The 69,483-nt window shown below is 45.2% G+C and overlaps 4 protein-coding genes and 1 long non-coding RNA gene across 5 annotated transcripts; 3 read left to right on the top strand and 2 right to left on the bottom strand.

Annotated features, from left to right (window-relative positions):
- The first annotated feature begins 7,470 nt into the window (after positions 1–7,470).
- PPP1R35 (protein phosphatase 1 regulatory subunit 35) lies at positions 7,471–8,717 on the top strand. The gene is made up of 4 exons (XM_014853991.3): positions 7,471–7,814; positions 7,896–8,148; positions 8,229–8,365; positions 8,467–8,717. The coding sequence occupies exons 1-4, from the start codon at positions 7,578–7,580 to the stop codon at positions 8,638–8,640; spliced, it is 801 nt and encodes a 266-aa protein (XP_014709477.1). The 5' UTR covers positions 7,471–7,577; the 3' UTR covers positions 8,641–8,717.
- Positions 8,718–9,565: 848 nt separating this feature from the next.
- Positions 9,566–14,989, bottom strand: MEPCE (methylphosphate capping enzyme). The gene is made up of 4 exons (XM_014853989.3): positions 12,099–14,989; positions 10,591–10,809; positions 10,287–10,413; positions 9,566–10,166 (listed from the first exon to the last, which is right to left on the bottom strand). Exons 1-4 carry the CDS (start codon positions 13,761–13,763, stop codon positions 10,114–10,116), a joined length of 2,064 nt encoding a protein of 687 aa, XP_014709475.1. The 5' UTR covers positions 13,764–14,989; the 3' UTR covers positions 9,566–10,113.
- Positions 14,990–15,474: 485 nt separating this feature from the next.
- LOC139040156 (uncharacterized) lies at positions 15,475–19,015 on the top strand. The gene is made up of 3 exons (XR_011494134.1): positions 15,475–15,715; positions 17,748–17,844; positions 18,969–19,015. It is a non-coding gene; the product is annotated as an uncharacterized lncRNA (long non-coding RNA).
- Positions 19,016–28,344: 9,329 nt separating this feature from the next.
- On the top strand, positions 28,345–41,778 carry ZCWPW1 (zinc finger CW-type and PWWP domain containing 1). The gene is made up of 9 exons (XM_044746625.2): positions 28,345–28,462; positions 29,000–29,075; positions 29,492–29,596; positions 30,625–30,708; positions 31,325–31,391; positions 31,788–31,879; positions 39,694–39,754; positions 40,213–40,347; positions 40,910–41,778. The coding sequence occupies exons 2-9, from the start codon at positions 29,010–29,012 to the stop codon at positions 41,227–41,229; spliced, it is 930 nt and encodes a 309-aa protein (XP_044602560.2). The 5' UTR covers positions 28,345–28,462; positions 29,000–29,009; the 3' UTR covers positions 41,230–41,778.
- Positions 41,779–41,931: 153 nt separating this feature from the next.
- On the bottom strand, positions 41,932–60,760 carry PILRA (paired immunoglobin like type 2 receptor alpha). Its single transcript, XM_044746626.2, has 7 exons — positions 60,477–60,760; positions 59,764–60,153; positions 48,122–48,319; positions 43,947–43,977; positions 42,710–42,789; positions 42,457–42,488; positions 41,932–42,286 (listed from the first exon to the last, which is right to left on the bottom strand). The coding sequence occupies exons 1-7, from the start codon at positions 60,604–60,606 to the stop codon at positions 42,164–42,166; spliced, it is 984 nt and encodes a 327-aa protein (XP_044602561.1). The 5' UTR covers positions 60,607–60,760; the 3' UTR covers positions 41,932–42,163.
- Positions 60,761–69,483: the final 8,723 nt, after the last annotated feature.

The raw sequence follows: 69,483 nt of genomic DNA, 5'->3' as shown, positions 1-69,483 counted from the left end.
AACCCAAATGTCTTTTAAGTTAAGATGATATAAAATTAATCTTTGGTAAACGAAAGCTTATTTAAATTTGTTGGTTTGATTAAAATGGACATGTCCTCCAGAGTTAGCAGTGGATATGATGCAGACATGCAGCCTTTAATCTACATTTATTGGTCAAATAAGCTGATGTTATCTCTATTACAAAACTGGTTAGCAAAAATACTAATTTAAAATGATGGCTAATTTTGTCTAACATCTCACGAAGTTTTATAGGCAATCTAAATAATTATTGGGAACGAGTAAACTAACTAGATGTGAAAAAGACAAAAGTGTTGGGTGAACTTTTTAAAATAATTATGTCTTATGACACGTATATTTAAAATAACTTTCAAAATCTTTCTGGTAACTTGAAACTTTGAAGTGTTTCTAGGTAAAATTGGATGATAAAAAACTCACTGAATATCTGGGTCATTTTTCATATAAGATAAAATACTGAAACATTATCATTAGACATGTCTAGATTTATCTACTTTTGGCTTCTTATTACAAAGAAACTAAAAGGTGTTTGGGTCTATTAGTAAACATGTCTTGTATTTTATTAAGATTGTACATGAAGTAGCACGTTTCTAGAAATTATAAAACGTATTTATAAATTTGCCAAGCCACAGCATGCTAATGTAAAGGACAGTTCATAACTGCTTAGTTTTTAGTTTTTACTAGGGTCTGTAAGGGTTAAAAATTCTAATTAATATATGCAATTTAAAGCTACTAAAAATTAATAAGGCAAACAGCTCTGTATACAAGGAAATTAAAATGTATGTTTTCAGTAAAGAAGGTATAAAGAATGGAAGCATTTTTGTTTGTTAGTTTAAGAAAGATAAATTTGTCCTTAAGTACTAGAAGGGAAGAAAGAAAGCATGGGACAAATTCTGAATGTAAAAAGAAAGTTATAGAAGGTTTGTGAAAGAGAAATTCTGAAGGGAGTTTTATGCCTAGTCAAGTTGGCTAGGATTAAAGTAAATTCAATTAAGTAAATGAATTTTAACGTAAAACAAAAAATATGAGCTGGTGCAAAAATTAAAATTTGATTTTCTCTCTCAAAAGGATAATTTTCTTGAACTTTTGGTCTGCTCTTGATAAAGAGGTTATAAAAGGTTTTTTTCTTTATTTTTGAGAAAGTCTACCCAAAAGACAGAAAATCTATGTTTTGTTAAAATAATTTCCTATGTTCAGAAAGAATAAGCTCTCTCTATTAAGATCTTTTGACTGTTTTAACTGTTTACCCTTGACTGTTTCTTTTGTCACTTTGAATAGATAACTGAGTGTTGTTTCCTATCTGAACAAATGTTTTAAAACCTTTTGATATTTTTGACAAGTCCTCCCCCCCCCCCCCCCCCCACCGCTGCAAATACTCAAATTCTGAATAAAGGCTTTCTTTTGGCCTGGAAGAAGCAAGAGAATTTCTCTGAGGATTTTCAGAGGGCCCCTGAGACTTGTCAAAGAGATTTTCTCTCTCTTCCTATAAGGAGGAAGACACTAAGCTAATTAGGCTTATTTGGTATGTTAAATTACATGGGAAGCATTGCCAAATAAGTGATGATAAACTTTCTTAGGTGGTATTATGTGGAAAATGCTATTCATATAAATGTTTTAAAAATTATATAACATTCCTAAAATTCTGATGAGTCCTGGTTGTCAGCCATAATTCTGGTTATTATTTTAAAGTATTGTATGTCACAAATTAACCAAATTTCTTTGTCAGTTGCCATTTTGGAATCTTATTGTTTACAGACAGTTAATGTTTTACTCTGATGCTTTTGCAAAATATGGTTTGTCTTCAGAGAAATTCATGGAAAGGACTCTGACACTCTAGAATACAGGTTTCTGATAAACTTTCAGATTGTAAAAGTGAACAGGGTAAGAAATTACAGAACTCTAACAGAGAAACTGATGACCTCATAAAACTGCCAACAGAACATTAAGATCAGGAATTGATTACACAGGACTGAATGAACTAATGAGGATGATTATGATTTATATGACTTTTCATTTGAGATATTGCTGATTTTTTTGATGTTCTGTTTTGTTTCCAGATTTAAGGAAGTCTTTTTCTCTCATGCTAACTATAACTTATGTCAATTTGATAAATTATACCTTTGTAAGCAGATCTGAAACATTTCTTTCTTTCTCTACCTGATCCCTCCAGGATTTGAAAACTCTTAATGAGTGAGTATAGTTTTCATGGCAATATAGTTATTTGCATAAGTAAGTTGAATAAGAATCTCTTCTCCTTATAACAGGACACAATTGGAAATATTGCTTATCTTACCAAAGCTTTGACTGGAATGTCATATTTGAGAGAAGCATACAGGCTCAGATACGACAAGACAACTTTTGAGGAATAAAGGTTGACTTGCTGGGATAAAGCCACTTGGAAACATTAGCCTGGTACCTTGTTTACAAGGATTCCAGCAACCCAGGTAAGTAAGGAAGGTCATTTATTTGGCAGGTGCCCGGAACCTCAAAATACTTTGGGGAATCTCAAGAGAAGAGAGGAATCCACCCAAATCTGTAGGTATTGCAGGCAAAATCTGATGACAAGTCTTTGGCTTGGCTTTCCTGCCCTCGAGAGGCCTTTAAAGTTCAATCTGAGATTCCTCAGAAAGAGTTTCAGCAAAGCAGATTTGAAAGAACCCATATAATCAATTGTTATTCTTGCTGTACTTATGTAAATAATTGGGCTGAGTTTATTAAAACTAAACTTATTTTGCAAACTGATTAGTCCTAATTTGGCTATCTTTGGTAAAAATGAGGGTGATTTTAGAGAGAAAAATTATGTTTCAATAAAAACTATAGTACACATACATGGTATTAAATTCTAATGCTGATAATTGTCTTTGAGGTTTTTATTTTATGTCTGTTAACTGGACTGGATCCTGAATTCTTCTAGTCTCTTGAAATATCTGGCTACAAATCTCCAAATTAACGTTTTAAATTTTTCCCCATCATTTTCATTTGGAATCATTGAGAACTGAACCTGCCCTTTTTCCCGAAACCTTGCAAACTGAAGCTGGACAACTTGATATAAACTTAAGAGAGACTCATGTCTGTTGCTGTGTAAGACACTCAGTAAGATACCTGAACACCTGATGACATCATCGGAGACATTTCAAACTGCAAAAGATGCTTCCACTCTGACACCTAGAAATCTTTTGACTGGCTGCCACCTTGACTCAGAAAGGTTTATAATTTGCTCCACCATTAACCTTGTTTTTCTTTTTGTCTCTCTAGAAATACTCCTTATCAAATACCTGGTTACTTGCTAACACAATATAGGCTGAACTTTGGGAGCCTACCTGCATCACCATCTTACTAAGAGACTGGTTCAATGAGATGGAACAACCTATGCCCCTCATCAAAAGGATAATCCCTCAAGACTGAAGATGAACAACAAAAGAGGGGATTGATACCAGTCAACAGAATGTTGACATAAGGGAAGCCATATTGTAAAACAGAAACCATACCGTAACTTTGAATGACCTCTGATTAACTAACCCAGACATGCTCTGTATATTTTATGAACCCTCTCAGCTGCTATAAGATGATAACTTTGCTCTTTTGAGTTCCTTAGGAATGTGATGACCCCCAGGCAGAGAGTCTGTGCTGATGGCCATCATCAATGACAACTGAAAGATCAGGATATAGGCTGTTGCTCTGGTCTCTGATGCACATCCAGTAAAACAAAAGACTATCAGGAACTGAGACCAGATGTCTGCCCCACCTGGAGATCAGATGGAGGCCCCACTGGGATTAGGTCTATTTTTCAGGGATTGTTAAAATTTGGGTTGTCTAAACTTCTTACCCTTCTGGTAAGCTGAGAAAAAGAGAATATTTCCAGATGAGTGCTAAACTGTTTCATTCCTTTAACCCAGATCTATGCCCCAATTCAGCAGGAAGTAGCTAGATTAGTCATTGCCCCAAATTCCTCAAAATAAGGAATGACCAAAGAATAGGGGGGATTGAAACCGGCAAACAGCCCTTGATGATTGGGCATCTAGGTACTAAAGTTTTTCCTTTTTGCTATTACTGATTATAGCTTTTAGTTGTTTAACCCACCCATTGTTAACTGTGTTGCTTAGGTAGCATGCTATCTGACTCCCACTAGGCTCCTACAGCTAACGTCTCCCTGGAGCCTGGGTCCCCATGGGAATGGGTGTGTGAGCTGTTTTTCAGGAATTAGAACTCCTTGCCCACTTCAGGCCAGTTGAGACCACCAGCTCATCAACTGGGCCCGTGCAGATGTCCAATAGGTGACCTTTTGACATCAAGAGGCTAAAAACTCCACCCTCACATCATGCTAATGCTGCCATTTTGTGAACATGGGTCCTATGAAGAGGCATGGAGTCTGACTACACTTGCGCAGATCATCAGTTACCTCACCTCTCCTCACCTCCAATCACCTCTCTCCACATTTCAGACCACCTTGCCCCCCATCCACAAATATCCCTGAGTCCCTATTTTCGGGGAAGCGAATTTGAGGCTCATGCTCTCACTTCCTCATGTGGCTGCCTTGTGAGTAAACCCTCTCTCTGCTACAATCTTGTTATCTCGGTGTTTGGCTCTCTGGTTGGTGGGCAAAAACGAACCTGATTCGGTAACACTGCTATAGACTGAATATTTGTGTCCCCTGCAAATTCTTATGTTGAAACCTAATCCCCAATGTGTTGGTATTTGGAAGTGGGGCCTTTGGGAGATGATTAGGTGCCCTTATAAAAGAAACCCCACAGAGCTCCCTTGTTGCCCCTTCCACCATGTGAGGACACAGTGAGATGGCCATCCATGAACCAGGAAGCGGTTCCTCACTAGACACCAAATCTGCCAGTACCTTGATCTTGGACTTCCCAGCTGCTAGCACTGTGAGAAACAAATTTTTGTTTACAGCCATCAGTCTGTGGTATTCTGTGAGAGCAGCCCGAATGAACTAACACAGTAAGATTTTGCAAAACTATACTATACTATCACAACCCGGATACTGACATTCATATAATCCACCAATCTTATTCAGATTTCCTAGTTTTGTACTCTTTTTGTGTGTATTAGGCTCTGTACAATTTTAACACCTGGGTAGGTTCCTGTATTCACCACCACAGTGTAGGAAATGTACAGTTCCAGCACCAAAGGATCACTGGTGCAGCCGTTTTATGACCACACCCACCTCCCTCCTGCCACCTCTTTCACTTCGGCCCTAACACTTGGCAACCACTGGATCTGTCTTCTGTTTCTAAACTTTTGTCATTTCTAAAATGTTATATAAAAGGAACCATACATCATGTAATTTTTTGGGATTGGTTTTTTGCTCAATATAATAACCTGGCAATTCATTCACCTTGTTGTTTGGATCAATAATTTGTTTCTTTGGATTGCTGAGTAGTAGTCTATGGTATGGATGTACCATAGTTGAACTCTTTACCTGTTGAAGGACATTTAGGTTGTTTCCAGTTTTTGGCTATTATGAGTAAAGCTGCTATGAACATTAGTGTACAGGTTTTTAAATGTACAGGGATATTGAATTAGCTACCACATTCTGGGGGCAGAGGGGCTTACTGAGTCCATCATTATTTCTAAGGGCTTTTCAGTGGAAAGAATTAGGATTTACTTTTTCCCCCCTTTTTTGTTTTTCTTTTTTGGTGAGGAAGATTGGCCCTGAGCTAACATCCATTGCCAATCTTCCTCTTTTTGCCTGAGGAAGATTGGCCCTGAGCTAACATTTGTGCCAATCTTTCTCTATTTTCTATGTGGGATGCTGCCACAGCATGGCTTGATGAGCAGTGTCTAGGTCCATGCCCAGGATCTGAATGCACAAACCCCAGGCTGCCCAAGCGGAGCAAGAGAACTTAACCACTATGCCACCAGGCTGGCCCCAGGATATACTTTTTAATTTAAGCTAAAATACAGCATGAGTTCATACAGATACTTTCTAATTAAATTCAAGACTATAGGAAGTTTGCATAACATCACTGATTTTATATCTACATATCTCCTCTCCTATGACAAAATTCCAGTTCTGATAACATCAACATAATTGTTTTATCTTACACATTTACACCTATTTCCAACAATACGACTACTGAATACAATTTAAGATTTTATGGCAGTTTTTAAAAAAATGGCAGTTAATTTTGTCCTTAGGGTAGATCTGTGTTTTCAAGTCATTCAGAAGAGCTCCATTCTGTGTAGTTAGGTCACCAAGATATACATTTAGGTTTATTTGTTTCATTTTACTTTCAACTTTTATAGATTGATTTTTAAAATTAATCTTTATCATTTAATCACATAAAACATGTAGGTTTCCAAAGTCAGATACATAAAACAGAGTATATGCAAAGTTTAGCCTCTTTTCCCTTCATTCTATTCTCTCCTTCCTCATATGAACTATTAAAAATTTTTGTTATACTTCCACTTTTTAAAAATATAAGTATTTATTTATTTACATTTGTACCTCCCTACTCCCTTTCACAATTGAATAGTAGAGGTAATGGGCATACTTTCTTTTTCCTGACGTTAGCAGGAAAGCCTCTAGCATTTCACCATTGACATCCTCTAAAACTTTTTGCAAAATGCGGGCAACGCTATCCATTCTAAATAATCTTCCACAGCATTTCTTGGCAAGAAAAACGATGTGAAAACTCTCAAACTGAAAAGTGGCCCGCCAACATGCCTGTTGACTGAGTATTAACCCATTTGGGGAGAGCTTCAAGAGCTCCGAACTCGACTTAGTACATTTTACACAAGAAGAAAACTGAGAGGAACTGCCCCAAGGAACACTGGGAACGGGCGAGAGCTCCAGGATCCTGCCCTGCAGTCCAGGGGTCCTGGATAAGTCTACCAAGACTTTCTTTTTTATTTTCTTTCTCTCTTTTTTTTTTTTTTTTTAAAGTGTACTCAATACACAGATACGTATTTTTACAGAGAGGAATATTTTAGGAGACCCTCGAAGGTTAAGAAGTGGCAGAAGGCTGCAAGGCTGGATGAAGCAGTTACCGCCCGCGCAACCACGATCGCCCAGAGCCCCAGAAGGGAGCCCCGCTCGCCCCCACTCATACTGGGAAGCTCCGGTTCTAGTTCGGGGGCGACAGAATTCGCGGAGATGCTGTGAAGGCACGAAGTAGGGAGGTCCAAATGAGAGGGCGCGGGACCATTAAGTCAAAGCTGTCACACTTGGCGCTGGGACAGGGCAGACAGACACAGCCAGCATTCCAGCAGAAGTCGGGCGAAGACACAGCGGGGCGAGCACACCACAGGGTAGGTTTGCGAAAGGAGAATTGGTCCCGATGAGGATCCGTAGGGCTTCCACAGGCTTCAGCTGTGAAGCCCGGGCCTGGGGGCGGGGACTAGGTCCGCAGACGGAAACCCGCGGGAAGACTGGGGGCGGGGCAAAGGAAACGACGCTAAAGAGGCCCAATAGGACGGGGCGAGCCTCCTCGGGTAGGGATAACGGTTTCCGGTAGCGGCGAGAGGGAGGGGCGGGGGAGAGGAGTTGGCGAGTGGGGTCCTTTGACCCTTGGCCCCAGCGCCCACACCCCTGCAGCCACGCCAAGATGATGGGCTGTGGGGAGTCAGAGTTGGAGTCGGTGGGAAGGGAGGAGGCCGTGGCGGCCCCGGGGCCACCCCCAGAACCGCGCGCCCCGGAGTCCGGAGCCCCGGTGCCCGAGCCCGGTCTGGACCTGAGCCTGAGCCCGAGCCCGAGCTCCGAGAGCACGCAGCGGCCGAACCGCAGCCCCGGGCGGCGCAAGGGGCGGGCGGAGCGGCGGGGCGGGGCCCGCAAAGGGCGGCAGGTGAGCTGCGGGGGAGACCTGGCCGACCGCCCGCCCGCGGTCCCGCGCCCACCTCTTCACCGCCCTGCTCTCTGCTCCCAGGTTCGCTTCCGCCTGGCCCCGCCCTCCCCGGTGCGCTCCGAGCTGCCGCCGGCCGCCGCCGCAACGAGGGAGAAGCCCGCGGCGCCGCCCGACCTGGGCGCGCCCGCGCCGCACAGCAGCCTGGCCCTGAGCCTCGAGCTGCAGGCCGCGCGGGCCGCAGCTGGGGGCCCCTTCGATGCCGCGAAGGCCGTGGAGGAACAGCTCAGAAAGTCCTTCCAGACCCGCTGCGGCCTGGAGGAGAGCGTGGCCGAGGGTGAGGGGGGCAGGCGGCCGGCCGGGCGCGGGGATCGAGGCGAGGGGCGCCGCTCACCGCCGCTCCCCCTGCGGTCTCAGGGCTGAACGTGCCGCGCTCCAGGCGGCTCTTCCGAGACCTGGTGAGCCTGCAGGTGCCGGAGGAACAGGTTCTGCACGCCGCGCTGCGGGAGAAGCTGGCGCTCCTGCCGCCGCAGGCTCGAGCCCCCGCCCCGAAGGTGAGGGCCCCGGGCGGGAGCCTGCCGTGTGCCCCCTGCCCCGCCGCGGGTTCTGCCCCTGCCCGCAAGCCTAACCCCGCTTTGGGCTCCAACTCCCACAGGACCCACCTGGGCCAGGGCCAGACATGACTATCCTGTGTGACCCAGAAACACTATTTTATGAATCTCCACACCTGACCCTGGATGGGCTGCCGCCGCTCCGGCTTCAGCTCCGGCCCCGCCCTTCAGAGGACACCTTTCTCATGCATCGGACGCTGAGGCGGTGGGAAGCGTAGACCTGGAGGCTCCCTGGATTGCTACTTCCTATTTTTGTTAAAACTATTTATCGGAATAAAGTGGTTTTGCTAACAAATGGGACTCTTCTTGGGAGTCTTAAGTTGGGGGTCAAGCCTCAGGTTGGAAGCTCCCTGGAAGTCAAGTTTTTGGCCCTCTTTAAAAGGAACTTCATAGGGATGACAAGTAGAAAACACTGTCCAAGTCAGGGGTTTAGATGCCCTCCCCGCCTTTTCCCGACTTCAGTCACAGCTACCACCATTCTTTTTGATGACACCACACGTGTTCCTTTGCACCACTTATTTCTGATCGCTTTAACGTGTGGGCCTCAGCCCACGTTTTACACTTCAGGGAAGCCTTCCCTCATCCTGCTCAAGGAAGCTGCAAGGCAGTTGCTAGCACCCAGCTATTCAAAATGATCTTGCTTTTACCCTTATTTACACCTGACTCAGTGCTTAATATTTGTTGACTGAATGTTCAAACCTCCAGGAACACTTGACAAGCCACTGAAAAGCTTCAAGTTAATTAAGTTGCCTATTAGTCTGGTTCTACAGCACAAAAAGGGTGGGTGGGCTACTAGAGCAGGTGGTGGCCTGGTCCAGGTGACTTTTTCTAGCTCCACCGGTAACACTTCCCAAGTTAGCCTTCTGCCCAAAGCTCCCACACAAATTTTGTCAATGGGATTTTTGTAGAGGGGAGACGAACTCTTCAAGTTTCACATCAAAATTTGCACTATACCCCTTTTGTCTGACCGGCATTCTGTATACTTGTGTGTAGATCAGACTAGCATTCAACAATTTTCCCAACCACCAGAAGACCTGTCCTGTTCTTGAGACCCTGTAGTTTGGGCAGAGAGGAGGCACAGGTTCTACAGGTTCGGGGCGGCCCCCATCCCTTCCCTGCCAGCTAGAAAGTGCCAGACACAGGTGTGGGGCCACTGCCCTAAACACCAAGTTTACTGTGCTGTTCTCACATTACAAACCCAACCCCCTCTCCCAAAGGCGGACAGCAGAGTGAAGGATTTTCACAGTACCTGCGTGCCTCCCTGCCAAGCTTACCCCTCTTAACCCTCAGTCCATCTATCCGTGGTCCACTGAGACGCAGCTAGGGACAAGGCCCAAGGACAAATGGGAACCCCTCCTTGGGAGAACAGGAGGAAGAGGCCAGAGAACTTGATACCCCCACCTCCCATGCCTTAGGAGAACAGAGGTCAGCAAACAGTCCATGCCATCCAGCCCAGTGAGCTGGGGGAGAGGAAGATGACGGTTAAGTCCAGCGCAGCTCAGCTTGCTGCTTAGGTGCCAGAGGTGTAGGGAGAAGGCTGGGGCAGCAACATAGGAAAAGCTTTCTCTGCAGACCCAAGAAAGGAAACTATTTTTGGAGCCAGAAAGGAAAGACCTTGGGACACTCTCCTCTTCCCCCAGGTCCTTAGGAGCAGTGGGCAGCTTCTTCACACTTTCTGTTCAGGGGGCCACTTAGTGGCTGGGGGAACGGGCCTTGTGGAACAGGTACACAGGACGCTGGAAGCCTGAGGGGAGAGTGTGCAATCAGGAGGGGTTGGCAGGACCTCAAGACTCTCCACAGGGTCTGCACCCTCTCTGCCAGAACCAGCCTCCCTTCCTCCCCCAAGAAAATAAGCCAGCCCTACCTTTGGAGGTGTTGTGGGGTGTGGCCACAAGCTCATAGCTGGAGAAGCCCACCTCTGGGGATGTCAGGTAGGAAGTGAACTGCTCTGGCTTCAGCTGGATTCGATAGTAGTTCTTGTAGATTGTTTCCTAGGGAGAAGGGCAGGGGACAATTTCAACTCGCTGCCTTCTCCCCGGGTAGAGAATGATGCCCACCCAGGGGGCCTTCTCACCTTGCTCAGAAAGTCCTCTTTCTGCTTCCTCGAGGCCTTTCTTGCCTCAACTAAAGGAAGGATATCCCCAATTTCCACTGAAACCCCAACTCACCGTGAGAGTCTTTCTCCTGCCATAGGATGACCAAGGTTGGGGCTCCAGGACCAGGATGCCCCCAGGGCGGAGGTGCCGGTAGATCCGGCGGAACATGCGCTTCAGCCCCTCGTCTCCCCAGTTCAGATGCACCCACTTGGTGAGGCTGAGGCAGAGCACCACATCATACTCGGGGTTTTGGGCATCCACCAGCTCATCTCGATCCAGCACATAGTTACCCTGAGGGCAAGAATTGGGGGCGAGGTCAACAGAGGCATTGAAAGAACCACTGCTCCCACACAACCCGCTCTGCAGCCTCTAAGACAAAGTCCCGCAGCCTCACCTTAGCCCTTGGCCACAATCTTCCCTGACACTCCTCAGACTAACTTCCAAATGGTGCCCTCTCTTTGAGTCTCCTTTTCTTGCTTTACACCCTCCTGCTCCTGCTTTCTAGTGAGAGTAAACCAATCAAACATAAAAAGAGCGCCTGGGTAATTTTAAGTTGAGCAAATTACCCACGAGATCTCCAAAGCTGGGTCAAATTGCAGAGAAAGAATGCTGAGGTTCTCCCAAGACCCTGTCCAGTACTTATTTCCACCCCACATACATTAAGCCGAGTGACTCAACATTATACAAAGGGACCTAACCCAGGTTTGAAAGGGAGACCTGTAGTTTCTTCCCTGTGGTTGGGGCTGGCGAAGTTTCAGGCCTATTCTTTCCCTTCTCCCAGAGAAACGAGGAGCCCTATCCTTCATGAAGCCTTTTCTAGATAAGCTCACCACCCTCTGTAAAGCCCATTCTTCCAGGCTTAATCCAACATACTGCCAACTATTACTGCAGACGGCCTATGTGGAGCATGTTATGGGGAGCTATACATAGTCAGGGAACAGACATTCTGAAGACACAGGCCTCTTCCCTTCTGCAGAGGACTTTCTGATTCTTCCCCATCCTGCTATCTAGGGTCAGTGTGGAGATGATCTAAGGCCAATCCACTTGCGTTCCTGACCACTGACACTCTTCAACCAACGCTGCACCTATTGCAAACGAGGTCCCTATCAATGGACGGAAACCATAAATATTAGTCAGCCAATCCCCTAATCCTCCCCCTACAACCAGACATTCCACGTTTGACACCGATCCCTTCATGCGTCTTCAGTAGTTTGGAGGACAAGTTCTCATATGGACCAAATCCCCTAGTGAGCATCAGCAGCAGCCCCCAAGGGAAGGTGGACTGGTCTGGATTATAGTCCAGGCCGGGAGCAGGGCAGGAGTCAGTCCCTACCTTGGGGCTTGTGGACATGAGAAAAAACCCTAGACAGAACTCCCGCCCTTCTAGGTTATAGAAAAGCAGAGACACCCAGCGGAATCAGTCCCAGATTAAGACCCTTCTCTTGAGGCTCTGGTTCTCCTAGAGTACATGTGAGTGCATGCACAGAAATCCCTCTGGTCATAACCTTCCCCTGCCAGGTTCCCATTTAATCTCATCTTCATACCTGGCCCCTATCCCCCAAACCTTTGGACCCTCTTACCGTGACGAAGACAACATTGTTGGGGAAGACTGATGTGTCTGCTCCATCCAAGGGCACTTGGGGTGCAGCAATGGGACCCCGGCTGGCTGTCAGTGAGGCTGGGAAGCAGCTTCTCTTTCGGACGGTTGTGGTCCCTTCCTCACTTTCTGCCCCTGGGTCCCCCTCAGAAGTCTGGGGTGGCAGACGCAGCTCCTCGGACAGGTAGTGTCTGATGTTTTGGCGGGCAGAGTGGATGAGCCGGGCATCAATATCCAGGCCCACCATGCGGGATGGGCCCCACTTACAGGCAATGCTCAGGGCCAGATGACCCACATTGCAGCCCAGATCTAAGACGTCCCGACCTCGAAACCACTCGGGCTTCAACACCCGAAGGCGCCCATCCTCACAGGAAGGATTGCGGTACCCATAGTACTTGCTGTAATTCCCATACTGGAACTTGCGCTGTTGCTTTTTGAAGCCTGCTGCAGGTAGTGGGTGGAGGTGGTGGCGGCCTCCCCCACTCCCTCGGCCCTTTTCCTTGGGACCCTGGCCTGCACCCCTAGCCCCTGCCTCCGACTTGCTGGAAGTCCTGCGACGTTTGCGATGTCGTGAGGAGGAAGACGAGGGTGCAGAGGTAACTGAGGCAGCTGGAGGGGCTGAAAGGGAGCCTGAGGGACCCTGGAGGGCAGATGGAAGGGGGGAGACGACCTCATCCCTGCAGTTGATGGCTGTGTTGAGTTCATAGGGCTGGGGGGCATCCCGGTTCTGGCCTCTATGCCGCTGCTGCTGTGTGGTGCCCTCCCCATGGAGTGAGGGCGCGAGGGGGGCTGTGGGCAGCACAGAGTGGCTATCATTCCCGCCAGTTGCCTGCTGCTGCTGGTGGTGCTGTCCCCGGTGTCTATGCCGCTTCCGACCAGTCTTGAGTGGCGAAGCAAGAACTACTTGGGCCTCATCAGTGCAAGTGTTGAGACTGAGCGGATCAGTAATATCTTTGGGGATGAGGATCTCCACCGGATCTCGCCCCTTGGCCGGAAGTGGGGATGACTTGGGGGTCTCCGCATTGAGTACGCGGCTCACTTCCTCATCCAGGAGACTATTAAGGTTCAGTGGATCAAAAATATTGCCCCCCAGGAGGAAGTTGGAGGGTAACACAGAGTCACAGTCCGAATTAACCCGCCTGCGCCTCTTGAAGGCCGGATGTTTGAAGCCTCCCCCACCTCCTCCTACATTACAGCTATTTCTTCTCTTGCCCCCACCTCCCCCAGGGGGCCGGTGGGGCTGATAGCCATTTCGGGGTCGAGGAGGGGCAGGGGGGCCCAGTTCTGTTCCGCCCCCTCCCCGTCGCTCCTCCCCCACGTCCGGGGGAGCAGCTCGCCCGTGGGGATCAGACAAGCGGGCCTCCCCGTGCGGCGGCGCCTGGGGGCCGCCCCCTCGTTGCTGCTGCGCCTGGCCGCCCCGAGGGGTGGATGGAGCCCTGGGGCTCTCCTTGCCGGCCCCAGAAGCCAGGGCCCCCTCCGAGTGCGCGCGCGGCCCCGGCCCACGCTGCGTCCCGCCGCGGAGCTCCCCGGAGGCGGCCTCTCGGTGCGGCTGCACCGTGGGGCCGCCCCCTCCGCCCGACTCCTCTTTGAGCGGCGGCGGCGGGGCCGGCACCAGAAACGGCTCCTTCTCCGCCGCCATCTCGATCATTTCCTCCCCTTATTCCGTCCCAGTCGAGGGCAACGAGGGGGGCTAGGGGGCTTAACCCCCCTTCCTAGACCCCGCTCCCCTCCCCCCTTTCCCGAGTGCGCGCGCAGCTCTGCTCTTCTCGCCTAGTCTCGCGCCCAAGCGCCTCCCCCAAAGCGCGCCCCACTAGCCCGCGAGACCAAAACAAGATGCCCGCGAGACCCGAACTCGAGGAATCGACCGCGCGTGCGCCGACCCCTTTCTCCTCTACCACTACCGCTTCCCGCGAGCGCGCACCGCTGGAGCGCGTTCCTCTCGCCCCGGAATCACGCATGCGCACTCCGCCACCACCCTGGTTGCGCGCGCATCGGAGTACGAACCAACTTAACGGCTCCGGGAGTTTAAATATAGCCCCCACGACCCCCCAAAAAGCCCACCACCCCAAATTGACACCCTACTTCCCTTCGCAGCTATGTCCGTCCCTACTGATATCCTTTGTCTCTGCCGCGCGATCCCACCCACCGTAGGCGGGGGACGGGGAGCTGGTGTGAAAAGGTCTCCTTGACACCCGACCCTTGTTCCTGAGGAATGAGTCTCAGCGGTCTCCGCCCGGCTCTAAAGCCAACAACCTCCCTACCCCGCCTCCTTCCTCCCCCTAGCGGGCAGCGCCTGCGCACACCCTTTTGGGCTTGCGCGGGTAGATGCAGCACGTGCTGGAGATGACACCCCGCCCTCCGTCCTAGGGGCGGGGACTGTTACGTCGCTTCCTCAGGTTTGGTACACGCAACGTGCGTCAGCACGATTCGAAGGGGGCGTGAATAAGGAACGGGGCGGCCCTCATGAATTATTCATGACCCGGTCCCCCCGCCCCCCACCTTTGCCCACCTACTTAGAAAAGCTTCCGAGGCAGCGGAGGGGTGAACCTAAAAGTAGAGGAAGGAAAAGATCGGAGCATACTGACCGTCTTCCTACGAACTGTTCTCAGTAAAATACGATAGGTCATTTTAACTCACCCCGCTGGAAAATATTCTCTGCTGAACTGAAAAGAAAAAAAAAATAAGGCACTAAGGCAGCCGATGTTGTCCAACTTCCTCTTCCCCCGAAATGGCCGAGTCGTTCTCTCGCTCCTCCGCCTTCCCCGAATCGCGATCACCTGGAGACACCACGCCCTATTCTCCGCCTCCACACCCACAGCCCCGACACCAACGCCTCCGCCCACCACCCGAAGCCTGCGCAGGAGCCCTGAGCCCGGGGGCTGCGACGCCGACGCCCACCCCAGCCGCCTCGCACGCAGGCCTTCCCGAGCGCACACCCTGCGGCTTCGCGCCGCCTAGTAGAAAAACGAATGTAGGCGGGGAAGAGATTTCGGCCTGCTTTGGGCCCCCTGCCTCGGCCAATGGGGAAAAAGCTATTCGACGCCCCTTCCACGGGGTGCTAGGTGGCCCTTTCTCCCTGCCAACAGTGCTTGGGGTGCGGGGCCTGTGGCTGAGAAGAGGGCGGGAGAGGTGAGAGTGGGGTTCAGGAGAGTCTCAAATAAAATATTAAAATAAGGGCGTGAAGGAGACTAAAAGGGAGAATAGGAATTGGGGAACGAAAAGAGGAAGGAAAAGGTAGTCTGGGACCCAGAGAAAACTTAGTAAAAGCAAGAGGAGCTTCATGAACGATCAGGCGCCGCAGCTGCCGCCTAAAAAAAGTGAGACCAAGCAGGATTATGGGATATGTAGTTTTACAGGGCAGCTCGGTTGGAAGATGGCGGAAATCGCTGCGCAAACGCAAAAGCGGCTTCCAGCTGCGCATGCGCCTCAACCCGGGCCGCCGCGCCACCCCCCCGCCCGCTGGGGAGGGGGTGGAGCTTGTGCGTGGCCTCGCACCTTCTCTTGGTGGCGGGAAAACTGGGTCGAGGCTGGAGCGGCTTGCAGAATCGCTGCGGTAGTTTGCTTCGCTCCTCGCCGTTTAGGGCCTCTTCATTCCAAAAGGTAGCTGGCTCTTCTCCGGTTGCAGATGAGGGTGCTTGGCGCGGCCAGTCCTGGTACTTGTGGTCTGAGGAGAAGTCTTCTCCTCAGGGCGACAAGCAACTCTGACGCCTCCTCCTCAGACTCTCTGGCCGCAGACTCACCCCCAACAGACACACAAAAGTAACCCCATATCGTGGCGGGCAGAGACGGGCTGAGAGGGGAGGAGGATTCTGGTGCCTCCGTGGAGGGGGCGGGGCGCCTCTGGGGGGCAGTGTCTCCTGGTGAGATCCTTGATGGCGAGGAGAGGCTGGAAAACCACTTTTTTGCCCCTTGAGGGGCGTCAGGGACTTCGGACTCTGTGAAACCTCCCGTCTTATTATTGCTGTCCTCCAGAGAGAATGGGAGAGGGAAGAGAGAGGAAGAAGGCGGCCCAGCGAAAGCTCCCCGCTTTGGTTTAGAGGTGGAAGGAGGCCTCTCGCTGCCGCACTTGGGCGCCCGGTGACGGGAGGTGGCGCGGGGACCCGGGCGTGTGCGCCTTTCAGCCCAGACGACGCGAAGAGGCTGGTCTGAGGTCGGGAGCAGGGCCCGTGGGGAAGCCTTGCGGGCGGTGGATCCCGAGAGCCGGGGGACACGGGAGTCCCCCAGAAAGAGTCTGCGTTTGGGTGATAAGCGGCCACGTCTCTGCTTCCTTGTCCTCTGAACCAAGAAGCTTTAGCTCACGTCCACTGATTTGTAAAAGTCTGCAAAAGGTTTAGTTCAACTAGTTAGGACAGTAAATGTCTTGCTACGTGGTCTGGTCTGGGCAGTAAGGGCAGCTGGAATAATTTTTTTTCCGTCTGTCTTGTTAAAAGTTTTAAATCAAGCTCGCTGAGCACACATACACAAAGAAGAAAGAAAAGAAAAAACTACTGTTACTAATCGAGGCATGAAAATAAGCAGTTTACATGCCATTAGACGTTAACACCAAAAGGGAATTAAACTCCAGTTTAAAGGAGATTTTAAATATAGTCTTTACAGTTTTTTTTGAGGCTCACAGCGTTTGTGTTAGAGAATAATCCTAAAGGGTTTACTTTTCTTTTTAGACCAAGGATTCCAGGAACAGCATAAAAAGGGAATAATTGGATAGTTAGGAGGAGGAAACTTGTGAACACATTCTAAATGGGGGAGGGGGATGGGAGGACGATTAATGCTTTTTGAAAAATATTGACGACTGAATTAAGTTATTTAGCTAGATCGTTCTCAAACAGTTTGGTCTCAGAACCCTTTTATACTCTTAAAAATTAGGGAGGACTTCAAAGATTGGTTTATATCTGTTGCTATTCATATATTAGAAATTAAACAGAAAAATTTTGAGCATTTATTCTAAAATAAAAATAAACCCGTTACACTTTAACATAAATAACATTTTTAATGAAAAATATATTTGCCTAAATGAAAGAAAATTTAGTGTGAAGAATGGCATTGTTTTACATTTTTGCAAATCTCTTTCGTGTTTGGCTTAATAGAAGACAGCTGGATTTCCATCTGTTTCTGAATTCACTCTGTTATGATATCTTGTTTCGTTTCAAGTATATGAGAAAAAAACAGCCTAACACAGATAAGTAGCTGGAAGAGGGGGGGGATCCCCAGGGGTCTTTGGATCACACTTTGAGAACTGCTGAGCTAGGTGATTCTATTCTAAAATCAGTGTGATGATTTTTAGTGTTCTAAGTGTAAGAAAACCTTGAATTTTTTTGGAACACCTCTTTCACCTTCCCTTGGTTCCCTTTATTGGTTGTTTGTTTTTCCCTCCTTATTCACCCTTCTTTCCTATGTTGAGTGGGTAGGATCCAGTTTATGGAACTTTCTTTTACTTTCATTCTTAAAGCTTCATTGTTTTTGTTTTTTCCTCTCTTTTTCATCTAAGGTAAGAAAAGAGAAATTAAAATGTCAAATGTTATTCCTGGGTTTAGAGCTCCCAGTCATTTAGTAGCTGACCAGGTGAAAGTTGGTGGTATTTTGTATATTTATTAACTCTTTTTCAAATTTTTTCTCTCTCTGAACTTGATTTCAGTATTCTTTACTGTGGAAGAAAATTTGTCTGAAACAGAGGAGCAGAAACTTGAGTTGTCAGACAGTGACTACCTGGCTTTCCTTTCTCTATTGATCAGGTTAGAGATTTTCTTTAAAAGTAATGTTCCCATCACACCCCCACTCTCAATTAAGGGGAACTATATACCTTGCTGCTTATAGATTTACTACGTCTTACTGACTCTTAACAGTAACTGTCATTATCCCCTGACGTATAATTGGAACTGCTGAGGAGGTAGAAGTGTAGTCAAGAAGGCAGAAAGTGTAGTTCAGGGGTCCTAAGCAAAGAGATTCTGAGCCCAAGAAGACAAGGGAGAGAAGAAAGTTTAAACTCATGTTCAATCAGAGTGATAGCAGTTAATTTCTTTTTTCTAGCAGAGGCACAAAGAAAGTGTAGCTTCTGACCTGAATGATGACAACAGTGCAGGGTAAAGGTGAGTCAAGAGTGAGAGAGGCTCACTTTGTATATTTCTCTCATTTTTTCCTTTCTTTCTTGGCTCTTGGTCATTTGGACCAAGGGGACCAGATTCCCCCGAAAGGAAGCTCAGTTCACATATACTTTTTGTCCACTCTAAGTTACTACTTTTCTAGACACTTTGAGTGAAATATATATGATTTAGAAGCAGTCCTGCTTAAGGAATATATGAAGTTATAGGGAGAGAAAACATGTTTAAATATCTGTAGCATAAATTTGAATGTGGTAAATGCCACCAGACAGGTACAAAGTGTTATGGAAGCTCAGAAGAAAGATGTTACTTATACCTGGCAGGATCAGTACAATTTTCATTGCATCATTTGTAGATTTTGACTAGTTTTTTTTTTTCAGTTTCTCTAATTTCCCGTAAAATTTTGTCCAAAGTTAAAATGAGTGAATTAAAAAACTTTCACGTTTGAATAATTAAATTTCCTGTGTGCTTATGTTTATCATCTTTGAATTACTCAGTGGTTCCTAAATCTGGAAATACATCAGAATAATCTAGATAGTCTTGTAAAATTATAGATTCCTGGGTCTCACTTAAAACTACTTCATCAGAATCTCAGGGCAGAGGAGGTGGGGGTGGGTGAGGAGACGCCTAGAAATCTGAATTTGTTAAAAGCATTCGCCAGATAATTCTGATATGGCCAGTCAGTGGGCAATGTTTGGCAGTCTCTGTGTTAGACTCTATGTTTCATGAATTCCATTTGATGATCAAATTTCTTTCAGAATGTGGGAAAGGACCAAAGAAAACCTTTGCCCCGCCGGCACAAAAATTGCAGAGCCTGATGCCCTGTAGCTCTGACTCACCCAAGGAGGAGACCCTGGGGATCAGTTCCCTAGAGGCAGAGGCCAGGCCAGACCTGCCAAAGGCCAGATCAAAGAAGAAAGAGAAGAAAGCAACCACAGAGAATGGTCCAAGCAGTGGCCAGGGGGAAAAAAGAAAGTCTCAAGACAACAGGCAAGCAGAGAAGAAAGACAAGGTATTAGTCACATTGATGAGCTCCAGTGGGACAGTTTCTTCTAGTCGCTCAGCCTTGACAAACAGAATCTTTACATTTTGGGGAAATTCATCCTGTACTTTTAAATTGTTTATTCCTTTCTTGGGGCTTCCATTTTCTTTCCAAAGAGGTAAAAAATGTTTTGACGAAAGCATTTAGCAGGAAATAATGGGTAGGTAGAGGCTGAAGTGGAATGGAGGTGAGAGTAGAAATAGACAAAGACTTTATAAACTTTTTCTTTGACTCTTTTATTCCCAGGAGATCTGGGATAGAGTTTACAGAATCCTGAGATACGTTGACTTCATGCTCTCAGCCTCGTGAACTTACTGCCTCATCTATAGGAGGCTTCCCTGACTGATTAGAGAGGAGGACTGGGGAAAGATGAGCAGTTTTCCTTCTCTACCCTTGTCTCTGCAGGAAAAATCAAGTCTTACCAATGCAGAATTTGAAGAGATTATCCAGATTGTGCTACGGAAGTCTCTCCAGGAGTGCTTGGGTATGGCTTTTAGTAAGAGGAAAAGAATTGAAGTTAGACAAAGAAACTGTTATCTTTAGGAATAGAATAAGTTGACAGCTCTCTTTTCCTCCCTCTTCCTAAGTAAGGAAGTATTAGATGGGACTTTGAAATATTTTTAAATTCTTCATCTTCTATCAACAGAACTATAGTTAAACCACCTTAGACAGGGGGTACAGACTTTTAGAAGAGTAGATTACATTGACTGCAGAATATAAATATAGTCTCATCTAGATTTTTTAAATGTAATTTAAATTCATTTTTATATGTTTACATCTATTTAGAAAAGATAAATTGTTTTCCCCAGATTTGAAGAACTTAGTTTCCATCTATCCTTGCATATTTCTGTTTCCAGTACTGTTTTAACATATGCTCAGGGATTTGACTTTTAGAATAAAGAACTGTATAGTGTAGGCCCTGAGGCCTTCTCCATAAGGAGATGGCATTTTTAGCTATTCTTAGGTGTACTTCTACTCTTAGGGAAAGTTTGTGGAACAAATGATACAAAACGCATTACATACAATTTCTGTTATGGACACAAAATAAAAGTAACGTTACCTGGGTATCCATGAATGAGGCAGATAAATCTGGAAGTTCTTGCAGGGAGATATAGATTTGTAATTTTCCTGAGAATTTAAAGACTTAAAGTTCTGTGGTATGACAAAATTCTAAAGGTAGGTTCTTCCAGGCAACAGGGGGGAGACATTTTAATGAAAGGTTGCAGTTTGGAAATAATGGAGTGGTTATCTTCTTTAACTGCTTCTCTGCTTATGGTATTTCGTTTTGGGAGGGATGGAATCTAGCCTTGATTTTACAGAGACTTCCTGTGCCCAGTCCATAAGATGTACACAGTTAGACAAGGAACCAGGAATTGCTGTTTCTACTACTGATAATGATAATGCTGATGGGTAAGTTTATCCCAGTGAGGCAGCTTGATCACAGGGTGGACTTAACATTTGTAAATCGTTATCTATCTATCTAGTCATTTTTCATATCTCTATAGATCTCTCGTAGCTCAGGAAAAATACCTGTTTGAATTGGGAAAAATAGGCAAGTAGATGGGTAAAATGACCTCAGGAAGACTTAGAGGGCCTAGGATTCTTCTAGCCTCCTAACTTTTATCCTTGGGTTTTTCAAAAGAAGGGTACTGCAAATTACTCCTTTTTACCTTTTCATTAAAAAAATTCTTATTTTCAGAGAGATGGTAATGGTACCTCATATTCTAGAGATTTCAGCTTCTCAGGAAGATGGAATAATCCCTGAGATAAAGACATCTGAGCCATTCCAGCCAGATCCTGCACCCTCTGAGAGGAAATTCAATAGACTCTCCTTAAGCAAAAGAAAGAAAGAAGCTCGTAAGTGTAGCCAGATGTACTTTGACATCTGGCTTAAGTTTTTACTCCATGAAATTAAAGAATGGAATAGTGGGCAGGCTGAGAATTTTCATCCCAAGGCTTGAAACTATTAGGCTATGGTTCTTCTTTCTTTTGCTGGCCTTTGCTATCTACAAAGAAGCTCTTCCTCATCTCCCTACCCTACCATGTTTTGTTTTCTTTTCCCAGAAGATGGGAAAGTGGAGAAAGCCCAAAGTGGACATGAGCACAGACAGAAAGACCAACTGAAGAAAGCAGTTCAGGATTATTCTCAGATCAGAGACCCACAGAAAGGAGAGGGAAGTGGTTTTGGTGAGTTCAGACATGGTTTGGAAAACTTACTTAGGCTTGAAAATTGGAGATGGAGGAGAGAGGCAAAGGTTAGGATGTTAAAGGAAATTCTGCAAAGATTATAATTTATCTCTCACAGCTACTTGTTAGAGGATATACTGCTGAGGAAGAGAGAGAACGTTTTCATTCATTCAATTATTCATTCATATAATGCATAGTTGTTAGGTGCCTACTGTACACCAGGCTTTTAGGAGATGCTGAATAAATGCAGAGGGAATGAATATGAGCTTGCCATAAGGGAGATAGATTTGTGGGGAAGGCAGACAAGAAAGCTACAAGTTGGGAGAAGACCTGGAAAAGTTTCCAAGAAAAGATATTGCTTAACTCAGATCCTAAAGTATAATTTAGTCAGGTGAGCTAAGGTGGGAATGGGGGCCAGAGGGATAATTATTGGCAGAGTTATGGAAGAGGGCTAATGGTTGTAGCTTTTGGGTGTGTTGGAGGGTAAGAGATTATAGGGGTGGGGGAGATGAGACTAGAGGCATGCAAGGACCAGATCATAAAAGGTCTTACACATCAAACTGAGGAATTTGGATTTTACTTTAAGGGTAAAGAGAAAGCGTTGACATTAAGTAGGGGACACTTGATAAGATTTGCATTTTAGATAGCTCACCCTGCACTAAGCATGGAAGATGGATTGATGGGAGCAAGACTAGACCCGTAGAAACAGTGTCCAAGCAAGGAAGATAGTAACAGTGAAGAGGAAGAGACAAATTTGAGATCTTTAGGAGGCAGGATCACTATGATACGGTTGCCAGTTGGATATGAGAGCTGATGAACAGTGAGACCTCTTGGATGATCCTGTTTTCTGGTATGAGTGACTGAATAGCTGAAAGAACTATGATCTGAAATGGAGAGCATAGAAGAAAGAACCAGTTTCAGATGATGAATTCAGCTTTGGACAAGTTAGGGGATCTGTGATGAGATTTAGAGCTCAAGAAAGGGATCTGGGCTGGAGATATGGATTGGGAGTCATCTCCATCAGTAGGAATAGGTGAAATTTTCTTAGAAGCTATGGAGTGAAAAGAGAAGAGCACTGAATAAAACCCCCTGGGGGAACATAATGTTTAGGGTTGAACAGAGAAAGAGCTGCCCAGGGAGAAAATAAAGAGAACTAAGAGAAAACTCTGAAAGGCAGGAAGAAAGCTAGGAGAGTTTGGTATCATCGATGCCAGGGGAGGAGGGAATTTCAAGAAAGAGGGAGTATTTAGCCTTGTCAAATGCTACTGCAGAGACATCAAAGAGGATATAGTTTTGAAAATGCTCACTGGATATCACAATTAGGAAGTCATTAGGGTCTTGATTAGATTAACCCTATGTGTTGGTAAGAGTGAATGACAGGTTTATAGTTGGTTGAAGAATAATTATTTGTTTCAGTTAGTTTAGGTGTGAAACTAGGAGGAAGCAAATGGTAAATAAAGGGGAGTTGGTGTAGAGTTGAGGGAAAGTTTTTCTTCTTTTAACTTTATTTTAAAAGAAAGAGGCTTAACTTGTGTGCTGTCAGCATATTTATATGCTGAGGGAAAATTGTTTATAGGGAGGGAGAGACTAAAGGGAATGAGAAGAGAACCAGAGGGTTTATTCTTAGTCAGAAAGGACACCTTAACCTTTGAGATTAGATGGAGGAATGATAAGGATGGATATAGATTGATTATATTCTTTTAACAATAGTTATTAATGCCTTATATTATGTGCCAGGCGTTGTCCTAGGTGCTGGAAATACAGTGGTGAACAAAATAGATAAAATCATTGCCTTCATAGAATTTTCAGTTTTAGTGTGTTAAATGGATAATAAACAAATGTATTGTATGAAATAAACTTGGTTAAATTGGGGAATTTTAGGAGAATAAATAAAATAGATCATACAATATATTAGTGTGTTTAAAATTTTCAAAATAAGTAGCCTTAACAAACTGGAGGAAAACAGGCTTGTGCTGAAAAAAAACAGAACCCAAAGTGTAAGGAACAATGGAATAAACAGTTAGTGTCTAATATGTATGTGTGTATGTTTATAATTTTGATTATAGAAGCATAATATGGTCTGTATGTTCTTGAAAGAAAACTCTAAGAAGACTATGCAGGAACCAACCAAGATAGTCCAGGGCAATAATCTGCTCCTAATGTCATATGACATGGTAGTATAAGGAGCTGGAGGTATAAGTCTAATCTGGGCAGTCAAGTGATCTGAGTGGCCTTGTTCCATCTCCTGTACCTCTCAGTATTAGGGCAAGGATTGGATTTTAGCCTGGGAGATGGATGTTCACTCCTTTGGCAGTGCTTGTGAGTTGAACTGTGATTATAATGAATGTGTAAGCCGCTTTCTATAAATGAGCCACTCTTTCTGTTACTTACAGTTGCCAAGGAGAGGTGAGTCTTCCTGGAGTAGGAAGTAGAAAGGAGAGTATCCAATAGATAAAATTTTCATTAAGTACTGTGAAGGAAATGAAAAGAGTGTCGTAATGGAGACCTAATTAAGTTTGGGCCAGCCAGGGAATGCATTTGTAAGGAAATAACATTGAAGCTGAGACCTGAAGGAATGGTAGAAGTTAGCCAAGCGAAGAGTAGGAGAAAGAGTTTTAGGTAGGGTGAAGTTTGGCATATTCCAGGTACTAAAAGAAAGCCAGTCTGATTAGAGTTCAGAGAGCAAGGGAAGCAAGGCAGGAAAGTGGCTCGATAAATGTAAAGAGGTAGGCAGTAGCTAGATCAAACACAAAGTTATGAATTAAGTATTTTGTCCTAAGTGTGGTGGGAAGCCATTGGTGGATTTTAACCAGGGGAGTGACATAATCAAATTAACATTTTAAAATGATCCCTTTGGTGATTAATTGAATAATGGAATATGGGGGGACAAGAGTAGACCAGTTAAGAAGTTAGAGCTACATCCCACAACTAGAAGGACCTGCAACAAAGATATACAACTATGTACAGGGGGGTTTGGGAAGATAAAGCAGGAAAAAAAACCAAAAAAACATTGGCAACAGTTGTTAGCCCAGGTGCCAATCTTTCAAAAAAAAAAAAAAAGAAGAAGAAGAAGTTAGAGCTAGGGTTAGATCTTTTGCTGACTTGATGAAAGTGGAGACAGAGAAGTTGATGCTTTTAAGATATGTTTTTGGGGCCAGCCCCATGGCCGAATGGTTAAGTTTGTGCACTCAGCTTCAGCGGCCCAGGGTTTCTCTGGTTTGGATCCTGGGTGCGAACATGGCATTGTTCATCAGGCCTTGCAGAGGCAATGTCCCACATGCCACAGCTAGAAGGACCCACAACTAAAATACACAACTGGGGGCTTTGGGGAGAAGAAGGAAAAACTTTTAAAAAAAGATATGTTTCAGAGCTAAAATTGTCAGAACTTAGTAATGAATTAGATATTGTGGGTGAGAGAGAGGAAAGGGTATGTCAAAGATGACTGGCTTCTGGCTTGAGCAATTACATGAAAGGAGGTGGGGAAAAGTGGAGGAAGAGCAAATTTGTGGGGTAAGATCAAGGTTTTGGGTTGGGGCCCATTAGGTTTGTGATCATTGTGAGACATCCGAATAGAGATGTTAAAGAGCAAGGTGGCTCTAGGAATCTGGAGCTCAGAACAGAGGCTGTTAGTATACATTTGTGTGTTGTAAGATATGAAAATGGGTTCCAAAGCTATGGGAATGGGTGAGCTTGCCTCAGGAGAAAGTGTAGCATGGGGAGTGAAGACCCATGATTGGGCTTTGGAATGCCAACATTTAGAAATTGGATGAAGGAGGAGGAGAACCCAGTAAAGGAGACTGAGGGGGGACCTGCCAGAAGGATGGGAGGGGGAAACAGGGAATGAGGGATCACAGAACCCAAGGAAACTAGTGTGTCAGAAATGAGCGATCAACTGAAAAGCTCTTAACATGTGTCTGTGACACTATCTTCATTTTCAGAGAGCCATGTTGTGAGGCTCAAACAGTTTTCTGGAGCACATCATCTTCTCTTCTAAGTTGTTTGAAAGGAAATTTTAAAGAACTGTATGTTGCTGTCATTGGAAATTTCATCCCAAGCCACAAATACCTCGTTCTACATCATTAGGATAATTTTACCCCCACTCATTTTCTCATGAATGTTCATTATTTTCACAACCAATCATTTATTTTATTGATCTGTATTTACTTTTATGGTCCGTGGTCCCCAGACCCTTCCCCAACTCTTTTTTTCTAGTCTTGCTAGGTTACCTCTATAAACATCCAAAGCTATCATTGGCAACTGTCTTTTCAGACTAATATATTATCCCAATTAGTACTTTGTTCTTCAAAATAAAGTAACTGAGACAGTGACCCATAATACAAGATATTTTGAAAGGATCAAAATGTAGGTCAACTGCTTTTCTGAGGGCTGATTTTGGTGGGATGGAGGGCATCCCTTGTGTTCAGACATTTAAAGTAAAATTTGACAGTAGGAGAGTGAACTTACTGGAGAAACACATCGGTTGACAATAATTGTGAATATATGGTATACCTATGTGCCTGGTTGTGTGATTTTCCTTTAGCAACTCCCAGTTGAATGAGTGTAGGCACAGAAAAGGTAGAGTGGGTTCATTCAGGGTTGTGCTTTGCCAGCTGGGCAGGAGGAAGGACAGAAGGAAAGGGAATTGGAGATACACGCAGGAGAATCTAAGGAATCAAACTTGAGTAAGTATAGAGTGAAGAAAGGAGATTGCTGCTAGACTGAGAGGAAGGTAGGGGCCAGTGGATTGGAGATCTAGATAAAGTGAAAGTTGCTGTAGGGGCCTTTGAGCAAGTGAAGTGGAAGGATGGGGCATTTTTGTCAGAGAGGGCTGTTTGGATAAGTGGTTCAGGGGAGCGTGTGGTCTCTGTGGATGACTGGGTGGGGCATGCAGGAGTGGGAGTGGGTTACTGAAGTGAAGTGGGTTACTGAGGCGGTGTGGAAGAAAAGATCAAGGAACTCAGAGAATGGGATGCTTTGTGAGTTACTCCTGTGGAAATAGTGGTTATCTGGAATGAGGGCAAGAGGAGAAGAAGGCTGAACCAGATACCATCATCTTTACAAGGGAGATGAGAGGGTGGTCCATGGCATGGACCTCCAGGGAGGAAGGGTTTTTATAGGAGGGAGGATAGTATTGGTCTGGAAGTGACAATGGGGAGTAAAGATGATGCTGACCTCATTTTCTGGCCTGAAAGATGTGGGACGTGTGAGAAGGAACTGACTCCACTTGGAGGGCTGTGAGTGGAGGTGGGGTCAGGTAGGGGCAGTGTCATTAGTGTGTCACCAGGTTTCAAAAACGAGATAGAGGTTCAGAGAAAAGATTTAGGATATGTGGACCTTTGTTGCTTTTGTCTAGAATTCCAAAGAACACAGTGGAAGAGTTTGAGAGGGAGAAATGAGAGGCTGTGAGAGGCACTGAGTCAACTTAGAAGATGTGGGGATAGAGAAAGGTGGGGATGAGGGTTTAGAAGGTACTGGATAAAAGAAATGCTTGGTGTTTGAACAGCGCCTAAAGTAAATAATTGATTGAGAAATGATAGACTTAGACCTGTGTCTTTTGGAACGGGGTGAACTCAGGGCTGTTGGTCTCAAAGGCTGCAGCTTGAAATCAGTTGAAATTCAGATAGGAACTCTGGATGTTGTATGCAAAAGAGATGCTGGGTAGCCCTTCAAAAGAACTTTTCAGTAGTGATATGCCAGCAGAGAACGAGGCATTAGCTGGAAAAGTGCCCTGCAACTTTTTAAAGAACCATCAGTATAGTAAACACTCCTTTCTCCCCTGAGGAAAGGAGAGATGATAGCGTGGGGTAGGAGAAAGATTGAGATGTGAGACCTGGGTTCTAAGATCAGCTCTACCACCAATTTAGACTGATCTTCGGCAAGTCGATTATTTTCTCTGAGCCTTGGTTTTCCCATTTATAAATCAAGGATTGGACTGGTTGATCTCTAAGGCATTGTGATTCTGGCGGGGTGTGTATTGATTCTAGTTGGATTGAAGAAAGACGAGCACATGTTTTAGTCTCTTATTTCAGTTATTTTCCTGTCACAGATCAATGCCTAGTCTGGGTCCAGTGTTCCTCCCCAAACTGTGAGAAATGGAGGCGGCTTCGTGGAAATATTGATCCTTCAGTCCTTCCAGATAATTGGTCCTGTGACCAGAACACAGGTAGAATGGAGTGGAAATGTTTTTTCAGCTTTCATTGTTCCTCCCTTTCCTTGCCTGCATGTATCCTTTAGACTAAATATGTTGTAAGTATAGTTTCAACTCCAGGGGTCCTTGCAGTGTTTTGGAGACTGTCATATCAAGATGAATCTGGCATAATGGCATAGGAGAAGATACTCTGAAGAGTTATGTTGTGGGGAGGGGCCTGGAATCTAAATGTGTGTTCTGAGTGAATTCCACCTTCTTCAGGATTGGTCTGACCGTGTCAATTCTGACTAGATTATTAGTATTGGATTGGTGGATAGGAAAGAAAATGAGCTATATGGGGAAAAGCAGATGAGAGAGATCCAATGGCTTAGAATTGTAGAATGTTTGAAACTACTTGGTAGAGATTATGACAATCTAGTCCAGTCCAAGTATTTTACAGATGAGAAAACTGAGTCTCAGAGAAGTTGCTGTCATGATGTTACATAGATGGAAGCAGGGTCAGACCACGTGGGCTATAGGCAGAAGTTTGGAATCTTTTTCTGGAGTCTAAGGAGGCAGCGCTCCTACTTCTCCTGGCTGTACCTGCATTTCCTTCATGGGTCTTTCTTATTCTTCCTCCATGCTTGTCTCCCAGGTGCCCTTTTGGTCCCACCTGCTACATGTGCCAGTTTCTTCTTGTCCTCTCCCCTACTCTCATTCAGATTTTCACCTTTTGAGGCTCTTTCCTTCCCTTCCTCCTTCTCTCTTTTGGCAGACTTGGAGTATAATCGCTGTGATATCCCTGAGGAGACCTGGACAGGACGTGAGAGTGATGTGGCCTATGCCTCCTACATCCCAGGATCCATCATCTGGGCCAAGCAATATGGTTACCCGTGGTAGGGCACCATGGCATAGTCAGAGCGTCCTTCATCAACCTAGGAGTCGTAGATTCAAGCAGGGAGGGAAGGAAATGGAAAGCATTTATAATGGAAATGGTACCTGCCTTAGAAAGAGTGTGGGGTGAGGGAGAAGATAAAAGTACCAAGCTTGGGGTTTTGAAAAAGCATGTTTTCTGGAGGTTTCACAGTGGAAGTGGTATCTCCCGGGAAAAAAGGGCCTGACAGTTCTACCCTGGGTGGATAGAAAGAGGAGAGTGGCTCTAAGGCATTTTTAAAACATTGCGGTATGAGAGATATACAAAGTAAAGAGAACAAGGAAGGATAGGATAGTTTCCTCTTTGATGATGTCCCTAGTCAGAAGGTTTTGTTCTCAGGGTTGCCAGAAGGCCTAGAAGGCTAAGATTGGCGGAGGAGACTATCTTTGGGAACCTTTGTTTGCAGAATATATTGCCCTTTTCTGTACATGTATATTGATGAGTTTGTGTTCATCTAACTCCTTCTCTTCCATGCCCTGTACCCATCTCTCTTCTCCAGGTGGCCAGGCATGATAGAATCTGATCCTGACCTGGGGGAATATTTTCTGTTTGCTTCTCATCTAGATTCTCTGCCGGTGAGTCTTCCTGGTTCAGGATAGGTAGGTGCTCAGGCCAAAGTAATGAACAAATCATCCTAACAGATGTGCAGAGTTAGAAATATTGACATAGCCAACAGACATGAGCAGAAACAGACACTTAGAGTGACAAACTCAGAAATAAGTATTCACATATAGAAATAAACTTGAATCTAAATAAATATTTATTCGTTAGTAGGATATTTATGGTTTTGATAAATATGCTTTGGTTAGGATTTCTGAGGTCAGGATGGAACAATGGAATGAGCTGGGGTAGGTGGGTCAAGTATAAGGTGCAGACGAGGCCCAGCACCTCCTTCCTTGTGAATCCTCAGTTATTCCCCTGCCTTTTCTGGCTAGAGGGGCAAGGCAGGGAGAAGGACAGGAAGCCATAACAGAACCGTCTTTTATTTCAGTCTAAGTACCATGTGACATTTTTTGGGGAAACAGTCTCTCGTGCTTGGATCCCAGTCAACATGCTAAAGAACTTCCAGGAGCTGTCCCTGGAGTTAACTGGAGTGGTGAGCAACCCTCGGGGGTCACTTTTGTTACAGGGAGCTTGAAAATGAAATCTTCCCTTTATTAAACATGATTTTCTCCCGGGGGAAGCTGTGTTGGGAGAAAGTCTCATGTTTGACCAAGTGTGCAAGAGTGAGGTGATTCATGAGGGACTCTTCTTTCTACCAGGATTGGAGCAGGATAATGATTTTTCTTAGTCTCCTTTCCTGCCTGTAGTTAGAGGGTCTTCCTGAAGACCATGGTTTTCTACAGTTTAGTTAAAGCAGGTGTGGCAGAAATGAGGGCACAGATTAACTCAGGGTTTCTCAGTCTTGGCACTTTTGACATTTTGGGCCAGATAATTCTTTGTTGTGGAGGGCTGTCCTGTGCATTGTAGGATGTTTAGCAGCATCCCTGGGCTCTGCTGGCATCTAGCCAGTAGCACCACCCATCCCTAGGTGTGACAACTGAAAAATTGTCTCTAGACATTGACAGATATCTTCTGGGAGGAACAATTTTTCCCACTGAATTAACTAAATAATATAAAAAATAAATTACATTTATTATACAGATATTATATATAATATAATTATATATAAAATAATTAACTAAATAATATTTTCTTCCTATAATCATTTTGGGTTCAACCTGCCTTACAAATGAACAGAGGCCCCATATTTCAGGGGCCTTAGAAAATCAGGCACTGAGTATTAAATCAAGCAACTGGCTCTAAAGAAACTTGTGCGAAGCTTAAAAGTGTAATCACCTAAACTCATTTAATCTTACCTTTTCACATTTCCATGGGATTTACTTTGGAGAGGACACCAAAATGTTGGTTGAAAATATTGCCGGGAACTGGTGAAAGGTTTGTTGAGGGGCAGGGTTGGGTGTGGCGGGGTTAGTGTCTCTGAACTCAAAAGATTAAGAATAGGAGTATCATATCAATATCAGGAACCAGAAATAAATGTAGTTAAAGATAATGTCTGGTGAGTAGCAGTACATTGGGGTCACTTCTCTAATATTTATCACTGACTCTAATCTTCCATTTCAGAAAAAGTACAGGAACAAGGACTGTAGCCAGAAACTGGGGGCAGCCGTGGTGATGGCTCAGGAGGCAGAACAGATCAGTATTCAGGTAGGAGAGTATTCAGAACACATGTCTCCTCCTCTTTGGGCCTTGGCACGCAAAGCAAACCATGTACTCCCTACTGTGGAAAACCAGCTTGTCCTTCCCCATTACACAGTCTTAGTCTTAGAACTAGTCTTTTCTTCCCAAGCCAGATTCCCTTGACTCATTGACTCATCCATTCTTTTCCCTGCCCTTGGACAAATGGGATCTCCTTTCAGCCCGGGCAGATACAGTTTGTGGTAGGGAGACTCCTACTTCGTACTTCCATATTTAACTTCAAGTCTCAGATGTATGTACCTTAACCTCTCTTTTATTCAGAGTCAGTTTTTACTCTCAAATTCTTCTTTTGGGGCTGAGTGGAGACAGACAAACAGTGAATATCCTCTTCCCAGTTATTTACTGAGTTATAAATAAACTAGAAAAAGATTATAACAATATTATATATTATAATTATTTATTATAATATTATAATATTTAATCTTCATAAAAATCTAGATAAACCTAATGAAATTTCAAGTGAAACGGTATGGAATATGAATATAAATTCCAAATCTTGAAGTCAGAGCCAAAAGTAGCGCCTGGGAGAGTAGTGGATGATGCTTTTGTTTCTTGGTTCCCTCAGGAGCGGGTTATCTTGTTTGGTTTCCAGAGCCGATACAACGGATCTGACAGTAGAGGAGAAGGAAAAGGTAGGATAAGGACTTGGGGGGGGGGGCGGATTCCTTCAAGAGGGCAGCAACTGAAGCTTTTCTTTGTTTTATATCCAATGTTGTCAGCCTAGTTCTGGATTCTATAATAGGAGGCTCTCCATGAATGCCACTGACCAGGTGTCCAGGATGGATGGATGGGTGGAGAAAGGAATGGAGAAAAGGGGTTGAGGAGGGAGGGTGCACAATGAATAGTGATGGGACTTAGAAAAGGATGGAACCATCATCTATGAAGCTAGGATCGTGTTTTTTGGAGAAAATACCACTTGGACATGAAAGGCAGAGTTAGAAGACTGATAATCTGGGATCAGCTCCATTAACTCATCACTTATTTTATTGGATAAATTATTTAGCCTTTCCTTCCTGTTCCTGTTCTAGACTTAATGCTCTCTGGGGCTAACAGCCCAGATTCCTGCGTGGAAAAAGAAGTGGAAGAGTCAGAGTTGGAGGAGAAGGAGGAAGAGAAAAAAGTAAGATTGATCTTGGGGATTCCTTTTAGGGGATCCCTGTAGGGCATCTGGTTAGCATGGATTTGTATTTACTAAGGAACCATCCTGTCCCTTCCTCTGGGTAGCACTGACTGGCTAGTCTTATCTCTTAGAGGCCTCCAGGTAAGGAGACTCTCCTCTTTCTTCAGTTATTCTTTCTAATATCTCACATCTCAAGGAACTTATTTCTTGATTGTCATCTCAGTTCATATTGTAGATCTTTGCTTCTTACTGGAGCAATTTCAGAAAATATCAGGTTGCCTTTCTTCACTCCCTCTTCTCCCCTATGTGGACACTTAAGATATTCATTCACTTGTTTCCTTAGTTTCTTTTCAGGCATATGAAATATAGATTTTTTTCATATTTAAATACTTTTTTTAGAGTAGTTTTAGGTTCACAGAAAAAGTGAGAGGAAGTTAGAGTTCCCATTTATTCCTGCCCCGACACATGCGTACCCTCCCCCATCATCAACATTCCCCACCAGAATAGTGCATTTGTTTACAATTGATGAACCTATATTGACACATCAATATTGCCCAAAGTCCATAGTTTACATTAGGGTTCACTCTTGGTTTTGTAAATTTTATGGGTTTGGACAAAATATAATGGCATGTATCCATCACTTTAGTATCATACAGAGTATTTTCACTGCCCTAAAAATCCTGTGTGCTGCACCTATTCATCCCTCTCTTCCCATACCCCTCAACCCATGACAACCATTGATCTTTTTACTGTCTCCATAGTTTTGCCTTCTCCAGAATGTCATATAGTTGGATCATACAGTGTGTAGCCTATCAGACAGGTTTTGTTCACATAGAAATATGCATTTAAGGTTCCTCCATGTCTTTTCATGGCTTGATAGCTCATTTCTTTTTTTGCTGAATAATATTCCGTTTTCTGGATGCATCACAAGTTTATTTGTTCATTCACCTACTAAAGGATATCTTGGTTCTTCCAAGTGTGGGCGATTATGAATAAAGCTGCTGTAAACACCTGTGTACAGGTTTTTGTGGGAATGTAAGTTTTCAGTTCTTTTGTGTAAATACCAAGGAGCTTGATTGCTGGATCTTATGGTAAGAGTATGTGCAATTTTGTAAGAAACCGTCAACCTGTCTTCCAAAGTGGCTGTATCATTTTGCATTCCCATCAGCAATGAATGAGAGTTCCTGTTGCTCCACATCCTTGCCAACATTTGATGTGGTCAGTGTTCCAGATTTTGGTCATTCTAATAGGTGTGTGGTGGTATCTCATTGTTTTTTAAATTGCATTTCTCTCATGACATATGATATGGAGCATCTTTTCATATTCTTTTTGGCCATCTGTATATCTTTGGTGAGGTGTCCATTAAAGTGTTTGGTCCATTTTTTAATTGGGTTTATTTTCTTATTGTTGAGTTTTATGAGTTCTTCATATATTTTAGATAGCAGTCCTTTATCAGATGTGGCTTTTGCAAACATGCAAATATTTTCTTTCAGTCTGTGGCTTGGCTTTTCATTCTCTCTACATTGTCTTTTGTAGAGCGGAAGTTTTTAATTTTAATGAAGTCCAGCCTATCAATTATTTCTTTCATGGGTTGTGCCTCTGGTGTTGTATAGAAAAAGTCATTGCCATATCCAAGGTCATCTAGGTTTTTTTGTATGTTATGTTCCAGGAGTTTTATAGTTTTTCACTTTACATTTAGATCTATAATACATTTTGAGTTAACTTTTAAAAAAATTTTTAATTCTTTTTTATTGAGGTCATATTACAACATTGTCTAAATTTCATGTATGTTTAAGTGTACATTATTAAATGTCAGTTTCTATATAGACTGCATTGTGTTCATCGCCAATAGTCTAGTTTTTATCTGTCACCATGTATATGTGCCCCTTTACTCCTTTCGCCCTCCCCCAACCCCCTTTCCCTCTGGTAACCACTAGTCTGTTCTACTTATCCATGTGTTTGTTTATCTTCCACATATGAGTGAAATCATATGGTGTTTGTCTTTTCTGTCTGGCTTATTTCACTTAGCATAATACCCTCAAGGTACATCCATGTTGTTGCAAATGGCACAATTTTGTCTTTTTTATGGCTGAGTAGTATTCCATTGTATGTATATATCACATCTTCTTTATCCTTTCATCAGTTGATGGGCACTTGGGTTGCTTCCAAGTCTTGGCTATTGTGAATAATGCTGTGATGAACATAGGGATGCATAAATCTCTTCGTATTATTTCATATTCTTTGGATAAATACCCAGTAATGGGATAGCTGGATTATATGGTATTTCTATTTTTAATTTTTTGAGAAATATCCATACTGTTTTCCACAGTGGCCATACTAGTTTGCTTTTCCACCAGCAGTGCATGAGGGTTCCCTTTTCTCCACATCCTCTCCAACATTTATTTCTTGTCTTGTTTATTAAAGCCATTCTGACAGGTGTAAGGTGATATCTCATTGTGATTTTGATTTGCATTTCCCTAATAATTAGTGATGTTGGACATCTTTTCATGTACCTGTTGGCCATCTGTATATCTTCTCTGGAAAAATGTCTGCTCATATCCTCTGCCTATTTTTTTTTTTCCTGAGGAAGATTAGCCCTGAGCTAACATCTGTGCCAATCTTCCTCTATTTTATATGTGGGTTGCTGCCACAGCATGGCTGATGAGTGGTGTAGGTCCATGCCTGAGATCCAAATCTGTGAACCTAGGCCGCTGAAGCAGAGCATGCCGAGCTTAACCACTAGGCCATGGGACTGGCCCTTCCTCTGCCTATTTGTTTTTTTCTTGTTGAGTTTTATGAGTTATTTATATATTTTGAAAATTAACCCTTTATTGGAGATATTATTTGCAAATATTTTCATTTTGAGTTAATTTTTGAGAGAAGTGTAAAGTCTGTGTCTAGATTCATGTTTTTACATGTGGACATCCAGTTCCAGCACTGTTTGTTGAAAAGACTATCTTTGCTCCATTGTATTGCTTTTGCTCCTTTGTCAAAGATCAGCTGACTGTATTTATGTGGATCTATTTCTGGGCTCTCTGTTCTTTTCCATTGATCTATTTGTCTATTCTTTTGCCAATACCACAGTGTCTTGATTACTGTAGCTTTACAGTAAGTCTTGAAGTCAGCTAGGGTCAGTCCTCCAATTTTGTTCTTCTCCTTCAATATTGTGTTGGCTATTCTGGGTATTTTGCCCCTGCATATAAACTTTTGGATCAGTTTGTCAATATCTACAAAATAACTTGCTGGGATTTGGATTAGAATTGCATTGACTCTATAGATCAAGTTGGGAAAAACTGACATCTTGACAATATTGAGTCTTCCTATCCACAAACATGGACTCTCTCTCCACTTATTTACTTCTTTGATTTCATTCATCAGAGTTTTGTAGTTTTCCTCATACAGATCTTGTACATATTTTGTTAGATTTATACCTAAACCTTTTTTTTTTTTGGTGCTACTATAAGTGGTATTATGTTTTTTTTTTTTTTTGAGGAAGATTAGCCCTGAGCTAACTACTGCCAATCCTCCTCTTTTTTGCTGAGGAAGACTGGCCCTGGGCTAATATCCATGCCCATCTTCCTCTACTTTATACGTGGGATGCCTACCACAGAATGGTGTGCCAAGTGGTGCGATGTCGGCACCTGGGATCCGAACCTGTGAACCCCGGGCTGCTGGGAAGCAGAACATACGAACTTGACTGCTGCACCACAGGGCCGGCCCCAGTGGTATTATGTTTTTAATATCAAATTCCACTTGTTCATTGCTAGTATATAGGAAAGCGATTGACTTTTGGATATTAACCTTGTATCCTGCAATCTTGCTATAAGCACTTATTAGTTGCTGTTTTTTTGTTGATTCTTTCAGATTTTCTACATAGACAATCATGTCATCTGTAGATAAAGACAGTTTTATTTCTTCCTTTGCAATTTCTATACTTTTTATTTCCTTTTGTCTTATTGCATTAGCTAGAACTTCCAATATGATGTTGAAAAAGAGTGGTGAGAGGGGACACACTTGGCTTGTTCCTCATCTTAGTGGGAAAGCTTCTAGTTCTCACCTTTAAGTATGATGTTAGTTGTAGGTTTTTTTGTAGATACTCTTTATCAAGTTGAGAAAGTTCCTCTCTATTCCTAGTTTACTGAGAGTTTTTACGTGAATGGGTGTTGGATTTTGTCAAATCTTTTTCCACATCTATTGATATGATCATGTGATTTTTCTTTTTTAGCCTGTTGATGTGATGGATTATGTTAATTGATTTTTGAATGTTGAAGCAGCCTTGCATAAATCTGCTTGTTCATGGTGTATAATTCTTTTTGTGCATTGTTGGATTCTATTTGCTAATATTTTGTTGAGGATTTTTGCATCTCTGTTCATAAGAGATATTAGTCTATAGTTTTCCTTTCTTGTAGTGTCTTTGTCTGGTTTTGGTATTGGGGCAATGCTGGCCTCATAGAACAGGTTAGGAAGTATTCTCTCTGCTTCTATCCTCTGAAAGAGATTATAGAGAATTGGTATATTTTTTTCTGTAGATGTTTGGTAGAATTCACCAGTGAACCCATCTGGGCCTGGTTCTTTTTTGTTTGGAAGGTTATTAGTTATTGATTCAATGTCTTTAATAAACATAGGCCTATTTAGATTATCTATTTCTTCTTGTGTAAGTTTTGGCAGATTGTGTCTTTTAAGGAATCGGTGCATTTCATCTCCATTAGCAAATTTGTGGGCATACAGTTGTTCATAGTATTCCTTTATTATCCTGTTAATGTCCATGGGATCTGTAGTGATATCCCTTCTTTAATTTCTGATATTAGTAATCTGTCTCCCATCTCTTTTTTTCTTAGTTAGCCTGGCTAGAGGCTTATCAATTTTATTGATCTTTTCAAAGAACCAGCTTTTAGTTTCATTGATTTCCTCTACTGCTTTCCTGTTTTCAGTTTCATTGATTTCTGCTCTAATTCTTATTATTTCTTCTCTTCTGCTTACTTTGGATTTAATTTGCTCTTCTTTTTCTAGTTTCCTAAGATTGAAACTTAGATTATTGATGTTAGATCTTTCTTCTTTTCTAATATATGCATTTACTGCTATAAGTTTCCCTCTAAGCACTGCTTTTGCTGCATCCCACAAATTTTGATTAGTTGTGTTTTCATTTTCATTTAGTTCAATATATTTTAAAATGTCTCCTGAGATTTCTTCTTTGACTCATGTATTATTTAGAAGTGTGTTGTTTGATCTCCATGTCTTTTGGGATTTTCCAGTTGTCTGTATGTTATTGACTTCTAGTTTAATTCCATTGTGGTGTGAGAGCAGACATTGTATGATTTCAATATATTAAATTTGTTAAGTTGTATTTTATGGCCCAGAATGTGGTCACTTTTGGTGAATGCTCCACATGAGCTTGAGAGGAATGTATATTCACCAACAACAGTTGGGTGAAATAGTTTATAGATGTCTATTGTATCTAGTTGATTGATGGTGTTGTTGAGTTCAACTATGTCCTTGCTGATTTTCTGCCTGTTGGATCTGTCCATTTCTGAGAGAAGAGTGTTGAAGTCTCCAACTATGATATTGGATTCAACTATTTCTCTTGGCACTTCTGTCAGTTTTTGCTTCACATAGTTTGGTGCTCTGTTTTTTGGCACGTATGCTTTAAGGATTGTTATTTCTTCTTGGAGAATTGACCCGTTTATCATTATATAATGCCCTTCTTTATCCCTAATGACTTGCCTTACTTTGAAGTCCTCTTTGTCTGACATTAATATAGCTACTCCTTCTTTCTTTTGATTAGTGTTAGTATGGTATGTTTTTCTTCATCTGTTTACTTTATATGTATCTTTATGTTTAAAGTGGGTTTCTTGTAGACAATGTATAGTTGGGTCTTGTTTTTTGATCCACTCTGAAATCTTTGTCTTTTAATTGGTGCATTTAGGCTGTTGACATTCAAAATAATTATTATTATAGTTGGATTAATGTCTGCAATATTTGTTACTGTTTTCTGTTTGTTGCTCTTGTTCTTTCTTCCTATTTTCGACTTGCACTCTTTTTCTGCCTTTTGTGAATTTAATTGAGAATTCTATATGATTCCATTTTCTCTCCTTCCATGGCATATCAGGTAAGGTGTTGTCTTCCTTTAGCTTCTTTTAGGACTTTATCTTTGATTTTTTGTAGTTTGAAAATGATATGCCTAGGTGTAGTTGTTTAGTATTTATCCTTCTTGGTGTTTGCTGAGCTTCCTGGATCTGTGGTTTGGTGCCTGGCATTAATTTGGGGAAATTCTCCGTCATTGTTGTTTTCAGTATTTCTTTGGTTTCTTTCTGTTTTTCTTCTCCTGGCATTCCCATTATGTGTATGTTACACATTTTGTAGTTGTCCAACAATCCTTGGATATTTTGTTCTCTTTTTTTAGTCTTTGTTCTCTTTGCTTTTCAGTTTTGAAGGTTTCTGTTGAGATATCCTCAAGCTCAGAGATTCTTTCCTTAGCCATGTCCAGTCTACTAATAAGCCCATTAAAGGCATTCTTCGTTTCTGTTACAGTGTTTCTGATCTCTAAAATTTCCTTTGAATCTTTCTTAGGATTTGCATCTCTTTGCTTACATTGCCCATCTGTTCTTACACACTGACTACTTAATCCATGAGAGCCCTTTGCATATTAGTCATATTTACTTTAAATTTCCAGTCTGATAATTCCATGCCATGTTTGTTTTTGATACTTGCTTTGTCTCTTCAAATTGTGTTTTTTTGCCTTTTTATATCCTTACAGTTTTTTCTTGACTGCCAGATATAATGTATCAGGTAAAAGGAACTGTTGTAAATATGCCTTTAGTAATGGAGTGGTTAGGTGTTGGGGGAGGGGAAGTATTCTATAGTCCTATGATTGGGTCTCAGCCTTTTAATGAACCTGTGTCTCTGGACTGTGCACTTCACAAGTGTTTCTTGTTTTTTTTTTTTTCTCTCCCCTTAGCTGGGACAGGATAATTAGAGTGGGCTGGAGTGGGTTTTTCCCTTCCTCTAGGACAGTTAGGCTCTGGTTAACGTCTGAGGGCAGGATAAAGTGCTCTGATATATTCCCAAATGTTTCCTTTTCCCCTCCCCTTGCTGGAAGCATGAAGGGATTTTTCTCTGATATTTTCTGTGAGAATCTAGTTGGGCTCCTGGAGGTAAAACTCACAAAAGTTTGGGAGCCCTCCATGACTGGGTCCCCCTAGAGTTTTTAACTCTCAGACTTGTCTGCTCTGAGCAATTCATTTACTGCTGTTGAGGTTTTGCTGTCTGGCACTGGTTCTCATGGTGATTTCTGCTTATGAGTCTAGGCTCTGGTGAGCCAGGACTCCCTGTGTTTGCCTCTCTGTCTCTTCAGTCTTGAGGACAACAGTTTCCCTTGTGTCTCACCTCTCTTAGGAATCCAAGAAGAGCTATCGATTTTTCAGTCTATTCAGCTTTTTAGTTGTTGTTAGAACAGAATGGTGACTTCCAAGCTCCCTACATGTAGAACTGTAAACTGGAAGTCCTGAAATATAGATTTTTTTCACTTTCTCTTTTAATTTTTAATTTACCAATTTTTATCATGTTTGTGGCCTACCTTTATTTTCTTCTCTTGTGCATAAACCCTTGCATTGACTAATATCAAGTCGAATGGGAAAGATGAACATTTTTCTCTTTGTTGTCATTGAATTAAACAGTATCAGGCTCACTGTTTTGACTAATTTGAACCTAATTTGACTCCCTTAAGTGCACCTGTCATGTCTGTAGTATCCCACTGTGTTAAAAACACAATTATGTGACTTCATTTATATTTTCTTATTGTTCTCTCCCATTCTCAGGACCCAACTATGCCCAGTCCCAAGCCAACCAAAGTTCAGACAAAAAAACCCAAGGCAAGAGGTAAGCAAGCCAGCTGGAAACGGGACCTGTGCTACAGTTAAGGCAGAGCAGAAGCAGAAAGTGGAAGGGGTCTCCAGGCAGCCAGACCTTACTGACTGTCTCAGCTCCAGAACCTGGGAAATGGGCAGGATTCATGCTAGCATCAATGGGGAAGCTATGGCCTCCTTGCTTCCATGTATTGAATTATAAAATCTCAGGTTAAAGGCAGAATGAGTATTTTAAATTCTTAGCCAAGAAGGATGACTTCCTAGAGACTCTGAGAATTGTAAAGAGAAGATCTAGGGGGAAAAGAAATATTTGGGAAAAAGAAAGGAAGTGAAAGAACTCACTAGACTGAGAATGAGCAGAAGACGCAGGGCAGAGACTGAATGTGGAGGGGAGGAGGGTCTGTGGACCCATGTCAGACTGTCATTTAGAGAGAAATAATCAAATGTCCTTCATGCGTGGGGGTGATGTAGGCAAAGCAGATGGACGAGATGGGACTCTGCAAAGGAAGACAATGAAAAGACCTCTGGGAAATGAGTCCGAAGCTCTTCCTGTACCCATAACGGGAAGGAAAGAAGGGCACGGGAATTCAGACCCCGACCAGCCAGGTGAGGCTCGGGCTGGGGAAAAGCTATGGGGAACTGAGGTGCATGTCTGTGTCTCCTCTCCCTACATCATTTACCAATTCTACAGCTTTTCATTACGTTAAAAAAACCCCAAAAATTAAGCCAAAAGGGCATCTTTCAGATTGTAGAACACAGCACACACTGTAGAAACATAATGGTTATTGATTTAATTTGATCCAGGGACAGGAGAATGGTAAGGAGGCGGGAACATACATATAGTATGTGTTGCTGTGGACTGGTAGATAGACACTCCCATGCTTATTCCCTTTAATTCTTTCAATATCTCTGTGACTGGATATTTGCCACTTTAAAGATGAGGAGACTGAAGCTCAAAGGGTTTAAAATTCGCTTAAGACCTAAGTCTAGCCTATGTGACCCATGGCTTGAATCCAGGTCTTTCTGACTCCAAGGTCCAGGTTCTTTTGACTGAAAAAGGTCATCATTTCCAGAGATTTTTTGGAAATAGAAATTTAGGAGTTTGCTTTGTGAAAGGTAAGAACAGATGACCTAATAGGAATCTCAGCTTTGTCACTTTTTCACTTAGGCCCTAAGAAAAAATTTAAAGCTCCTCAAAGCAAGGCCTCAGTAACCAGCTCATCTGAGGAACAAGAAGCTAGAATGGTGCCAAAGGGCCTGATCCCACCAGCTCATTGCAGGGCCTGTCCTGCGGTGGGGAAAGAAGGGCCTGGACCCCAGGAGCCACCATGTCAGGAGGCTGGAAATTTCCTCTCTGACGATGAAGCCTCCAGTGACCTGGACCTGGACCAACTCATGGAAGATGTTGGAAAAGAGCGGGAGCAGAGGGAGGAGCTGCCGCATAGTGACGATGCAGAGGAGCTCACCATGGCCTTCTTTGAGGAATAGTTGTGCGCTCTTTTCTCCTTCCTGCTGTCTCACCCTCCTTCCCTGGGAGCAGGAGGGACAGCCTCTCAGAGGGCCCCTGAGAAGCTGATAAGTGTTGGGGCTGTTCATTGGCCCCAAGGTTAATTGGCCAAATTTGGAGTTGTGCAGTTTATGTGTTAATAAAACGGGTTATTGTTTTAATTGGTTTGGTTCATCTCTAACCAGGTGCTTCCTTTTGGCTTTGCTCCCTCCTCCTCCATGTCACCATGTCACATCATTGTTTCTGGGGGGAGGCCTGCTCAGTATGGGAAGCTGGGAAGGCAGTGACCCCTGAGTCCTGGGAGAAGGACATCGAGACTGGGTTCAAATCCTGGCTCAGTCACTTACTAGCTATGTGGCCTTAGGAAAAGCACTGTGGCCATTCTGGTTCTTGTTTTCATGCTTCAAGTGAGTACATCTAATACCAGATAGGGTCGTTGATGATGTTTAAATGAAGTGATGCTTGTGAAGCACTTAGACGATACCTGCTACTTATTTTCCTTAGGGAAGGAGAATGGTTCGACTGGGGGCAGTCGTTGAGTTCTAGGCTGGCTACAGTGTTTGGGGATTATTGTTCCCTGGCCTGAGGCGGTCACTGAACAAAAGTACTGGAGGAGGGATCTTGGCTGTGAGCGCTCGATTAGAATTCATTGTTGGCGAGAAGGACAGAAGGTGAAGGGGACATCAGTTTTCTCCTTAGATGCATTCAGGCAAATTCTCTGGGTACTTTTATTTTGGTGGGCAAGGCTAGGAAGTTGAAGAGGGAACTGGAGCAGATGGCTCTGTCTCAGGTCCCTGGTGGCCTTCAACACCTGCTGGCTTCTGAGTCGTGTGTGTGTGTGTGGCCCGGGTTATTATTGGAAGCTGAGACCCTCCACACAGCTTACTCTAAGGAAGTCGTCCCTCAGTCTGCTCCTTAGGCCTTCAAGGTAGAGTATAGGGTCTCTTCCTGGGGGCTCCCATGGGGAGGGGGGCAGGGAGGTGCTGCTGGTGAGGTCGAGCTGGAGAGGGCAAGGGAGGCGTAGTGGATGCCGTCATCCTGGGCAGCGAAAGAGAAGGGGGTTAGTCAGTGGAGGGGGAGCTGTCCCCATCTGAGAGCAACCATCCCAGACCTGAGTGCCCCGTTGATACCACATCCCTCTATTCCTTCCACCCCACCTTCTCCAAGCTTCCCTTTAATTCTTTCTGGCCCTAGTCTGAGCTCCTTACCTTGGGGTCCAGCTTGGGGTCTGTATATTGTCCTAGAAAAAATCAAGATGTGCTGGGGTCAGGTGGCAAGGCATCCAGGGTAGAGAAATGGGCAGGGGGCTGCAGTACTGAGGTTATCTGCTAGGTTAGGACCAGGGTCGTGTGGGATGGTGGGTGAGGAAAGAGGAGAATACTGGGGCACCTGTGTGGGTAGGGAGTGTGTGGGAAGAAGGAAGACTGGTGGACAGTGGGGAGTGATGGTGGTAGGACTTACCTTTATTCCCAATATTCTCGTACTTCTCCTCTTTATTCCCAATATTCTCGTACTTCTCCTCAGTGTTCTGGAAGGATCCCCTGCATGGGAACAAGAGGGCGGAAAATGTGTTAGAGGCAGGGCAGGAAAGAGTTAAAACCCGCATCTGGTGGTTCTCTTTGTTGGGGGCTCTGCGACCTGCCTGGAGAGGCTCAGAAGATGAATGCAGTGGTGTAGGGTCAGAAGGAGGCTGCCGGGAAGAGGACTGAGAAGCAATTTTCAGCGTAGCCCAGCAGAGGTCGCCGAGTGCCCACTGAAGGGGGATTGTTCTAGCCACGTGGCTTTTATTGAAGGGGCAGAGAGAAATCCTCAGGCTGAGCTCCTGTCCTCGCTGCTGGCACTGCAGCCCTAAAATCTGGAGAATGAAAAGCAGCAAAGCTAATCTCAGGTCCTCTGGGTGAGTGCTCAGGCCCTGGTCCCGGGAGGAGACGCCAAGGTTTGGGGGGGGGGTGGGAAAGGGTGGAGGGGAGGGAACAACACGGGATAGACACCAGAGGAAGGCAAGTGGCAAGAGTGGGGGAGGCACAGGGAAGAGGGAGCGGTCCGTGGGAAAGGAGAGTGTGGGAATGGGAAGAGAGGCTGGAGAAGAGGAGGAGGTTGGAGGGTGTGAAGGACCAGGGCTGAGAAAGGAAGGGGAGCCCGGCAAGAGGAGAGGAGGCGAGGCTGGGAGCTGAGGAGGGAAGCTGCTCTGAGAAAAGACAGCAGCGGAGGAGCTGGAGGCAGAGGATCTGTGGCCCTTCACCCAGGTCACAGGGAAAGGACAGACTGGATGACGAGCAGAAAGAGGAAGAACGTGGAAGAGGTGGAGGTGTTTGGGAAGCATGGGTTCAAGATGGAGAGAAACCAGGAGGCACAGAAGGAAAAGCTTAGAAATGGGGACGAAAGGCGGAGGAAAGGGGGCACCAGAGAAAGATGAGGGGGAAGCATTCTGCCATTCTGGGAAAGAATCAGAGAAAGTGCTGGAACCCTTCAGTCCACTGTTCTCAGGGTTTTGTTTTTGTTTTTTGTTTTTTTTAGGAGACAGAGCCTCAGGAAGTGAAGGGCCTGGCCTGTTGGGGACACCTGAGGATGTGGACTGGAGAGTCAGGATGGGAGCAGCTGTGAAAGGCTCACTCCTGCTGTTCTCATAGGAAACTCCCTGTTTCCCAAACCAGTGCCCCCTGCCCACCCTGCCCCACCTTGGAGAACAAGCACTCACCTGGCTGGGGTTCTGGCTTTAGTCCGCAGACCTGTAGGGGGACAAACGGTGTCAGTGTGCCATCCACGGACGGCATCTCTCCTCCTGCCTTCTCTGCTCCGTCCTACTCTGAGCCCATCCTTGGAGAGACCGGAGCAGCGAGCAGCTCTGCCGAAACCCCTCTGGGAAGGGCCTGGGACTCCGCGCCCACATCTGTCCTGCTATTGTCCCCAACACCACATCAGGAGAGTAGCTCTTCTCTGCACCCTGTGCCTGCTTCACCCTGCCCTCTCTCCCAACCTTTCCCTCTGCTTCCTTCTCCCTTCCTTGGACTCCCCGTGCATCCCCCAGCCTGTTCCTTCCACTGCTGAGCCCTGGCCAATCCACCCCTCTCCTTCCCTCCTCTTGTCACAGGCACTACCCCTCCCTCCTGCCCTGACAAACCAGCTTCTTGTGCTTTCCTTCTGAGTGGTGGCTGTTTCTCTCTCCCACCTTGTGAACCTCATGACTGGAATCCATGTTTGCACTGCAGCCCGTTCCTCTCCATCCTCTTCCACTGACCCTCTGCTGTCTCCCCATGCCCTCGACCCTGACATCCTCCTCAAGTCTCTCTACAGGATTTCCCAGGGAGTTGGCCCCTGGTCCACAGACCTCCTCTCCACCACCCATCACCATCCTAGGAGATCTCATCATCTACAGGGACAACCCTCTGAACACACTGGGGCCCCCAACTCCAGCGACCTCCACTCCACTCAGCCATACCCTGCACTTTGTTTTTAATCACTGGGACTGAGAACTCTGAAATAATAAGTGCTGGTATCATTTTACCTTTTATTTAAGATCCAGGCACAAATCCTCCATTTCTTTTTTTTTTGGTGCAGAAGATTGGCCCTGAGCTAACATCTGTTGCCAATTCCGTCTTTTTCTTTTCTCCCCAAAGCCCCAGTACATAGTCATATATCCCAGTTGTAAGTCATTCTAGTTCTTCTATGTGGGATGCCGCCACAGCATGGCTTGATGATGTATAGGTTTGCACCCAGGATCTGAACAGGTGAACCCTGGGCTGCCGAAGTGGAGCATGTGAACTAATTACTACACCACTGGGCCGGCCCCAGTGCTGGTATCATTTTTATGCTACAACTTCCTGTCCTTCTAACTCTCTCTCTGCCATACCTGTGCTTTGACCTCACTGAACTCTTGTCCCTTGATAATCTGCTCTCTTCCAGGTTATCCAAGCTCCCTGCTGAACCCTCCACTCTCCATCCCTGCTCTCACTAGCTCCTTGGCCTCCTGTGTTCCCCTGTCCTTAGGCCACACCTAGCTGACAAATCTCCAATCCTGGATGTGTCCCATGGTAAGAATGCCATTTGCTTACCCAAAATCCACTCACTTTTTACTCAGTCACAGAATCTGGATTTTATTTGGAGTGGCAGTGTGCTTCCCTACAGATAGATGTGGGACATGTGACTACCTTCTAGCCAGTAAGATACAAGGGGAAGTTATGGGTAGGTCTTTCAGGAAGGCTCTTTTAAAGGAGGACACACAGCTGGGGCATAGTTTTTTGGTCCTTTCCTTCATCCTGTTTTCTGCCTGGAATTCAGAAATAAAGGCTAGAGTCCTAGCAGCAATCTTGGACCATGAGGCCACCTTCAGGATGGAAGCCAGTATCTAGAACAGTGAGCAGAAAGGTAGGAGCCTGAGTGCCTAGGAACAGTGGCCTCTGCTGTCTGCCTCCAGATGCTTTTATATGAGGGGAAAAAATAAACTCAGTCTTGTGTAAGCCACCATTACTTCTGGTCTCTGGTGCTAGCAGCTGAACCCAACTCCTAGCCAACAAGTCCTAAAGGTTTCTAAACCTGTGTGGTTGGATACTGCTGGGGAAAAACACAATCGTGCAATGAGGCTTTTACGGATTTACTGTTTCTTATCTGAGATAAATCCTTAAATACCATCTCCCATTACCTGAGTGACTATGTCACATTTTCTCTTCATCTCTGACCCTCATTCTCACTCTCAGGAGACAACCATGATGGTTTTTGATCTGCAGAATTAAGAAAAAAAATCCTAGGGGCCAGCCCGGTGGTGCAGTGATTAAGTTTGCACGTTCTACTTCCGTGGCCTAGGGTTCACCGGTTCGGATCCCAGGTGCGGACCTACACACCGCTTGGCAAGCCATGCTGTGGCAGGTGTCCCACATATTAAAGTAGAGGAAGATGGGCACAGATGTTAGCTCAGGGCTAATCTTCCTAGAAAAGAAAAAGAAAAGAATAAAAAAGAAAAAAATTTCTACATAGTTGAATTTATCAATATTTTTATTCATGACTTTTGGGTTTTATGTCATACTTAGGGCATTGTCTCCACTCCACAGTTATAAAATAGCCTCATTTGCTTTCTTCTGAGGGTTAGTTTTTCCCTCATTTGAATTTTTGATCTCCATGGAACTTATTTTGGTGCAAATTATGAGGTAGGGAGATAAGATGATTTTTCTTAGATGGCTACTCAATGGTCCCAGTACCATTTATTGAATTACCCATCTTTCCCCACTGATTGGAAATGCTACCTTTAACCTAGTAAATTCCACATATATTTGGGTCTGTTTACATCCTGCCTGTATTTGAGTTTTTCTCTTCTCTTCCATTGGTTTATCTGTGTATTAATATGACAATGTCAAGTCATTTTAATTATTGTAGCTTAATAGTTATAAGTGCTAAGGCTCATCTAGTGCTTACTCTGTGCCAGGATCTTTCTAAATGCGTTACATTTAATCATCGTGGCAACCCCTAGGTAAGTACTATTATTATTCCAATTTTAGTGATGAGTAAGTTGAGGCCCAGATAATAGTACCATGTGCAAGAGTTTGCCCAGCTAGGGTGTGAGGCAGGACTGAATGCAGGCGGTCCACATTCTACACTCGGCACCTCTGTGCTTTAACATCTGAGAGGGCTAATCTCCTCTCATTGCAAATTCTCTTTAAGGTAATTTCAAATCCATTTTGGAGGGTGTTGGGGTATAAATAATCAATGCCTCTCGCCCTGTCCTCTCTGTGGGCTGTGAGTGCATACATCCAAATTTCTGATGGACATCTCTACTCAGATGCCACACAGGTATCTCAAACACAAAGTACCCAAACTAGAGAATCTTCGTTCTCTCCACACATGGTCTTGACCTCCTTTGTTCCCTAATTTACTTGATGGTTCCATCATAGCCTCAGTCACCCAAGCTGAAAACAGGGGACTTATTTCCACTCCCTCACCCCACATCAAGCCCATCACCAGGTCTTACTGGTTTCCCCTCTTAAACTTTTCCAGGATCTGGCCGTTCCCTCCATCCACACGGCCAGGGCATTAGACTGACCCCAGCCTGGCCCAACTCCGGCCCCTCCACCACAGACTGATGTATCTGTAAGGCGAAGCTGAGCTTGCCACTTTGCTGCTTCATGTTGCCTCTGGACCACAGGCTCTTGGTATGATTTACAAGGTCCTCTCCTCCAGCTGCTGCCTGCTCCACAGCACTGAGCTACTTACAGGTCCCAGAATGGCTTCCTCCCCCTGGATGGACAGTGACCTCTTCCCCACCTTCACCACAATTTGCCTGGCTAATTCTTTTTTATTCTTTGAGAGTTTTTGCAGGCGTCACTTCCTCCGAGAAGTCCTCCCTGATCACCCCTCCTTTGTCCCAACCTACCACAGCTCTTTCCATTTGAGGCAATTAGCCCTTGAGGCAGATTCCTTCTCCTTTTCCCTCCCCTACTGAGTTCCTTGAAAGCAGGGCCTATGATTTATTTACTTTTCTATCTCCAACTACAAGCCAGGCCCTGGAAAATGGGCACTCAACCAATGCTTGCTGAGCAGAGCCAACTTCCTGTCCCTTCAGCTCTCTCCTTACCTTTTTCAGAGACTCTCCCTTCCCCATGAACCAAGAGGTGAGGACTGATGAGAAATGATTAAGTCAAGAGATGAGAATCGGAAAATGATCAGATTGTGGAGAGGGACTGGTCTGGATCAGTGATTCTCAAACTTGATCATGCACAGACTCCACTTGAGAAGACCGTTAAAAATGCAGATTCAGATTCCCAGACCTCGAGCCCAGCAGGGATCTGCATTTTTAAGGGCACCTGGGGTCATTCTGATGCAGGTGGGTTCTGAGAAACACCAACTGGGAAGCTAGGGGAGAGGGCGGGGCTCTGAGCCACTTACCTTTCTTTTTCTTCCACCTCAGGTAGACCATCAGTCCCAAAATCAAGGTTAGGAGTACAGCGCCAGCCAGCGCCACCCCAATTGTGGCTCCCAGACTCAGGGGCCAAAACCCTGAGCTCTTTTGGCCCTCTGAGACACTGAGGTCAGCTGTGGTGGTGGTGGCAGTGGTGGTAGGGCCCAGGGTGGTCTTCTTGACAGCTGAAGAAGACATGAGAAATAAGTAAATTCTCCCTTGGGGGTGTGGCAGTATCTGGATGAAACTGTTACATCTTGTTCCCTAGTTTGGGGAATGTTGGGGTTGGAGAGCAACTTTCTGAAGCTCTCACATAGGGAGGGGAGTAAAAGGGGAATGCTGAAGACTTAGAATCCAGATCACACGGTTTAAGGAGTAATGTCAGCATCATGGTGGAGTGAGTTGTTCCCTTTGTGTCTCCCCTCTAAGTTACAACCATCCATTCATCAACAGAGGATTCCCTACACAGCACAACAGGATGCAGAAGAGATCCAGGCATCTATACAGCTGAAGGTCGGTGGACTGGACCCCCAGGAGGCAGTGGAACTAGGGGAGCAGCCCCCTCCTACTCCCCCCACAGTGGTGATCCAGGGCATGGATCTTCACACTGGCCCACATGCCTGTGAGAAAACAGGCTCAGCTTGCTCCCTCCCAGTGGACTCAGCCTGCTTACCCGTGAGTGTTCCCAATGCGGGCAGAGAAGGCAGCTGGCTATGTCCTGCCCATCTCCCAGCAGATCTAGTGTGTGCGCCCCCTCCCCCTCTCGTGGAAGTGGCCAGGTCTTTCTGACAGTGAGGATAGTATACAAAACTCAGATTTTTCTGGATGGGGTGAGGTGGTCTGACCTGTTTTCAAAACACACTGGCTCGTGCCAGCAACCAGAGGCTGCTCAGTGAGCAACAAAAAAACCTCTCCTCGCTTAGCCCCTGCTCCCCACTAGCAGTAGCAGGTGGAACCTGTGACCAGAGGCTTCCGAAACCAAAGCAGAACCAGTGACCCAGCCCATAGTGGCATCACGCTAACAACAGCTCCACCAGCAGCGGTGGCTGCATACAATTCTCTGGGGCCCTGGCAGCGACAGAGACCCCCACAAACCCAGCACCCCTGGCAGCAGTGCAACCAGCACCCACAGACAACCTGCGAGCACCAGCACAGGTGGTGCATGGGGCAGCAGCATCTGAGTCTGTGGAGAGTCCGCAGAGAGCCAGCAGAGGAACATGAGACCCAGGCGACCTCAGAAGCAGTAGAAGTGCTCACAGCCTGGTGACCTTGGTGGCAACACTTGAGACTAAAGTGACATTGTAAGCAGCAAGGTACCAGCAACCCTGGAGGCACAAGCATACAAATATAGCACTGATGATGCCTGTGGCAGAGGCAGTGGAGGGTGGAAAGGGCAGGCTCTCAAATACAACCAAAAGCAGCCTAGGACCAAAGTAACCAAGGCTGTACCCAAATAAGAAAGGTGGTTACTGCCACAGATGCACCAGCAGAGGATCAGTTCATCAGTCATCATGAAGAACTACAGTAACACAGCAGAACGGAAGGAGAATGACAACTCTCCAGAAACCAAACTTGAAGTCACAGAAGATTGCAATCTAACTGACAGAGAATTCAAAACAGCTATCATAAAGAAACTCAACGAGTTACAAGGAAACTCAGAAAGACAGTTCAGTGAGCTCAAGAATGAAATTAATGAACAGAAAGAGCACTTCACCAAAGAGACTGAAACTCTAAAAGAAACCAAACAGAAATTCTGGACATTAGGGACACAATTAATGAGAAGAAAAATAAGGTAGAAAGCATTAAAAATAGAGCAGGTCATATGGAGGAGAGAAATAGTGAACTTGAGGATAGAAACCTAGAAATGATTCAGGTGGAGGAAGAGAGAGAACTAAGATTTTAAAAAAATGAAAAAATTCTTTGAGAAATATCCAACTCAATTAGGAAAAGTAACTTAAGGATTATAGGTATCCCAGAAGGAGAAGAGTTGGGGGAGAGGAGCAGAGAGCTTGTTCAAAGAAATAATAGCTGAGGACTTCCCAAATCTGAGGAAGGAAACTGGACATGCAAGTACATGAAGCTAATAGAACTCCTAATTACTTCAATGCAAAAATACCTTCTCCAAGGCACATAATATTAAAACAGTCCAATGACAAAGCAAAAATAAGGGCAACAAGAGAAAAGAAAATAACCTACAAAGGAACCGCCATCATGCTTTCAGTGGATTTCTCAGTAGAAACCCTACAGGCTAGGAGAGAATGGAATGATATATTCAAAATACCAAAAGACAAAATCTATCAGCCAAGAATACTCTAACCAATGAAATTATCCTTCAGAGATGACTGAGAAACAAGAGCTGTGGGAGTTCATTGCCACTAGCCTGCCTTACAAAATACGTTGAAAGGAGCCCCCCCATCAGAGACTAAAAAGCAATGTTTTACAAAATCTTGAGCAAGGAGATAAATAGATAGACAGAATTGGAAAATTACAGCTCTATATCAGAACAGGTTAGCAAACCATCATAACATAAAAGATAAAGGGAAAGAAAACATCAAAAATAACTATAATCCATACAATTTGGTCGCAAACTAACACCACCAAAAAGAATAATTTGTGACAACAAAAACACAGAAGAGAAAGAAGAAAGGGATGGAACCTGCACAGGCTAATAGAGATAAGAGGCTATCATAAAAAGGACTATCTCATCTATGAGATCTTTTATGTAAACCTCATGGTAACCAGAAAACAAAAAATCAGAGCAGAGTCACAAAGCATAACTAAAGAGAAAATAAAGAAAAACATCATAAAAAACCACCAACTAAAATGGCAGACAGAATTACAAGGAAAAAGAAACACTGGAAATATAGAACAACCAGAAAACAAAAGATAAAATGGTTGTATTAACCCCCCACACACCAATAATCACTCTAAATGTAAACGGATTGAATTTGCCAATTAAAAGACACAGATCACTCAGTTTAAATCCTGACTCTACCACCTATCAGTGGTGTGACCTCAGAACCTCATTTCATCACCTGCAAATAGGGATGACAATGGCTAAATCACCAGATTAAAATTTTTTTTTTTTATTTTGGTAAAACGTATGTAACATAAAATGTACCATTTTAATGTACCATTTAATTAAATTAATATATATTGAACTTTAGGTCCTACAAACAGATTATACCTTTGTAGATGTTTAATGCACTGTTAAAAAATTGCCATAATACTAAGCCACAGGAAAAAAACACACTTCAATGAGATCTTCGTGTTAGTGTGAACCAAATTCTCTGTCTACTTTTATTAGAAATTAATAATGGAAGTGTAAATACCCTCTATCAATTGAAATAAAAAATTTTAATTACTTAGTCAAAGAAATATATATAATAACATGCTATTTAGAAAATAAAAACCAGAGTAATACATATTTTTAAAAAACCTCCTGGAATATGACTAAGGCTGCACTCTAAACTAAGTTCATAGTATTAAATGCTTTCATTATTTAAAACAGGAAAGATTCAAAAAAATGAATGAAATAGTCAATTTCTAAAGAAAAATTACCAAAAACAGAAAAGAGCCAGCCCTAAGAAAACTCAGAGTTAGAAATTAATGAAAACCTTTGTAGGAATAAGTTTATTAGAAAACAGAATAGTGGTAGGAATAATAAATGCAGGAAGTGGTTATTTAGGGGGGAAAAACCCAGGAAAACAGACAAGACTCTCACAAACCTAACAACAATGGAAGAGTCCGTTGAAATCATGAGTGCGTATATGCTCAATTACAGGTTGATAAATCTAAAAACCTCTGTAAATCTACACTCACTTTCACCTTGAGAAATGGATGATTTTCTGAAACAAACAAAAATTTTACAAAGTGGATTTAAGCAGTGGTAAGCTATAACCAATAAGCACACAAAGAAGTTAAGAACGCTATGAAAGAACATAAAAATGCTAAGTCCAGGAGGTTTTATGGGTAAATTGTTGTCAAAATGTAAGGAACAGATACTTCCCACATAGAAGATTCTAGAATACAGAGAAATATGGAAAACTACACACTTCTAATTCATTTATAAAATGATAACATAGACCTGATGCTAATATCCATTCGTAATTTTTTTTTTTTAAAGATTGGCACCTGAGCTAACAAATGTTGCTAATCTTCTTCTTCTTTTTTTCCCCTGATTTTTTTCTCCCCAAATTCCCCCAGTAGATAGTTATATATTTCAGTTGTGGGGCCTTTTAGTTGTGGCATGTGGGACGCCGCCTCAGCATGGCTTGACGAGCAGTGCCATGTCCGCACCCAGAATCTGAACCAGAGAAACCCTAGGCCACCAAAGTGGAGCGCGCAAACTTAACCACTGGGCCATGGGGCTGGCCCCCATAATTTTTTAAAATGCAGATTAAAATAAGAGGCCAGTTTTCTTACTGATCTGAGTGGAGGAAAATCCCCAGTATTGGCGAGGGTTTGGGGAAAGAGGACCTTCACACAACTGGAGTGTAAGTTGGCACAGCCTTTGGGGATGTGTGTGGGACTATCTATCAAAATGTGAAAGACCCGTGCATGCCCTTTGACCTGGTGATTTCAGTGCTAGGAATTTATCCCGTGGAAACGCTGTGCACGTGTTCAAAGGTGTGTGTTTAAGGGTGCTCTTTGCAGCTTTGTTTGTGATGTGACAACAACCTGAATGTCCTTAAATAGGAGACTGATTAGGTAAATGTGATACACTGTACATGGGAGACCGGCAGCCATTTTTTAAACAGGCACAGACGCCTATGTACTGCAATGGAAGGATACCAGACGCACAGGAAGTAGAAACAGCAAGTTTAGAGCAGAATAGTGTGCAGTTTGATTCTACTGTGTCACATGTCTACACCCACATCTAAATCTACATCTGTATCTATGTCTGTAAGGTGAACATTTCCACGGAAGGAGGTGGTGGCCGGGGAGATAAAGTGGAGAAGGAGGATTTTACTTTTCATTTGACTCCCGTCTGTGTCATTTGAGCATTTCTTTTTTTATTATGTGCAAGCATTACCAGTCCCTTTATTATTTTTAAAATGTAACACTTATCTTTATCAGAGTTGTATAGGCACATAATTTAAAGAGTCAATAAATTCCACACAGCTTATAAAAACAGCGACCCTGCCTAAGCCTCCTCACTCCTTTCCACTCCCCAGAGGCAACTATTTTCAACACCTTTAGCTATTTCCTTTGGCCATTAACCTCGTATTTCTAAGTGACATGTGTACACTGCTGTTGCTTGATTTTGTGGTTTTAGGTGGTATCTATTCACTTGCAATATTGAAATTGAAGATTTAGATCTCTTACATCCACATTTTCTCCATCTTACTCAACTTCTCAGCATTTAATATTCTCCCTTTCATGAAACGGGTCTTCACTTGGCTTCTGGGACACCATTCTCTCTCTTGGTTCTTCTCCTGCCCCCCTAGCAGCTCCTTCTGAGTCTTCTTTGTTGGCTCCTCCTTGTCTTCCCACCTGGACCAGTCATGGTTCAGTCCTAGGACCTCCTCCCTGTCTACACTCACTTCCCAGACAATCGCCTCCAGTCCCAGGGCATCAGCGACATGCTGATGACCCCCACATTTACACATCCAGCCATATCTCCCCCTGTGCTCCAGACTCAGATCTCCCTGCCTCCATTTGTTTGTCTGGTAGCGTCTCAAATTTAAGATGTCCTAAACAGAAACCTAGATTCTCTTTCAGACTCGTTCTTCTCCCATTTTCCCTCTCAGTAAATGGCAACTCCATTCTTCAAGATACTTAGGCCAAAAGCCTTAGAATCGTCCTTGGTTCTCTCTTAGTCACCCCCTACATCCAATCGTCTGCAAATCCTGTCTGCTCTGTCTTCAAAATATCACCAGCATCTGGCCACTTCTCACCTGCCATTGCTGTCACCCTGTTTAAGCCACATCATCTCTCACTGGCCTCCTTGCTTTTGACCTTGCTCATCTGTATAATCTTACTCTCCATAGACAACCAGAGGGACACGTTTACAATGTAGATCAGATCAACGTAGATCAGATCATGGCACTCCTCTGCCGGAAACCCTCACAGGCTCCCATGACACTCAGAGTGAAAAGTTCTTTCCTTGGCTTTCAAAGCCACCACAGGACCTGCCTCCACTGCCTGTTCTGACCTCGGTTCCTGCCACCCTTAGCCTCTTCATCTGCTTCAGCCACACTTGTCCCAACTCATGGCCTTTGTCATCGCTGTTCCCTCTTGACTGGAATATTCTTCTCCCGACCTCTCCCTCACTTCCTCCTGATCTGTTCCTAGGCTGGACTTTTCTACTAGCTTCTCTAGATCCACCGTCCAACTCTTCTCTGCCCTGTTTTGTGCCTTTGGTGGCTGGTCCTGGTGGACTCCACTCATGGGCTCTCTCACTGGCTAGTTCCTATTCAGTGGTCAATGGGAGTCACCGGCAGGAGACAGAAGAGAGAGGAGGGTAGGTCAGGGCATAGCCCTTGGCCCCTTCCCTGATGGGCACTGTATTAGTCAGGTTTCTACAGAGAAATAGAACCAATAGGATACATAGAGTTACAGGAAGAGTTTTGTTATGAGGGATTGGCTCACACAATTATGATGGCTGAGAAGTCCCACAATCTGCCACCTGCAGGCTGGAGGCCTAGGAAACCCCACGGTGTAGTTCCAGTACAAACCTGAAGGCCTGAGAACTGGGTGGGGTTGGGGGGTGGGGAGGGGCAATGATATAAGTCCTAGTCTGATTCTGAAGGCCCGGGAACCAGGAGCTCCAATGTCTAAAGACAGGAGAAGATGGATGTCCCAGCTCAAGCAGAGAGCAAATTTGCCCTTCCTCCACCTTTTTGTTCTATTTGAGCCCTCAAGAGATTAGATGATGCCCACCCACTGCTCATCTCTTTCTGGCCCCTCACAGACACACCCAGAAACAGTCTTACCAGCTGTCTGGGCATCCCTTAGCCCAGTCAAGTTGGCACTTAAAACTAGCCATCATGTTGACTCCATCTTCCTAGAGGCTACAGCTCCTCTCTGGGGCCCTCTCATGTACTCCAGTCCTCTCTGGGTACCAGTACTTTCTCCCTCCCTTGCTCCTTAGGCCTGTGGCTGCTCCCAAGGGTCTCACCATCCCTGACTCATTTCCCTACCCTGTGCCCCACTGAAAACTCTCCTCAGTTACCCTGTTTGACTGGTTTTTCCTGCCAGCACTCTGGCTAATGTCCCAGAGGCCTGCCCTGTCCCATCTGAATAAAGCAACACCCCAGCCACCTCTATCCCACTGATTCTGCTTCTTTTTCCTCCTTTTCTCCTTTTACCAACACCTGACATACAGGCAGAATTAATTTCTTTGCTTTTTTTAGTCTTCTTGCCACACTCAAATGTACGTTCCATCGTTGAGCCCTTTTCTGTTTTGTTTTGTTTTTAACTGCTGTTTGCCCAGTGCCCAGCTTAGCGCCTGACACATGGCAGGCACTCAGTCAGTGTTTGTTAAGTCAGAGGTGAGACATCTTGGATCAATCCTCAATTTTCCGTGTCTTTCCTTTTAGTTTCTGTATTACTTTCCGGTGGCTGCTGTAATGGATCACCACAGACTGGGTGACTTACAAGAACAGAGTTCAATCTCCCACAGCCTAGGACAGCAGCTGGGGATTGAGTGTCAGCCGGCTGCACGCCCTCGGGAGGCTCTGTTCCCTGTTCTTCCAGCTCCTGGTGGCCGCCTCACTCCCGTCTCGGCCTCCGTGGCCACACTGCCTGCTCTTCCGTCTGTGTCAAGCTCCCTCTGCCTTTCTCTTCTAAGGACACTGGTGTTTGCATTTAGGTCCCACCCAGATCATCCCAGACAACCTCCTCATCTCACAATCCCCAGCTGATTCACATCTGTCACCACGTAAGGTAACAGTCACAGGTTCTGGAAATTCGGATGTGGACATATCTTCGGGGGCCTCAATTCAACATGCTACAGTTTGTAAATCTTTGACCTTTTATTCTACCTTCTGAGAGATTTCTAAAAAATTTGTCTTTCCATCCTTTTATTGAGTTTTCCATCCGTGTTATTACGTCTCTAATTTCCAAGAGCTCTTTTACTGTTTGGAAAGCTCCTTTGTAAGGCACTCTTTCTGGTGACACGTATGCGACCTCTGAACTTCCTGACAATGATGGTTATTTGAAAGTTCTGTTCTCCCTCTGTTGTTTTGGTTCCTTTTGCTCTCTGCCTTTCATGGGAGAAGCTTTCCCTAAATGTTTAGTCTAAGCATATTTTAAAATGGGATGTCTGATCCCAGACACAGCTGAGGCGTTGGTGCATCCGCAGTGCTGGGGGACTTGGTGTGAGGCTGAGACCCCACTCTCCCTGTTCCCTTGGCTCTCAGCATGCAGAGAGCCGGCTGACTGGAAGCTGTGTGTGTGGGTGGGAGAAAGTGCTTGTCAGTTAGTGGGCTGTAGGGTGATCGGTTAGATTTCTAGGTCTTTTTTGGCCCATCAGATAGATTTCCCAGAGAAGAACCCCTGATCTTCTGCCCGTGGTGGGGGGATACCAGCCTGGCTGCCTGAGTCTTGGGCGGCATCTGAGGGGGTCGAGGTGTGTAGGGTCTCATCAGTTCACCAAACCTCCGGTTTCAAGGACTGAACCTTTGCCCCCCGTATGTCGGGTGTAATCCTCCCAGTGTCCCTCTGTTCATCCTTTCTGGAAAGCCCATCTCCAGTCTTCCGCTGGGTGGGAGATGGGGGGATGGAGGTTTCCTCCTTCTTAAAGCAATTTTCAACTTGTCCTCTAGTTTTCAGACTCCTTTCGCTCCCACTTCCAAGGGTCCTTGTGGACGCCATTCCAGAACCTTTAGGGGGTTTTGCGGTGCAAATCGCCTTTCTTCTGGGTTTCCCCACTCCTCGTTTAGGGTTTAGCTCCTCTGGTCTCCCAAGCCAGTTACACTAGTCTATCAGCTTCCAGCTTCCCAACTTTTGTTTTTGTCCACCTGGCTCACATATTTTTGTCCGTGTGGATTTTTGTCTTAAAAATTCTCTTCGCTGTGATTTTAGTAGCTTTGGGGAGGCATGGAGGTAAACCCTCCAGTTTGGCCAGAATTTATGTATTACTTTTACAATGAAAACTGTAAAAAGTAAACATTCAAAAAATAATGTTGCACATTCATAATAAAAATAAAGAATAAATAGGAAAAAGTCTTGTGAGACATTTACATAATCTTTAGAAGAACACCCCCAAGGTCTTCTGACGAACATGAAAGAGGACTCGTTCCTGGGTGGGAGACTGTATATTACACTGATTTCCGTTTCTATCAATTGCTTTACAGGTTTAACACAATTCTGATTTACACAATCCCTGTGAGTGTTTTTCTGAGGACTTGTCAAACTTGTTCTAACATTTATGTGAAAGAACAGGCAGGCAACAATAATAAGGTTTTTGAGGAAGAAGTCATGTGGTTGAGATGGGAACAGTCTTATCAGCCATGAAACACGATAAGGTCACAAGAACTAAAAGAGTGTGACAGTGATATAAGAGCAGACAGACCAGTGAAACAGGACAGACAGACTAGAACCGGATGCTATTCCTCAAAAGAACTTAGAAAGTCAGGCCTACGAATCAATGCACAAAAGATACTCAATAAATGGGATTGGGACAATTGATTGTTTCTTGCTATAAAGATCAATTGAATTCTTCACCTCACACCATATACCAATAGAAATTCTCACTATATTAAAGAGTTTTATTGTGAAAAGTAATCAAATTATACAAAAATAAGAAGAAATTAAAGTATTTTCAACCCCTAGTGGGACATGGGGTTTGGGGCTTAGAAATAAAAGAGAATAATTACGAAGGAGAACAATTAGATTTTGCTACAGAAATAAAACATCTGTATGTGAAAAAAAATCAATAAGCCAACCACAAACTAATCAGTCACTTTTGCGACAAATATTCCTTTGGCGTGATGTCTTTGAATGGGGGTACTGCACTTGGGTTGGAAAGGTTTCTTTTTTATTACTTTCCTGTATTTTTAAAAAAATAATGAGCATGAGTATCTAATTGCATTAATTGAAAAAATTAATTTATTGATGAAAAAGCTCATAGTGAATGTGACTGAAAGGAGAAATGAGAAAAGTGAGGAAGATCTGGAAGGAGGCAGAGGGACCTAAGGAGAGGCCACATCTCTCAGAAGCCACTTAAGGGAACACAGGGACGGCAGACATTATAAATCCAAGGCTTAATCAGGATGAGCCACTTTCTGTTTGCCCTAAAACCAGCCCAGTGGTGCAGACGGGGCAGGAGTTTACAAGGGGAGGCACAGAGAGCGTCCTTCCCAAGGGAACAGATATGCTGCACTGACATTGTTTAGAACTGCCAGCCCAAGTCATTATAAAAAGCAAACCGACTTAGAGGATCTTTAGTTTTCCAAAAGATTTTCTACAGACAGTGCACCCCTATTGCCAGCGCCTGGGAGAGACCCCCTCCCCCACTGCTCTGGAGACAGTTAACCCGGGTTCAAGTTCCCACGCCCCACCCAGAAATGGAGATCTATTATGCAACACATGGATTATTAGGTTTAATACAGGTCAGGACAGGGGATGGCCCAGTGGTGCAGTGGTTAAGTGCGCAAGTTCCGCTTAGGCGGCCTGGGGTTCTCTGGTTCCGATCCCGGGTGTGGACATGGCACCACTTGGCACACCATGCTGTGCTAGGCGTCCCACGTATAAAGTAGAGGAAGATGGGCACGGATGTTAGCTCAGGGCCAGTCTTCCTCAGCAAAAAGAGGAGGACTGGCAGCAGTTAGCCCAGGGCTAACCTTCCTCAAAAACAAAAACAAAAAACAGGTCAGGATAACAAGACAATCAAGTCAGTGGGTGAGGCCAAGCAATTGGTTAAGAGAGGAGGGTCTGGGATTAAACCGGGGTCAGATCCCACCCCGAGGGTGACTTTGGGCAGGTGTTAGGTCTGGGAGCCTCAGTTTCCCTATCTGTAAAGGGAGAAGGAGAGCAGTACCTGCTGTTACTGTGGGGCCGCGGTGTAGGTTAACTGGGGTGATGCACACCCAGGCGTTCAGCCGGATGCAGTGCACAGTAGAGGGAGCTGCCCTATTGCTGCAGCAGACGCGCCTCTTAATGACCAGGACAGAGGAGCAGGATGAGAGTGGACAACGGGGACAATGTGACGGAGAAGCACAGGGAGGGGTGGGGGCTTGGTGGGATGTCAAGAGGCAAGGAGGGTAAAGAGGATGGAGGTGGGGGGAGAGGGAGATGGGACAGGAGAGGAAACAGGAGGGATGAGGTGGGACCCTTGAGGGCCATGTTCTAGGGGGCGGGACTGGAGCCCCAGCTTGGAGCAAGAAGGGAGGCTAACTGGGGAGCCCAAAAGCTGCTGACGCCTGAGGAGTGGGGGTCGGGGCTGGACCTGGAGGGGGCAGTGAGGGGAAGTGGCAAGGAAGGCAGCCCAGGTTTGGGGAAGATTAAGGTGAAAAGGGTAAAGTTGTCAGAGGCATGGGGAGGAGTGGAGGGGAGAGGGAGAGGACTTTGAGAGAAGGGTCAGGGAGAGAGGGCCTGGGTAGGTCTGGGGGATGAGGGTGTCTGTGGCCTGCAGGAGCCTCAGCAGGGTGGGCGTGGCAGCTGCCGGGGCAGCTGGACTCACCGCGGGTGATCGTGAGGTTGGTCCCCAGGATGGACTGCCACATCTCCTTGTAGCCAGTCAGTGTGTTCAACTGGACCCGGCAGAAGTAGACACTCTCGTCCTCCCACCGCAGATTCGAGATCTGGAGGGAGCCGGTCTTTGAACCCTCCCTCCAGTTCAGCAAGAGCCGGTTCTTGTAATCCTTATGGATGAAATGAGGGGTCATGTTGTAGATGAACTCCCCATGGAAGTGCTTCCGTCTCCAGGATATACTCAAGTTGTGACCCTTGGTTAACACCCGGGGGTAATTGAAGGAGAAGGGGATGTGGATGGAGCCACCCTGGGGGGCTGAGAGGTGCTCTGGTTGGTCGACCCAATAGCCAGTCTTTGGATTGGATCCTGCCGAGCTACCTAGAGGAGAGAGGGAGGAGGAGAGAGTTGGAAGCCATTGGGAGAGACAAAGATAACCCCAGGGGGTCTGGCACCCTCACCCAAGGGCAGTAGGGTGACAGATGGTAGGACTGGCCCTCTGGCCTGGATGACTCCTCTCCAGGCTTGGGATAGGGAGGAGGTGAGGGGCTGGAGGGGACCCAGCACTGCAGGAACAGCCCTTAGTTAGGGGTGGGAGGCCTGGCTGGCAACCCCAGCAGACTCCTCCAGATACCCGGTCACAGCCCCTCCCAGGGACTCCTCCCATGGCCTCAGGCAGAGCCAGGGTGGTTCGGGCCACTCACCAGCCTGCAAAGATGCCAGCAGCAGCAGCAGGGGCAGCCCCATCGCCCTGCTCTCCTCCAGGGAGATGAGAAGACAAACAGCACTGTAGGGAGGCCCTATGTAGGGGCCACCTTGGGGAACTCTTGTCATCTGGAGAGCAAGGATCAGCCTCCTCCAGAGGACAGAGGGAGGGTGGGAGCCTTCCTCAAACCCGCCCACCCCCGAGTGCCCAGCACTTCCTTCATCAGTCTGGCTTCTTCTTTTCCTGTGTTGCAAGAGGGCCTCCCTTGTTGTCAGTGCAAAGAGAGCCTGATATAGATCCCCAGCCCCCATCTTCATGCTGAAGGGCGTGGTCCTGACCTTGGCTGGAGCCTCTGCTCTCCTGCCTCAACTCCCTCCCTCCGCCAGCCCCCTTGGCATCTCCTTAGGCATCAGTGTCTGTCTCTCTCTCTCACTCTCTCTCCCTTTGCTCTGGTTCCCTGAGTGTCTCCCAGTCTCTGTCTCTCTCTCTCATCCTGGGGGAGGGGGCGGCAGCAGCACAGCTCAGGTTCTTCAGAGAGAGGAAAGTGGCCATGAGTCTCTACCCAGCTACAGCCCCACAGAGAGAAGGAGAAGGGCGCCGATGGTGGTCAGACACCCTCAGCCCCAGCCCCAGTGCCACCAGGGACTCCCCTGAAGTCCTCAGGCAGAACCAATGCCTGCCAGGCCCCTTCCTGCCCCTGGTCTGCTCCCTATGTGCAGTCTCACACCCTCCCTGAGGTTAAGAGGTGAGGGTGGGCTGACATTCCCACCTCCCCAGGGAGTGGACCTTCTGGAGGCCATATCTGGACTCACAGAAGGCAAGACTGAACCTGCAGGGCCCTCTGTCCTCACCACTCCACAGATGAGGAGACCAGGCTCACAGAAGCCTTGCCCAGCTCCGTGGCTCTCAAGTGGCTGGTCTAGGACTCACACTCCAGTCTTGTGGAGTCTGCAGAGCCTGCTGCTCCTTCTGGATGCTTCTACCTGGTTGCACACAGAATCTCTGGGGCTCATCTTCCAAACGGAGTGTTCTGGGGGGTGAACCCCAGGAGGCTGTAGTTTTACAATGCTCCTTAGGCGATTCCACTCACAGCTGTGAGATCCCTGGCTAATCCAGGACCTTCCTTGGACAGAGCAGGAAATGAAGACTCACAGCGGTAATGTCATCCTGGTGACAGTCCCTGGGACCATCTGTAATAGAGGACACTGCCAACCTATGACTGGTGGAGGACCGGGGTGAGAGATTCGGGGCCTGGGACCTGTGGTGGCCCACAGGGCTGGCTCTGAAGGAGGCCCTGCCTCACCCCCTCCCCAAGATGAGGTTGGAATCTGCTTACTGAGTAGTCAGTGGGAGTGAGGGGACATGATTTCATCAGAGGAAGTGGCCTCAGTCTTCTGGAGGTGGAAGCAAGCAGACGGTCTTCCTTTCTCCTTTCTCAGTTTCCTCCCCCATCTTAACAATTTTCTTCCCCACTTTGCCCACAGCCAGCCCAGCAGCCCCCACCCTCTCTCTTTTCTTACCCCTCCTCCCAGGCCTGAGAGGAGAGGTTCTGCATTTTCATGGAGTCTCCTTATCTGAGCCAGGCCTTAAACCTCCATTGCCCCATTTTTGGCTTTAAAACATTCTGTGATGGATGTATCGTTATCTCCATTTTACTTATGGGGAAACTGAGGCACAGAGCCTTAATGTCCTAGAGTCCTCTGGGCTGTGAAAGGTGCTTGGGTGAATTGGTAACAGCTGGAAAGGTGGGCAGAAGAGAGGACAAAGGACCCACTGGCTTCTTGGCAGGGCCTCCAGAGTGTGGCTTTCTCTGTCTGAGGTATGAGATCTGGGTTCCATTCTTGCCTTGCCCCACTGGCCGTGGGACCTGGCTGGACAGTCTCTTCCCTGCCAGGCTGTCCTAGGAGAGGACAGACTCCACCAGGGGGTGTCACTGCCCATTCTGTTGAGTAGCACAGAACTTTTACAAAACAGGCTCTGGATAACTTTCACGTCGTACCAGCTTTCAGGTGCCTCGGGCCCTGCTGCTTCCACATATGGTCTCCTTAGAGGCAAGTTGCACATTTCACGTCATGTTTAGGCCTTTGGACCCATTTGGATCCTCATGAGTCTAGAAGTTGTGAGGTTGATTTCTGCTCAGGGATGGTGTGTGGTCTCCTGGTTTGTTCATCCTCCTTCTGCCAGCAGGAATCAGAGGGCCTGGGAATCAGCCTTTGGCTGTGGCTCTACTCAATGAGGGGCTTTTGGGAAGAGGAGGGCCTGGAGTTTTGTGATTCAAAGATGAGCAGAGCCTAAATGCAGCCCTTTAGCCCAGCAGGTGGCCATGGGGAAGAGGTCAGAAGCAGTGTGATCAGCAGCAGGACAGAGTGAGGGCAGGAGCTGTGGACTGTATTTTGGGAATCACCGTCTTAGATCGTCCCCAAGTTCTCCCAAGCTACCATTCTCCCTTCCTCATTGGCCATGTCTATCACTGCCCCAACTCCTTGCCCCCGATGGCATCTCACCCAGTTCTTGTTTTCCCCCCCAAGATAAGGAATAAGACAAAGACATCTGCTCTCACTACCTCCATTCATTATGCTGGAGATGTAGCCCATGCAATTAGGCAAGAAAGAAATAACAGTGTTCTAAGTGTATTTTCTTAGATCCTGTATTTATGTATTTGGCATCCATTCATCAAAGGGCCAATTGTACTAACTATATTTTCTTGTATTCTGTATGTTTGATGGTCTGGCATTTGTGGCCTTACTGACTGGGGAGAGACTGCCCCTCCCAGGGCTAGCTAATTCTTAGAGACAGCAAAGGGCTCTCCTGGGAGCATACCTTTCAAATGCAAACTAACCAATCCTGGGCCCATACTCTAAATGACTTCCTTTACCTAACACTCAGGCAATATTTTCCCTGTCCTAAATCGACCCTGGGCCAGGTACCAGGCAACCAGAAACAGCACCTATGGCCCAAAGCCCACTAGAATTAGTCAAACTAGCCCATCCTAAACTGTTTCCCCTGTCTCTCCTTGCCTTTCCAGCATAAAACACAAGAAAGACTGTGGCCTATGTTGTCTCCCCTTTCTTACTTCTGTCCCCTGTATTTATGTATTTGGATGTGTGGCAGGTGGCCGTGTATGGTGTGGAATGACCTCTCCCCTTGGGCAATGTAGGCAATAAAAACCTTTCAATGGCATTAGCCTTTCTGTGTTGTCACTCAGTCACCTCTATAAATTAAAATCTCACATGCAACAATTGAGACAAAGGGCATCCAGATTGGAAAGGAAGAAGTAAAAACTGTCTTTCTGCACAGATGACTAGATTGTTTATGTACAAGACCCAGTGGAATCTACAAAATGCCGCTGGAACTTTAAGTGAGTTAAGCAAGGTTGCAGGATACAAGATCAGTATACAAAAATCAATTGTATTCCTATTTACTAACAACAAAGAATTAGAAATCGAAATGAAAACAATAAAATTTATAACAGCATCAAAAAAATGAAATACTTAGGAATAAATATGTCAGATGTGCAAGATCTGAACACTAAAACCTACAAAACATTGCTGAGAGAAATTAAAGAAGACTAATAAATGGAGATTTCATACATGAGCCAACTCAATACTGGTAAGATGTCAATTCTCTCAGAATTAATATGTAAATTCAATACAATCTCAATCAAAATCCCAGTAGGCCTTTTTTAGATATTGATGAGCCAATTCTAAAATTCCTATAGAAAGTCAAAGTACCTAGAATAGCCAAAAAACTTTGAAATTGAAGAACAAATTTGGAAGATTTGCACTATTTGACCTCAGGACTTATTGTAAAGCTACTGATGTACTGGCATCAAGATAGACACATAGATCAATGGAACAGAACAGAGAGTACAGAAGTAGACCCATACATATATGGTCAATTAATTTCCAACAAAAATGCAAAAACAATTCAGCGGAGAAAGGATAGTCTTTCAAACAAATGGTGGTAGAACAATTGGACATTTATATACAAAAAAATTAACGTCATACTTTGCTTTATGTACAAAAACTAACCCAAATGAATTGTAGGCCTAAATTTAAGTCCTGAAACTACAAAACTCAAGAAAATGACATAGGAGAAAATCTTTGTGACCTTGGGTTAGGCGGAGATTTCTTCAACACCAAAAGCATGATCCCTTAAAGAAAATACTGATAATTTGATATTCATTAAAATCAACTTCTGTTCTTCAAAAGCTACTATCCAGAAAATGAAAAGACAAGTTCTACCTTGGAAATAAGATTTTCAGATCACATTACTGACAAAGGACTTGTATTCAGAATGTACAAAGAACTCTCAAAATTTGATAAAACAAAAGCTCAATTTTAAAAATGAGCAAAAGATTTGAATAGATACTTCATCGAAGAAGATATATGGGTAACCAATAAGTACGTGAAAAGACGTGTAACATCATTAGTCACTAGGGAAATGCAAATGAAAACCACAATGAGATACCATCATCCATCTATTAAGTGGCTAACATTCAAAGACCGACAATACCAACTGCTGACAAGGATGTGGAGCAACTGGAACTCTCATACACTGCTGGTGGGACTGTGAAACAGTACAACTACCTTGGCCATTCCTTCCAAACTGAAACCCACACCTACCATGTGACCTAGTCAGACCACTCACCAGTATCACGGTTTTGACCAACAGTCAGCATCACCTGGGAACTTGAGGGAAATGCAAATCCTCAGGCTCCACCTCAACCTGCTGAGGTTTGAGGACCACTGCCCTGGGGCAAGGATACTGACATTGACAGAGGACCTGCCTTGTGTGTTACCTTTACTTTTCACAGCAACACTGTGAGAAGAAGGAATTTTATTCCCACCTGAGAGAGGAGGAGACTGAGGCTCAGAGAGGCCACCTCACTCACTCCGGTTCCCTCCACTGGGCTGGTCTAGAGTTTGGGTTACACTCAGGTCTGTCGGCTTTGTGAGGTTGGTGCTTATCCAAATGACTGCTCCCACCCTCGACAGTTTAACCTCTCTCCTTTCCCCTCTCCTCACACAGCCCTTCCTAGAGAGAGTGGTTCATCAGTGCTTCATTCAGAAGGCCACTTATCAAGGCCTGGGGAAACAATGGCAGGAGGGATGTGAGTGTGGCCCCTGAGATGAGGCAGTCCACCTGAGGCACAGAAAGAAGACAAGTGGGCCGTCTGTGTGCCTCTGCTGACATCAGCACTGTTTACTTCCTCCCGTTTTCCACCTGGAGGAGGGGCCCAGAGAGGATTTCTCCTGCCCCTGGTTGGGCGCAGGCAGGCAGCGGGCCCTCCAGGAATCAGAGTCCAGCTGGGAAGGGAGGACCCTCGTGTGAAACAAGTAGAGGGAGGCTCGGGCCTCACAAAGTTAATGTTGAAACAGGCGGGGATGACATCTCCGAATTCTGTGCACTGGGTGCTTTGCAATTGTATTAACTGTGTCCTCTTACTTGCTGATTCTTGATGCTCTGACATCTGGGGCCTCAGCGACCAGGCAGAGACCACCCCTCCCAGAGCTAGTGAATTCTTAGAGATAGCAAGCTACTTGCCCAGGAGCATGCCTTTCCTATGCAGACCAATCCGTCCAGAGCCCACATGAGAAACACCTCCTCTATTGGGCTCTTATGCCACAAGAGGGCACTATGCCTTCGCCCTGTTCACCCCAGGGCCAGGGACAGCTCCTAATCCCCAGAACCCACAGAAATTATTCTAACTAGTTAATCCTAAACCTGCTACTCAGCCTCGCCTTGCCTTTCCCATGGAAACTATAAGAAAGTCTCCTGCCACATTTCCCCTCACTCTCTCTGCCTGATCCTGGTGCCTCCCCACAGGGCCCTGCATGGAGTGCTGCAACTCCTGTTTCCAGGGATCTGTGATTATAAACTCCTTCCTTCATGACAGTCATTTCTGTGTCTGTGTGTCTTACCATACTCGATTAAAACAAATCCATGGTGTATTTTAAAATAGCACTTAACTCTCCCAACAAGCCCAGGAGTTACGCAGGGTCTATTATGGTTCTCCTTTACACAAGAGGAAGCTGAGGTCGAAAGTGAAATTATCAGTCTTGACTGAGTTCACATTGCCAGTAAATGTCTGCAGTGGTGTTGGGTCTGAGCACAGAGCCTGTGCTCCTGACCACTTCCCCGTGCAGTGACAATAGTCAGCAATCCTCTAGGTCACATTAACAATGAAGTGTCCCCTTTTCTGTGTTGTCTTCTTGCTGCACAGGGCGATGCTTGAGGACTGACTAGGGCACTGGCTCATGGAGCTTTGTGTCCTTGTCACCTGGCATAGTGCGTGGGGCAGTCAGTGCTGACTGAATATGTGTGGAAAGAAAGAACGGAGAGGCCCTTAAAGGATGCGTATCAGGTGAAGGCGATGCATGTAGCTTTCCAGGCCATGGGCAGTGTTTTCTGTGTCACCTCATTCTGTCCTCACTCAGACCCTCTCAGGGAGTACTGTCATTATCCTTCCTTTACAGACGAGAGGACTGAGGCTCTGGGGAGGGAAGTCATTTCCCCAGCAGTCTGACTCCAGTGCCTGCCATCTGTGGTTTGTGCCTCTGTCATCTTCACAAGTTTCATTTCTCATGTAAGTGAGACCTCCTCACCTGTCAGCCTCCTTCTCATGCCACCAGGCTGCCTTTCAGCTCCTGATCCATCTGACAAATGCCAACTGAGCTTCTAGAGGATGAGAGCAGAGGCCTGGGAACTGGGTAGGAAGGCTGACCCCTGACCTTGCTGAGCTCCCAGCTGGGAGAAGAGAAAGGATACTCACAAAGAATGGAAACAGGAGACCTCTGTCTCCCTTCCGCTCAGAGCAGTGGTGTGCTGGTAAATGTCCAACAAACAGCTCTCCAGAAAGAAGCCCTGATTTGTAGGATCTGCCAGTTTCCATGGTGTAAATACTCCCACAATAGTGATAGAACTCCTGTACGGACTGAATGTTGTGTCCCCCCCAAATTCACATGTTGAAGCCCTGACCCCCAGTGCCGCTTCATTTGGAGGTGGGGCCTCTAAAGAAATAATTAAGGTTAAACGAGGCCATGGGTGGGGCTGATCTAACAGGATTAGTGTCCATATAAGAAGTGACTCAAAGTGCTGCTCTCTCCTTGTCCAACCACATGCACTGAACACGGCCATGGGAACACAGAGTGAGATGATGGCAGCCGCCTACAAGCGTAGAGAAGAGTTCTCAGAATGAAACTACTCTGCTGGTACCTTAATCTTGGACTTTTCATCCTCTAGAACTGTGAGAAATAAATTTCCGCTGTTTAACTCACTCGGTCTGTGGTATTCTGTCATGGCAGCTGAGCAGACTAACGTAACTACCAGTGTGAAGTCGCTGAATGTGGAGTTGGCAGAAATGTGCAGCACGCGCCATTGTCTAGTGTTCCCACTGCACAGACACAAGAGCATGACAACCTCAAGTCACAGATGATAGTGAGACGTGGAAAAATATGTAGGCCGTGATGAGTTTCCTTCATTTTTTTATATGCTTTATTTGATTGTAAGCTTATATTATTTAATTTTTTCTTGATTAAAAACATTTTTTATGGTGGTAAAATATTCACAACATTAAATTCACCACTTTAACCATTTTTACGTGTACAGTTTAGGGGCATTAAGTACATTTTCCCTGTTGTGTACCAACTGACTGACAACGTATGCCAAAATTTAACAGTTGGCTCCGGCACACCACTGTCCGTGGCTTCTCCCAAGTGGTCCCCAGGTAGGTTGACAAATATAGAAGAAAAAGCCATGGAGTGATTTTGTCTTTGTGCATTTCACAAAATTCAAATTTAAGATGAATTATGATTGACACACAAATCCTCGTTTTTCTTTTTCTCTTCTGGGAAAGATTGGTGATGAGCTAACATCTGTTGCCAATCTTCCTCTTTTTTTTTCCCTTCCCTTTCCCTGCCCCAGTACATAGTTGTAAATCCTTCTAGTTCTTCTAAGTGAGCTGCCACCACAGCATGGCTAGTGACAGACCAGTGGTGTGGTTCTGTGCCCAGGAACCGAACCCGGGCTGCCGAAGTGGAGTGTGCTGAACTTCAACTGCTAGGCCATCAGGGCTGGCTTTTCTTTTCTTTTTTTGTAATATGTTTTTAGTCAGCTTTCACTCTGAAAGGCTGAGCATGTGCTTACGGGGCCTGAACTGGCAAATCGATCTCATCTGAGGTGAAGGTGAGCTCATCTCAGCCCACAGAACTTCAAGCCATTGCGTGTCACTGGCCCATGGTATTTATTTTTGGTTTAAAACAACAGAAGTTTGTTCCCTCATAATTCTGGAGCCCAGAAGTCCAGAATCGAGGTGTCAGCAGGGCCGTGCTCCCTCTGAAGGCTCTCGGGGAGGATCCTCCCTGCCTCTTCTGGCTTCTGGTGGCCCCAGCTCTCCTCGGTGTCCCTTGGCTTGTAGATGCATCACTCACTCCCACGTCTACTTCTTAGTGTTACGACCGGGCTTCACTATATTCCCAGTTCACAAAAGTGGACCAAGGGCTCTAGGGCGGTACACTGAAGGGGACATAAAAATCGTGATGAAAATAGTTAACACTGAAATGCAGACAACATCATGCAGGTGACAGTGATTGAGACCCGGAGAGGACGGAGGGAGGGAGGTTGTGTCTGCTGAGACGAGTGAGTGAGGACAAAGTCTTCCCCGAAGTCCAGGGCTGATGTCAGCAAACTGGAAGTTAGCACCCCTGCCATCCTTGTCCCCAGTACATAACCTGTCACAGGACTCTATCAAATTGTGGTCTCTGTGGAAAGTTAATTTTTGGGTACAAGAAAAAGCAATGTTCTTCAGTACAGATTTGTTTCTAAAGCTGGAGAAGATACCAAAATCACTGGGTATGACTCAGTGTTGTGCTTCCTATAGCCAAACAGGATACAAGGCCCCCTGGTGGACCCAGGATGACATTGCTGGCCCTGATGTGATAGACGTAGCCCATTTTGCCTCCCACCTCCACCCTGCACGCTTGTTCCCCCCTGCTCTTACTGGG

This window comes from Equus asinus, chromosome 14 (assembly GCF_041296235.1).
Source record: "Equus asinus isolate D_3611 breed Donkey chromosome 14, EquAss-T2T_v2, whole genome shotgun sequence".
NCBI lineage: Eukaryota > Metazoa > Chordata > Mammalia > Perissodactyla > Equidae > Equus > Equus asinus.
The sequence above is the reverse complement of the archived record's forward strand: the minus strand, read 5'-3'. Positions and strand labels throughout refer to the sequence as shown.

Excerpts from the sequence above, each read along its gene's own strand:
- PILRA (XM_044746626.2), bottom strand. The coding sequence starts at position 60,606 with ATGACAAGAGTTCCCCAAGGTGGCCCCTACATAGGGCCTCCCTACAGT. Across the intron at positions 42,790-43,946 it reads AAAGCCAGAACCCCAGCCAG|GGGATCCTTCCAGAACACTG; the intron begins GTGAGTGCTTGT and ends GTTCCCATGCAG. Across the intron at positions 42,489-42,709 it reads CGAGAATATTGGGAATAAAG|GACAATATACAGACCCCAAG; the intron begins GTAAGTCCTACC and ends GATTTTTTCTAG.
- PPP1R35 (XM_014853991.3), top strand. The coding sequence starts at position 7,578 with ATGATGGGCTGTGGGGAGTCAGAGTTGGAGTCGGTGGGAAGGGAGGAG. Across the intron at positions 8,149-8,228 it reads GGAGGAGAGCGTGGCCGAGG|GGCTGAACGTGCCGCGCTCC; the intron begins GTGAGGGGGGCA and ends CTGCGGTCTCAG. Across the intron at positions 8,366-8,466 it reads CTCGAGCCCCCGCCCCGAAG|GACCCACCTGGGCCAGGGCC; the intron begins GTGAGGGCCCCG and ends CAACTCCCACAG.
- ZCWPW1 (XM_044746625.2), top strand. The coding sequence starts at position 29,010 with ATGATAGAATCTGATCCTGACCTGGGGGAATATTTTCTGTTTGCTTCT. Across the intron at positions 31,880-39,693 it reads AGAAGGAGGAAGAGAAAAAA|GACCCAACTATGCCCAGTCC; the intron begins GTAAGATTGATC and ends TCCCATTCTCAG. Across the intron at positions 40,348-40,909 it reads TTCAGACCCCGACCAGCCAG|GCCCTAAGAAAAAATTTAAA; the intron begins GTGAGGCTCGGG and ends TTTTTCACTTAG.
- MEPCE (XM_014853989.3), bottom strand. The coding sequence starts at position 13,763 with ATGATCGAGATGGCGGCGGAGAAGGAGCCGTTTCTGGTGCCGGCCCCG. Across the intron at positions 10,810-12,098 it reads ACAATGTTGTCTTCGTCACG|GGTAACTATGTGCTGGATCG; the intron begins GTAAGAGGGTCC and ends TCTTGCCCTCAG. Across the intron at positions 10,414-10,590 it reads GCAGGAGAAAGACTCTCACG|GAAACAATCTACAAGAACTA; the intron begins GTGAGTTGGGGT and ends CCTTCTCCCTAG.